The sequence below is a fragment of the Myripristis murdjan genome, chromosome 21 (genome assembly GCF_902150065.1).
Source record: "Myripristis murdjan chromosome 21, fMyrMur1.1, whole genome shotgun sequence".
Classification (NCBI taxonomy): domain Eukaryota; kingdom Metazoa; phylum Chordata; class Actinopteri; order Holocentriformes; family Holocentridae; genus Myripristis; species Myripristis murdjan.
In genome coordinates this window covers 4,168,880-4,239,601 of record NC_044000.1, presented here as the reverse complement: position 1 = coordinate 4,239,601, position 70,722 = coordinate 4,168,880, and the positions used below count along the sequence as shown (strand labels likewise).

Genomic DNA, 70,722 nt, shown 5'->3' with positions numbered 1-70,722 from the left:
CCCACCCAAACCGTGACTCAATTTGGTGGGCACTAGTTTTCCGACATCAAAGTGGTGTGGGACTGCCTACCAGAATTAGATGGGAGTCCTGAAGGGACTTGTGAGCAAGAGGGAGCACGTACTCCATCGCAATGTCGTGCAATATGACCAGGTTGATTACAACGCCTGCATATTATGGGGCCAGTACGAGGTGGGCGACTATGTTGGGGGTTCTGCAGCCGAGCAATGCTTTCAGTGAGCTGATTAAGCTGCTCCTGCTGACGCTTTAGCATCTCTTTCATTTCACTCATTTCACATTACACTGAGGATAAGGGGACAGACACCTGAGAGCCACCTTGAACACCATACTGGACACCAAGCACCGAGGGAACGGAGTGGCTGCGGCCCCGCACACCGCCAGGTAAACCTTCACGCTCCCACTGGATCGCCTCCGCCCGCACCTCAAGCAAAGTGGAGTTGGGCTGCCTACGCACCAACTGTTTCAACTCACGGCGCAGGGAGCTATTAGACACATGCTCAACGAACTGGTCTCTGAGAAGAGCTTCAGCATTTAACATAGCGGCAGGTGCACGCTGCTTCACCTTCTCCATGAGACCCATCAAGGCGAGGGAGAACTCCTGAAGAGTCTCTCCCTCTTCCTGCCTCCTGGAGAAGAAAGCTTCCTGCAGAGCAACATAAGAATCCGAGCACCCATACAGCTCCTGCAAAATGGCCAATATCCTATCAGGGTCCCCTCTCTCAGCGCTAGGGCGATACTTGATTTCATCTCTAGCTTCACCCTCTAAATGGTCAAACAGAAAAAATGTCTGGTCACACCGAGATAAATGCCGGGCCCTCATACAAGCCTGCACCTCCTCACTCCATTCACTCAACCCTATACCTGTTCTTCCCCTAAAGACAGGACACTTCCTATCTCTGGGCACAAAAACTAGTCTCTCTGCTACAGGGACACTAGAAGTGGGAGGGGCCATAGATGGCGCAGACAAGGTAGATGGGGGAACACTAGGGCCAGCCTGTCCCTGTCGCAACCGCTCGTTATCAGCTTTTAACTGTGCAACTAAATCTCTAAGTTCCTGCATCTCTTCCTCCATGGCTAAAGCAAACACACACTACACGTAGTTACTATGGTGCACGGCACCACAAAAACCAAACCTGCAGTAAAAGAAACCTCACCCGAACCGCTACAGGGATCCGCTGAGAACCACTGCTGCTTTGTCTCCAAGCTCTCTAATCTGCATACAAAAAAAGAACACAATTAATGCACAATAAAAAACAGGAAAACAAAAACAAAAATAAAAGGAACACACGTCTCAACCGCAAAGAGTATCCTGCCGACCAACGCCAAGTTTGTGGCAGCTACAGCGATGCAATGCACATTTAATGCAGAATGATCAGATGATCTTAAAAGTTGCCAGACAACGCCACCCTGGAAATTTCACCCAGAGAATTATTTCGTGCGTATGCTTAAGACACACAGGTTCGCCACTCAGAGCAGGAGACGTGGGTTCACAAATGTACAAAAATGTTTTATTTGACAGTTTAAAATATACATGTTCTATTTAAAACAAACACCATTCACACGGGCAAGGGAAAAACGGAACCTTATCAGGTGCTGAGGCTTACCGGTTGGACAGGGGCTAGTGAGGGGGAGAGGGATCCACCAAACCAACTAAAAATCACCCACACACACGTGACACACACTCGGTGAAGTGAACCAAATCCCAGGGAGCACAGCACACACGAAAAGGGGGGACCCGCCACCCGGATCACCAGCGCCACCACCAGCCTTCAGCAACTGAAAAGGATAACAGAAATTAATGAGGGAGAAATAAGCAAATCAACACAATAAAACCCACTAACTGAACAAAATATAAATGATAACAAGATTCAAATTAATATAACAAATTATACAATATAACAAATACCCAAATGGACACAAAACACAAAACAAGAATAAACTGATACAATTAATCCGAATAAAAGAAAAGAATAACTACCAGTCAATCACACATTTAAAAGAGCAGTCCATATTTAACTCCGGCCGACCAACCACCAGAAACAACAGCGGAGCCAGCGGCCGACAAGTTGCTGGAGACAACAGCGGGGACAGCGGCCGACCAACAGCCGGAGGTAACAGCGGGGACAGCGGCCGACCAAATCGGCCGGAGACAAAACAGGCGGAGACAAAACAGCAGCGGTCCCAGTCAGCTGAGCGTGACGTCAGCAGCGTAATTGCGATCAGCTGATTCCAAATACACCTGTCAGCAGCGGCGGACACACACACATGAGGGAGGCAGAGAGAGCCCAGGCATCCACCAGCACTTTACCACAAGCCAGGAGTGGGGCGCACGCACAGACAAGCGGAGGAGACACACAAGCCTGGGAATATGGTCGCTCTGTTGCAAACCGACCCCTAACACAAGCGGAGGTGACGCAGATGGGAGCGCAAAGGAAGAGGCAGGGAGAGAGCCACTGCTTATATACTCCGCTCCTACTCAGTAATTGGCCACCAGTGGCGCACCATACTATGAGGCAGGTCAGTACATACAAACGTAATACATATTTCTATACTGCTACATTCGCAAAGACAATGCAGTATAGTCATACATTTATTATAAAATTTCATGTGAAGTCACACACAAAACAGATAACAGGTGAAATCATATGAAATGAGAAAAAATACAGCCTCCGTTCATGTAACATAATTTATTAAGAGGCATTAGTTCAGCTAATCCATAAATTAAAGAATGTATTTGCCTGTTTACATGGTGCATCCGAAGCTGCTGCATTGTCCGCCTGAGAAAAATTGCGCCAGAACGGAAAACTACTTCCTAGCATCTGTTTCAGTCGCGTAGCAATCAGCGCCACATACAGTACAGGCCAAAAGTTTGGACACACCTTCTCATTCAATGTGTTTTCTTTATTTTCATGACTACTTACATTGTAGATTCTAACTGAAGGAATCAAAACTATGAATGAACACATGTGGAGTTATGTACTTAACAAAAAAAGGTGAAATAAGTGAAAACATGTTTTATATTCTAGTTTCTTCAAAATAGCCACCCTTTGCTCTGATTACTGCTTTGCACACTCTTGGCATTCTCTCGATGAGCTTCAAGAGGTAGTCACCTGAAATGGTTTTCCAACAGTCTTGAAGGAGTTCCCAGAGGTGTTTAGCACTTGTTGGCCCCTTTGCCTTCACTCTGCGGTCCAGCTCACCCCAAACCATCTGGATTGGGTTCAGGTCCGGTGACTGTGGAGGCCAGGTCATCTGCCGCAGCACTCCATCACTCTCCTTCTTGGTCAAATAGCCCTTACTCAGCCTGGAGGTGTGTTTGGGGTCATTGTCCTGTTGAAAAATAAATGATGGTCCAACTAAACGCAAACCGGATGGGATGGCATGTCGCTGCAGGATGCTGTGGTAGCCATGCTGGTTCAGTGTGCCTTCAATTTTGAATAAATCCCCAACAGTGTCACCAGCAAAACACCCCCACACCATCACACCTCCTCCTCCATGCTTCACAGTGGGAACCAGGCATGTGGAATCCATCCGTTCACCTTTTCTGCGTCTCACAAAGACACGGTGGTTGGAACCAAAGATCTCAAATTTGGACTCATCAGACCAAAGCACAGATTTCCACTGGTCTAATGTCCATTCCTTGTGTTTCTTGGCCCAAACAAATCTCTTCTGCTTGTTGCCTCTCCTTAGCAGTGGTTTCCTAGCAGCTATTTGACCATGAAGGCCTGATTCGCGCAGTCTCCTCTTAACAGTTGTTCTAGAGATGGGTCTGCTGCTAGAACTCTGTGTGGCATTTATCTGGTCTCTGATCTGAGCGGCTGTTAACTTGCGATTTCTGAGGCTGGTGACTTGGATGAACTTGTCCTCAGAAGCAGAGGTGACTCTTGGTCTTCCTTTCCTGGGTCGGTCCTCATGTGTGCCAGTTTTGTTGTAGCGCTTGATGGTTTTTGCGACTCCACTTGGGGACACATTCAAAGTTTTTGCAATTTTCCGGACTGACTGACCTTCATTTCTTAAAGTAATGATGGCCACTCATTTTTCTTTAGTTAGCTGATTGGTTCTTGCCATAATATGAATTTTAACAGTTGTCCAATAGGGCTGTCGGCTGTGTAGTAACCTGACTTCTGCACAACACAACTGATGGTCCCAACCCCATTGATAAAGCAAGAAATTCCACTAATTAACCCTGATAAGGCACACCTGTGAAGTGAAAACCATTTCAGGTGACTACCTCTTGAATCTCATGGAGAGAATGCCAAGAGTGTGCAAAGCAGTAATCAGAGCAAAGGGTGGCTATTTTGAAGGAACTAGAATATAAAACATGTTTTCAGTTTTTTCACCTTTTTTTGTTAAGTACATAACTCCACATGTGTTCATTCATAGTTTTGATTCCTTCAGTGAGAATCCACAATGTAAATAGTCATGAAAATAAAGAAAACGCATTGAATGAGAAGGTGTGTCCAAACTTTTGGCCTGTACTGTATGTGCATGCCGTGCATGCGTGCACCCTACTCTACACGCATGTGCACGCTGCTCTGCGCCGTCATAGATCTATGTGCGCCGTACCCAGAGCAGAGCGCGGCCTAAACCGCGCGCTACGTGAAAGCCGCATCACAATGTATAATCTTTGTTCGGAGGGGGGGCCACAGCGGCGTCCAGACTCAGTGTTACGGGGGCAGTGGCCCCTGCTGGCCCCTCCCTAGTACTGCCAGTGGCCGAGGTGTGTGTGTGTGTGTGTGTTTGTACTTAGACACACGAGAGAAGATAACATTGCCCACTTAATGCCAATATCAATAGATTAACCTGTCTGTTTATGCGGTGGTAGAAAATTTCGACAAAGCAGCAAAAATCGACAGAACACCGGCGCTGTCTGAAGCGTAGCGCGGCGAGAACAAAGTTAAAACAACAGCGCACTGACATAGATTGTGTAACAAAGTGAAGAGGTGCCACTCTGCTCTATTTTCACTGGCTAACAGCAGCACACTGGCTTAGCTTGTCTATTCAGAGAAGCGGTATCACTTTGGCTTATTTTTGAATCTATGTTATCACATGCATACTGCTGCTCATTCATTGGTAGCTGAACTGTTGAGTCTGTTTGATAAGCAATTTACATTTTTAAAATAATAATAATAATTTAACATATTGTTAAATTAAAAAAAAAAAAGCCAACATGATGCAGGTCAAAGACTAAAAATAGACTATTGACTAAAACTAGACTAAAATACTTTGTAATTTATGCTGCGTTCCAGTGGGGAATTGTACCTGTGAATCACGACTTCAAAGTCACGAGTCACGACTTCAGACTGTTCCAGGCATAACCGACAAACATTCTTGTTACAACCGTCAACGGTGAAAACATAAACTGGGTGACGTCGAACGGGGAAGTCGGAGTACGTTGAGCACAATCGAGTTCACAGGCGTGAATTCACAGGTTTGGCTGTAGCGCCGCCCACTTTTAACCGGTAAATCACCAGTTACGGGTGGCCTGGAACGCAGCATTAGTCAACTAAAACTAGACTAAAATACTTTGGATTTTCTTTGACTAAAACTAGACTAAAATACCAAGACTGCAAAGTGTCCTCCTTTTTGGTGTTGTGGAAATGGCCACCCTACGTGATGGTGATGCAGGAGCCACCACATTGGCTGTAAGTCCAAATGCTCATATGCAACATATTTGTTGATTGGTTTGCAGAGATGTTAAATGGCAACATTTCATTCTGACAACTGGGTTGTTGTGTGCTTAAAATGATTTTTTTTTTTTTTTTTGGGTTTGTCTGTTTGTTTGTTTGTTTGTTTGTTTTCTTACTGTACAACTCATGTCCTGTTGCTAATGCTGGGTAGGGATTTTCTATGCCTGTTTCTCATGTTAAGGTATACTGTATATACCTACATGCCTCATAAATGCCTTTGTCACTGCACTGACACTGACATTAAACGTTTTGGAACAAATGAGTGTAACTTCCTCAGATCTTGTTATATTATCGGATTAAGACAGTGCTGCTTCCAGTGTGTTACTTTTCCAACAAATGAAGTATTCACATAAGACTTTGTCCTTTTTATTAGTCTGATTTTTTGAAGGCATTTGGTTTTGAGTGTTTGCTTTCAGTGAAGGGAGTTCCAAGGAAAACAGTCCCAAGTCACACAAAATTTTAAATCCTTTATTGAATAGATAGCCCAAAGGAACATATGAAAATTAATTCTTAAGTGGTTTGGATGAAGAGTTGCTATCATCAGGTAACAGAACAAAAGTGTGTATAAGCAAAAACACTTGACTGACATTTGATACACATATAAAGGCTACAAATGCTTTTGCTATAAAGCTGTACTACTGTGCTTATAATTATCAGTTGGGTAAATATCATTGCTATTAATAGTTTTAATCACAAAATGGCCATGGCCACTGTAGAGACAATTAAGGTACATCAATCTTTACTGCATACATTTCATTTCACCTCTTGCTGAAGTAGGAAACACAATCAAGTGCAGGTGTTTGACAGTACAACGTATCATTTTGTCATCTGTAGACAACATGTTCTCCTGGTTTATTGTGAAAGAAAAAGTTAATGACTCCTTTTACATCATGGCATTATCATGCACCCTGGAGAATTTTAATTAATGTAAAACATAAACATGCAAAATGCACTCAAGAATTGAAGATTCAATTACCCAAACCACAACTGACATTTTTAGAGATACATTTGTCCACATGAAGTAAACCTCCCTCATGCTCATGAACTCATGAAGTCTATCTTGACAAATGCTGTTGAGTTGGAATCTATGTCAGTGGCTGTAGCCTTTATTTCTGTGGAGCCAAACGTGATTTCCAATTTGATGTTGCGATTCATGCCACGTCTGGTGTCAGGCATAGCAACTGTACATGACCCAAGTGGGTCCAGTCCCCACTCATCCACATACATCGGATTTTCTCTCTCTGTGCGAAAAAAACGAAACACGCATGATGTCTGATCTGCTGCTATTGGAGAGAACATGTGCTCTCTGGTTTCGTCCCAACCCACATCTTCACCAATTTTCACCATTTGTTTGAAAATGTCCAGACACCACTTACCCTCTTTGTTTGAGAGCAACTTCTCTGCTTTGTGCTTGGACTCATCAAACCTCTCACTCACACTAATCCCATAAGTAAAGGCACTTTTTCGTGATGCCACAAGCTCTGGGCGCTTTCCATACATAACAGCTCCCTTTATGATTGCTTCTTGTGCCCCAAAAGGGCACAGCATCCTACACTGTTTACCAAACTGCTTGGTAATGTGTTTACGCAGAATTTCACTTGAGGCGAAGCCCCCGACTAACAGAATGTATGAAATTCTGAAGTCTTCCTTCTGGATTTCCTTAAGATTCTTAGTGATCCCACTAAGACTCTCATCATAGAAAGACCTCATTTTCTCTTTTGAGATTTTGATGGCTCCCTCATCCCAGGATGCACCTTGCACTGTCTTGAAGAACATTTCTATGTTTTGTCGCTTCTGAGCTAATTCTCCTAAGTTAAAGGGGCAGGAAATCTCCACATCCTCATCTGCACATTTGACAATAGAGAAGCCATACATCATCCTTTGAAGCTCAGCGGGGTAGGTTCTTTCATACTCATCCCAGAGGTCATCAGAGAATATTTCTTTGAGGAAGTTTTTGAATTTTTGGTCAACAAGTTGCCCTCCCAGGCCATTACCAGAGGCCTTGTACAGCTCCTTCAGGGCTCCGCCATCCAGCACCTCGTGTACAGTTATGTCAATTGTGCCACCTACAACACAAAATATCATTGCTTAAAACTCCTGAGTAAAAACAGAACTTGAAGTATTGATAGGCTCTTACAAATCTGGACTCTTATTTATTGAGGCAATGAAGGACAGTTTCACTATGATATTTTCCAGTGTAAGTAAAATTAAAAGAGTAAATAAACTTTATACCCTGTTGCCTCTGGAAAACAGCCTACATTAAAGATAATATCTGAATAAGTAAAAGTTTGTGTAATTAGTAACAGCACTGCATACCTCCACAATCAGCAACAATGTATTGTGTGCCGGGAGCTTGCTCTAGTTTTTCTTTGACAGACGTCTCAGTTACGAAACCATCAGATGGGAGCTTCTTACACCAGAGTGAGGCGGCCTCTGGCTCCAGTGCTATCACCAACTTGTCTACAGTTCTTTCTGTCACAATACCAGTCTAGAAAAAAGGTCACAATCTCATTTTATTAAAGGAAAAAAGTGTTTGTTTGTTTTTTTCAGATTTTGGATTTACTATAAAAAAATGCAGCTACCTCAGTGGCAGCTTCTCTCATGAACTGCTTTGAAGAGGCATCCCAAATAGCAGGCAGAGTCAGCACCCAGGTGAAGTCAGAGGCAGTGAGCTTTGCTCCAGCCATGTTGTCATTAACAGTTTTCAGAGCATGTTCCTTCAGGTAGCGCAGAGTTTCTGTGATTACCTTCATGGCACTCATGGACTTTCCATTTGTGGCTTCAATGGTTAGGTTCCTGTTGAGTTGCTGATGGTGATTGACAAGCTGTTAGTTCAACTATTCTTATAGGCATAGTCTCTATCATAATTTATACAAATAAATGATTATTTATAAGTCATTACACAAAACATAGACTCAAAAAACATTAAATTATAGTGAACCAGTGGTCAATGTGGAAGATGTTTTCTCTTATTCTCAAGTCAGAACATCTGAGGTCAAACTAGTGTATCGCCATCTTTAGTACTGAATAACACTCATAAATGGCACTGGTAGAACACTAAAGAACTAAAGGAGACATTGAGGAACACAACTTCATTCAGATTCATTTATCACCTCCTAAAATACTGTATATAGGGTACAAATTGTTATTACAGAAACATTGATATTCTACTTTTATTCAGGAGACACTCAAATTTAATACCAGCATACTTTCAGGTTTACTGATTTTTCTATACTCACTTTGCCATAGAGTGACATCTTGAAGTTTTCAAATAAGTAGTATTTCTTTGCTTCTTGGTTGCTCATTTTAGTATATGCCATTTTGGCATCATAACCAAACTTGAAGAATTCTTCATCTTCATTGAAGAGAATGCAAGTTGGAGTCTTTGGGGTTTCAAATCCATGCTCTTTTCCCAGACACGGCGCCCCGCACACGCTTATCACGCACTGCGCGTAGGGCACCAAGTGCCTGGGGGGGCACCAAAAAAAAAAAAAAAAAAAAAAAAAAAAACAAGCTCGTGAAAAATCATCATAATAATAGTAATCATAATAATGATATATTTAAAATTGTGTAAAGTGTGTAAAACATGTTAATAGATACAAGCAATACAAAAATAACATAGGCTTATTTGCTCGAGAAAAACATGAATCTCCTGTGCGGCCCTCTCCCCAGTCCACCTTTGGTGCCCCCCTCCCCCATCCCCTAGTGGTTTGCTCCATTACGCTTCAATCGCAAGTTTGGCAGACCTTTATTTTTGGACATGTCATCGAAAAGGCAGCAAGAGTCGGGGGCGGAAAAAAGGAAAAGAAAGAAACAATGAGATGATGCTCGCGCGTCACTTGCAGGTAAGACAATAACAAATGTTAATTTTGTTACTTTTAGCCCTAGTATGCATGTCTATGCTCGTGCCAGATAATACTACCGTCAACAACCTTTGTAACGTTAGCTCCCACTAGCCATGTTCAGACGTAAGTGTTAAGGCCGGAACATACTTGCTGCGTGGCCAAACGTTCGCGTACGTAGTTTGCTGCGCCTGTGTACATACTTGCTGCAGCGCGGTCGCTCGTCGACGCAGCCAAAACGCGTGATGCTGGTGGTCTCCGCTAGGGGCAGACAACAGCACTCGGACACAGACGTGAACAGCGAAGAAGTCGGTGACGTATTTCCGGATATAGCAAATACAGAAAGTGAAAGAAACATGGATTCCTCTCTTGATGAAGAAGAAGTGATCATTTTGTTACTGCTGAGGTTGAGGCAGAAGAGGCGGCAGCGTCGTCGTCTTCAGCGGAGATGGTATGTGCGGCCAAATCTGACTTCACGTTCAGGGTTTCTTTCGCACGAGCGCCTCTAGCGGTTATGTCCATATTGCATCTCGCGCACGCGTCACGTTACCTCGCGTCAAAGTGAGCGTCCCACGCGTCAAACGACCGCAAGATACGCGTGGCAGCCATGACGCGGACGCGGACGCGTTGTCTGCAGCAAGTATGTTCCGGCCTTTACGTTTCAAATAATTGATGCTGGGCTAGCTAGTTATTTTTAGTTGTGTATATGGATATGGATCTGGAGTGGAGATGTCTGTATTTGGCGTTTGTTATGTTCTATGAACCAACGAGTATGTGATTGTGTAGTGAAAAACAAAAATAATGAGTTGATGAATGGAAAACGGGTCTTGGTAACCTGAACTTTGATGTGATATGCCAAATTAGACAGGTGATTGATTATCAGCCCTCTTACACCGGCGATGTCGGCGCTGACAGGATTCGGCATGCCGACGTTACATAACGGTGTCTCCGTGACCGTTTAAGATATTCCGAAACTTTAAAAAACATCTGAAACCGGAGCTTTGCGCCTATATAGAGTGCCATTACGGTAGCATGTAGGACTACTGACACTTCGACCGTCCAATCACAGAAGATTCCCAGTTTGTAATGTGAGCTTGGCACTACCGTAAATCCTGAACCAATTGTGCTATCGAAAAAATTACGACGGTTTCCAAAAGCAGAGAGCCGGAGCTTTCCGATGGAGTGCGGATACACCAGTCATTACGGTGACCGACTGGCCGGCAGCTCACACATTTTCGTGAGGTTCATAGGCCAAGAGCGACATCTGCTGGTGAAACTGTAATTTGAAAAAATCAATATTAAAGTTGTGTAGATTTCCCCTCTTCATATTCATAGTTTTCAAACTATGTACAGAATTTTTATATTGTGCCCCATTAATCCTTGTCTATAAAGGTAAAATAATAAATTTTTCATGTACCAGTGTTTTAAATATAGGCCTACATAATACTATAATTAATTTTGAAATATTTTTGTACCATGGTTCAAAACTGTATTTCACTGTAGAATCCCTGAGTATTTTGTCTTGTATTTGTGATTACAGGCTCAATGCTTCGATATGTGCAAGGAGGAACACAAAGCCAAGTGGAAGATCCAGATGATCAACCATCTACAAGCAGACATCAACCATCCACAAGCAGACGTCAATCACCAACCAGTTCCTTATTCAAGGATACTTAGTACTGTTTTTACAGTTTTGACAGATCTTTATTTAATAGTGGTGTCATTTATTTTTTATTTTAAATTATTTTATTTTATTTATTTATTCAAGTGTTTGGTGCCATATTTAGTTAGTGTTTAGTCAGTGTGTTATAAAAAAAAATTATTATTATTTATCTCTTATTTTTTCCAACAGTTTTTGAAACATAAATGTTGAAAAGTTATTTTGTAAAATAAAGAGAAACGCAATGACAAATACTGAATTATTGTTCATTTCTGGTGGCGGTGGCGGCGGCGGCGGCGGCGGCGGCGGCGGCGGCGGCGTGGGGGGGGGGGCACCACAAAGCATTTGTGCTTAGGGCACCCAAATGGCTAGCGCCGGCCCTGTCTTTTCCCCAAGGTTTCACAATCGGGTCAGTTTCTGCCTGTCTCGGTGTCAAACTGTAGGCATAGCCGCTGTATGCAGTACCAAAGTCTATTGATATGATAAAGGAGTTAGCCATGATAGAGGTAAATCCAGCTGGTCTAAGTCAACAGAACGGAACTAGAAAAACCTACATGCCGATGAGCAGCAGTCACGGTTTGATGATCAAGTGAACATCTCTGCGTCACTTAGTGTATTTATAGCCTTTTCATTCACTGAAGGCCAACCCCCTTATTGTTTGTAGGAACCTATATTAGCTCTGCTGACAAGGATTCAATGTCTTTACTCATTTGCCTTGGACGAGGAAAGAGACAGCAAAATGAATGAAAGGTAAAACAATATTTTGTGAGTAATGAAAAAAACAATAACTTCCAACAACTTCTTTACTACGGAGTGTAGAAGCTGAAGTATTGTTTGTAGATTTCATTGTATTTCTTCCTATTCAAGCTACTCTAGTCTATTACTTGGTGATACTGGATAAGATAGACATAAAACTCTTAAAAAATCATGATGTATCTTTTTCAGCTCTTGAGAACATGCTGATTTTGATTCACACATATCTGTACATCATATCAGCACACACTGCAGTCTGTAGTGAGTTTGCCAATTGTGATGAAGTCACATGTTGAATCTTTTTCAGCTCTCGTGGTCTCCAAAAAGAACATAATGCCCAGAGGGAGCAACAAAATGATCGAAGGTTTGCTTTTCAGCATGTTGATTCACACATGTCAGTTTGAACTCTGTGTCTCAGTCCTCAGCAAGTTCACTGACAATTGCTAAATGAAGTGAAATTACATGATGCATGAAATGAATCTGTTTCAGCTCTCGTGTTCGCCGAGGACATCACAATGCCCGCAGTGAGCAACAATATGCACAAAGGTTTGATTTTCAACATTTTGATTCACACATTTCAGTTTGAACCAGGTGAAGTGTCTCAGCGTACAGGCTGCAGTCCACAGTCAGTTCGCCGGGAATCACAGAATGTATAGAAATTACATGATGAATGACATGAATATTTTTCAGCTCTCATGGACTCTCAAGAGAACACAATGCCCAGAGGGAGCAACATTATGATCAAAGGTTTGTTGTTGTTGTTGTTGATGATGATGTCGATATTGATAATGATGTTGACAGTCACCTGACTGTTCTTTTTTATCTGTTTTTACTGTAAAGCACTCTGTGTATTCGTACTGTGAAGGGCGCTATATAAATAAAATTTTACTTACTTACTTACTTAAGGTTTGCTTAGTTGGATTCACACGTCAGTTTAAACACTCTGTTTAAGTGCAAGTTCTCTGACAATTGCTGAATGCAGTGAATGACTTTAACAAATCTATTCCATGTGTGAATAAGCAAACGGACTGCAATCCACTGCAAGTTCAATGACAATCACTGATTTTGATGAAATTACATGATGAATGTAATGAATCTTTTTCAATTGTTATGGACGAAGAGATCACAATGCCCGGAGTGAGCAACATTATGATCAAAGCTTTGCTTTTCAACATGTTGATTCACACATGTCAATTTGAACTCTGTGTCTCAGCACACAGGCTGCAGTCCACAGAATGTGGTTAATTAGTGATTGGTGGACTTTGACACTACAAGCGTACAATACCTTACTATAAGGAAAACATTGACAGCTTATTTGAAATCATTCTCTAAGAAACAAATTATGCACTTTATGGACATGTACATTTTATAAATACAATTTCAAAATGAGATATGGATTGTTGACATGTTGGCAAAAGATTTTTCTAACAGCATGGGTTAATAAACATTCCCACTATAGGACATGGTCTTAATAAATTCCTGTAAACATATTTGTTTATATATTATGTGTGAATAGTTTGATTTAACTTTTAAATGGCACTTCATAGTAAAAAAAAGAAAAATATATTTCAATCAAACACAAAATATACAGTCTGACACAAAAAACTTACTGAAACAGATTTCTTAAATTGACTAGCATTTCTATTTTCTTTATACAGACAAATCTTCAAAGAAGATCAAAGTGGCAAATTGACTTGCCATCAATGTGAACAAAATGCACAAGAATATAAAAAAAGGTGGGTTTCTGATAACATTGTTTCTATTTTATGCAGCTGACAGTATAATTACAAATAACCATGAGCTTCATACATTCAAGGCAATGGTGTAATTAAATACTGTCAATCTGTGGCTTAAAGAGATTTAACCAAAATAATCATGTAAGATTCTTTTAACACAGTATGGCTGAGATGGAAGCACACTACAAAAAGCAACTTGAAAAGGCAAGGTAAATATTTTTCTGAATTTGTGTTTCACAACAATTTTAAATTCTGCACATGATGTGTGTTATAAATTCAAGTTAGCTTGACAGTTTCTTTGGGAGCATTATTTGTAAAGGACTCATGTAATGTATTTGTTGCAGGCATATAACATGACCACACATTTCTGCTTTTTCTGTAATGCATGGTGGAGCTGTAAAAAAACAATATCTATTAAATCATTATATGTAATTATTTACTCAGAGTACTGTCCACTGGCTGAGCCTTTTCCACATTGCTCTGTTCTTCATTCACAGTTACAAATGCTCACACAGATTCAAAATTTTCACATAAAAAAAAAAAAAAAAAAAAAAAAAAAAAAAAACATGCTGTGGAACTGAAGGAGCAATTCATTTTTGAAGGTTTAGCTCCCTCTTCTGACACACACACACACACACACACACACACACACACACACACACACATAGATAGATAGATAGATAGATTATATATCATTTGTCAGTCGGTTTATGGGTTTGCTGCAGTTTGTTGAATAACAGCACAAGGTATTTTAATCCTTACAGATCTGACCTGAAACAAACTGAGGAAGAATTCCAATCGTTCAAAGACAGGTACATGCAGTATACTGGAAGAGAAACTTCTTAGGAAGCTCAAGCATGTAAATAATTTGGGAGAAAAAGAAAAAGTTTATAATTATGCACTGAGGAAATGTCATTTTATCTGTCTCTCTTTACACAGAGTGGCAGGGGAAATATCTCTTTCCATGAGGACAGGAGACTCAGAGGTCATGAACAGCCCAGTTAATAAAGCACGACTGAAAGAGATGTACGACCAGCTCAAATACAGAGAGTGGTGTAAAATCAGAGATCATTTGAAATCAAATGGTGTCAAGAAAGAGTTTGTCACAGATTTGATTAAGGTATGGTGAGTTACTCTTGCTGTTTTGAGAAACACTGAATTCAGATTACAGAGTAGTCGGTATTCAGAAGTTGCTTTAATTGGTTTATTTCTTTCTTTAATCACAAAAGAGTAACCTTTCCTTCTTGTATCTGCACCTTTTATGTTTTCCTCCTACTACGTTTCTCTGTTTCATCACTGTGCAGTTGAGTTAAGCTAAAATAATGTACTATTGATATTCATAGAACACATTTGAGGATGCAAGAGTGAAAATGGAGGAGAAGAAGAAGAACATAGACAAAGTGTTTGAAGTGAAAAAGCCCAGCAGAGGATCGACACCTCGGAAGGTTCTGTAGGCTTTTCTTTCAAAAAACTGAGACATTTAAGCTTTTGTTACGCCACCTTATCAACATCCTTCCTTCTTTACAGGTGGCAGAGTTCAAACAATTAACAGTTCAAAATCTTCAGATGTCTGTGTTTCTTTGTGCAAAAGAAGATCTTCTAAAGGTAAAAATTTGCATAAACAGTGGACCAGTGGACAGTGAAGCTGTGATCTGATTTGCAGGATTCAGCATCTGAAGCCTCACAATATCTCCATGTGTAATTACACAGACTCCATTCCTGGATCACCAGTGTGAAAACCCCACAAGTGCAATAAAGGTCACTCTCAGAAATCTGGCTGCTGAATGCTACTGGTTGGGCTGTTTGATGGCTTTAAGCTGTCCTCCTCTTCAGCCAGACTGGGAGAAACATATTCCTGGACCAGACGCTTGGAATATTTTCCCATCTGACCTCAAAAATATCAATGACTTAGAAACGGAAACGGAGGCTATGGAGCAATAAAGTAAAGAATCTGTTTGGTTTTGATGAAGACCAAGTTGACCAGATGTTTTTCTTTGTTGTGAATCATGAATTTTCATATGAATCAAAACCTGCATTGTGCTGCATTGTATTAAACTGACCACTTACCAGCATCCACCTTCATGTAATCAGACATGCTATATCTATTATGAAGTAAATTTTTAGATTATCATTAAAAATGAGGATGATTTGGGTTTCATCAGTTTGCTATCACATTCAAAGCTTATGTTTTATATCTAATAAAAGTTGATATATGACTGATGACTTGGAAATAAAATATTAAACTACCCATACTACTGCATTATTGCTGCCACAGAGCTTCAACTACTGGGTATTGTTGCCTGAACAACTGAATAAAGTTACAAAGTGTTTTAAATTAAAAAGGAATAAAGCAGAAATGTCTGTGTTCCAGCAGCGCTATTGCATAAGAAGCTCCAGTCACATCCACTCAGTGATAAATGAAAGATATAATAACACACACACACAACTATTAGTACTAACAACTGCTGACAACTCTAAAGTTGTCAGCTCTCAGTACATACATATGTCATTAGACTTTATTAAATACTGACAATGACTGTGGTATGAACTTAAGCTAGTCTTCAGTGCCACAGTGTGTGGCTTTTTGTGAGGATCTTTGGCTTTCTTTGTGTCCCACGCGGTGACACAGCCACATGACACAGGTTATTATATCACTGGATGTATGGCTCTCCATTAGAGTACGTCTAACATAATATATAATAACAGTATGCACATATAATAATGTGATAATAATTGTAATAACAAATGGTGTGACAATTTATTATATGATTATTCATCTGTAATTATGACCAAATAAGTGCAAAAAGTGCTCAGTGAAGTTAAGATAAACTCTTTGATCCTTACATGACAGGCCACTGGCCAGGTGTGGTGAGTCCCACTGCCTGAAGGAGATGCTGCATAATCTTATCGCCTTGTTTCAGTAAGAATGTTATTGGCATGAAATTATAAGTTGAATTGTTTTTACATTATCAACAAAATATAGGGAATTTAGTTGTATGTTTTCAGCTGGAAATGCCTGGTTCACAGTAAATGATTCAATTGATGATATCAACCTTTTCTTGCTTATAGATGCATTTTCCTATGTAATGTTTGACTGCAATGGAGGAAAATAATGATTTTCAGCTGATTCATGCTTTCAGATCTCTCTCTTTTTTTTTTTTTTTTTTTTTTTTTTTTTGAATCTTTAGGTGCCAATTAAATAAATGCTGTAAAATTTACTTGAATGCAGGCCTATTAGTTTCCCAGGCAATGCATTATGTATCACTGTCTTTTTTCTGGGTAAATATATGTGCAGCTTCATTTTCTTCATCCCACTTCTTCATCCCACTAAACAAAAGAGAAACTGTTTAACTTTTATGTTGAGAAGTTGTAATCTGTATGCATTATTATTTTGTTGCAATTTTGTGTTGCTGAATTTAGTCAAAAGTTTGTGTTTGGTGCTTTGTTATATTGTTATGAATAACAAAACTGCTATAGGTTAGCCCCCGAGGCTGCCCTACCTCCACTGACTTAAACTGCATGAGCCAGGAGGTGAGGGGCTCAATCCAGCCCAGTTGACATGAATATAGTACTGGGTGGAACCATGAGCCTAACCTCACAGAGGTCATGTAACACACCCCCTGCACACTGCATTCCTCGAGTCATCATGGGGCAGAGGATAATACCACTATATATTGTCTAGTGGGGGTCAGAAATCATCAAGCTGTACATGGTGCTCAACCATGTACAGCAAAGGGTGGATTTGGTGTGAGAACAGCACCACTGTGGTCACCACGAATCAGCATGAAGCTAGTGTAAACCAACAGGACACTCTTTGCCACAGCAGCCACAAGCAGCATAGCAGTCTTGAATGACAATGCCTTGAGAGGGGAGTCCTGTAGTGGCTCTTATGAGGTCTGCTCTAGGGCCTTGAGCACTGATGGCAGTTTCCACTGGAAACAGCGCGGTGTTTCCTCACACAACTGCAGAAAACGTTTCATGTTTCAAGAGGGAGTGCAAAAACCGGTGTTTTGTGACAGGAGGAAAAGGCTACTGCATTAACTTTAATAGTGGCGTGAGGACAGATTAGATCCAATTGAACATTTCAAAGAATCTAACCTCCTTCCTTCACATCAACACTGGAATGGAACCCCTAGTATGGGCGCCCCATCCCACCATCAGTCATTTCTGGCCTTTGGCTTCCCCCAGCATCTGGGCTGGGCTTCTGTCAGTGGTCACTGCATAGACCCTGGTGTGAGCCAAGCTGTCTCTCCAGTCATGAAAGGGCTGGTATGGTGTTTCCGTGGTATTGGTGTGGTGGTGATGGGACTAGATGGCACACTTCCTTCCCCAATAATGCTCACTTCTTCCAAGCTTGATGACTGGGCCATCGGGAGGGCAGAAAGGGTCTCTTCCAGAGGGGGCACGCCAAGTTAGGCAGACTCTGTGCAGCCCTGCACCAAGGAAGTCCACCATTCCTGCAGCATGGGCTTTGGTCTACAAGGGTTCCCTCAAGGATGCCTCAACACACTGCCACCACTACTGGCATAACTTTTGGGAAATCTCATCACATTGAGTAAGGCGGTGGGGCTCCGAACGTTGCCATTGTCACAGAAATTGAGGAAATATTGTCCTCAGCCTCCATCATTTGGGAAGCCAGCACCATTATAAGGGGCATGGACTGGCACAGTCAGCAGCAGAGAAGAGGAGATGTCAGGAGCAAGAAGTTTGTTGGGCTTGTCAGGCATGTCATTGACCTCTGCAGCAGCTTGATAGTGTCATCTTTCACATGGTCACTGTTAAGGGACTCAAAACAGTAAGAATGCAGATCAGTGGCGACGTTAAGGCTGAAACAAAATGGGCTCTCATGGGCCTCTTGTAGTAATGTAACTCTCAGATCACTGAAGAGAACTGGACGCAGTGGGACTGAGCCCCACCTTCATTGAAACACTGAGAACAGTGGAGAAGACTGAAACTAGCATGACCTTAAATGATATGTAACAAGCAGTCTACCAGCACCATGTTCTGCCAGCACTCCTGACTGCGGTAAGGGTAGTGTTAATCTTGGTTGCCATTGGTGTTTTACAAGAAATAAATATGACGTGTACTGCTGTCCACAGTGAAACCACAGAAGTGACACTGAGTGATGACTAAATTGAGTTATGTCTATAATCAGACTTATGGATGTCCATTTTATGTTGTGACAAAGAATTTAATGTTGCGCCATTTTAGAAAAATGTAAAAAATAAATCTGGCATTAAATACAAAGTCAAATTACATGACCTGGCAGGCCGCAGTTATTCATGTTATTTTGTTATCGCTGATCGTTCTGGACCTCTGACCTTGAATAAAAATCAGATGCAGACCTTCAGTACGTTGGAGAGCCTCTGCTGTAGAGGGTGGAGCCGGTGTGAGATAGAGCTGCTTCTTCAGGTGTCGTAGGAAGACAAAACAATCTGGGGCATATCACCTCACATTATCACTTCAGGTCTTCACGCACCTATGTGACCCAAAGACATTCCATTCTATCATTCCAGAAATATCTAATGTAATCACTATGCATAAACGCACTCCAAGAGAAACTACACCCACATCACATGCTGTTTACCCTTCTTTCATCATATGGCAAATTTTGATTTTCCACCTCAGGAGGAACAAACTCCTTAAATAGCCTTATGGCAACAAGAGACGAGGTGCTCCTATTGATGATTGATGACAGATGTAAGACACGTCTGTAATGGCAGTCTTGATCAGAGACAGTTACAAAGTAGTTGTACTATCACCACCTTCTGGATAGGAACTAAACTATTACATTATAACTGTGGATGTTGCCAAGCTGTCACTCTGATCAAGACTGGCCAATAGAGACATGTCTTACATCTTTTTGTGTAGGTCCCACCCACAAGATTCAGCTCAACAGAAAGCAAACTTTGGTATTTGCAAACAAACAAACAAAAACAAAAATTTGGATTAGCAAATAAATCTTTTTGGATTTGTAAACAAAACTTTTTGATTAGCTTCCCATTTCAGTTATTATCTTAGTTATCTTAGTTTTTCAAAGCATTTCATGATTGCCCAATTGAGCCTGTTGCACATCGATATCAGGATCAGAACTGAAGTGGAATGATGGTCTCTACATCTGAGGATGATGACAGACAGTCCTTAAATAGAGCCGTGGTTCCAAAATAGTGAACTTACTTTAAGAAGCACAAGTGTGAATCGAGGCTAACCTAAGCCCTGGACTACCGTTAACCTAGGGCTCAGTTTGTCTCGGTCCTAGGGCTAAGGAACTCAAGTGTGAAAAGGGCCTCTGTTAATTCAAAACTGCCAGACAGGTGGTAATTTATTACAATGGGAAAGTGCATCCTTATGAAGCTGCTTGCACAATATCGAATGATTCTGGGAGGAATAGGAGGAATGGGAGAGCATTTTGCTAATTTAGCAAAGAATACGTTTCTGTGTTGTAGGGTATATTGTTATTTTAATCTCTTCAATCTGCAGCTGACACGAAATTAATCATAACTTTGCCTTTGCTACCCTATAACTGTCCAACATCACAGAGCCTGAAGGTGGTCTGAAGGTGGTACTACAAGAAAGGTCATGGGGTCACTAAAATAAAAATGCCTGCTCCGGGTGTCTTGATTATGCTCACCAAAATTTTCAAAGTCGATTCTGGAATATAAAATTTAACATGTAGGCCAATAGACTGCGCTTGAGGTAAAAGGTCAGCAAAACGGACACGGTTCATCATGTGAGTATCATCAGTGTTCTCACCAAAATTCATGACAATCTGCCTCAGTGGCTGCAGGGAAAGGGCTCTGACATGAGAGGTGGACCTTCCAATTACAGCCACAACTCTAACTGTATATCAATTTCATTTTTCAACAAAGCCAGCTGCTATAAAAGGAAAACGTGTCAGAAAGTCAGGACAAGAGTGAGGAAGGTTGGAGGAGGAGATGCTCTTTTCTGTTTCCAGTTATTAATTGTGATTAGGTTTTATTTAATAGATAAAGATTGTTTACAAGCTCAAGCAAGTGCAGGACAGTGAGGGAGAGAGAGGACAGACCACAGGAGGAGCAAATACTGAGCTTTTTATTATTTCAAAAAGTCTGTCAGGATATTAATGTCGGAACTAGTTCATATTTTACTGATATTCTGAGTTTGTCTCTGGATAGATATCTTTTTTTTTTTTTTATTTAAAGTAGGCTATTTGTACTTTGAGTTTGATGTTGTTTAGGCCCACAGTTACAGTTTATAATTTAAATGTATAAGGGCTGTGCATTTTAAGTTGCATTATTTTGTGGCAGAGTTTCATTTCATTTTCTTATTTGATCTAAAAGGGACAGTGCACAGCTCAAACATATACTGTATGTCACTATTTGATGCCATATCTTGCTTTGTTTTTTGTTGACACTACAATAAATATGTTTTTTGAAGAATAGTTGTATGTAGTTGGATTATTCAAGGTATTTCCTCTAGTTTTAGAGCTTATTTTGAGTTTCTAGTTCTTGTAAAGCTACTTTGGTGGACTGTAGTGGAAATAGAACAGTGAACAAAGAAATTTGGTTAGAGAATTATTGCTTTTAATAACATTATTTAAAACATATGAACATGCTGAGGGCTCAACACTGTACAGCAAGTTTCAAAGGAGCGTAAGAGAGAAAGAGGGAGGTACAGTCGTGCCAGACAGCAAGTTTTTCATATCCCCTCCAGGAATTGCTCTCTGAAATTTTGCTGTTTATTGTCCCCCCTGATAATGGAATGGGATTTTCACCCCTGGCTTGAGCCCAACATGGTGTAAGTTTACATTACAACTGAGTTAAGTTTCGTTTTCCTGGAAACCTCCTAAGGAGGGGAAAAAAGATAGAAAAAAGAAAAACAGAAGGAAGCAAGCACCCAACTACCCAACAGCAGGATTTGGGAGGAGCAGCCCACAGTATCACAATAACAGATGCAAGGGCAGCTCATTCCTCTCAGAAGTGGTTTGCACACTGTAATATTTAAACGTTGCAGTTGTAGCTGCTGTTTTTTTTTTTTACCATGGTAGAATCAGCTGCCCTTTAACGGTAGGTTACTACATTACATCTTTGTCATTTTTAGGTTAGAATAACTGCAGTCGCTTTTGATAATCAAGTTAAAACTTAGAGATTCAAGTCAGAATCTTAATAAAGTGCAAGTTTTGAGAGTAAAACGTGGTTTTATGTCAGCTCATGTTTGACAGACTGCAGAGGTTCTTCTTGAGATTCTTGTGTTATCTTTAAGGTTAACTAATGCCTCGACTTGATCATGCTTTGTGGTTTCCTGTATGTGTGCTCTGCTCTCAAAATATTTCCATAGACAGTATGGTTCTCAGCCAAGAGTGTAGGGAAACCTCACTCTGCTTCATCTTATGGACCTACAGTATGTTGTTTGTTTGTTAAATCTCCTGTGGCATCTGAGCCTGTCATTGAAAGCCAAGAGTGTGCAGGTTTTTATTTCAACCAAACACTACAGCAGTTTTACTAATTAGCTTAACTTCAAGCAGATCAAGCAGCAGGTCTACTAAAAGAGTCTGGTTGGCATGAAAACCTGCGCAAACTCTCACTTCATTATTTCCCTGTGCTGACGTTTGTTTATTATTTCCTGCAGCTAGTCTGTAAAGTTGGATGATACATGCCTTGATCAGTTTTGCCTTGATATTTCACAATATGTCTGGGGGATAAAGTCTGATGTGCCTGTTGCTCATCATCCCCCAGTGAGGAGTGGTTGGAATAACCAGAGCTGAGACCAAAAGGGCCATGGCTGAGAATTTAACCACAGCACAAAGCTCAGATGTGGAGGTAAACACACACACACACACACACACACACACACACACACAGATGAACCAATTGTATAATATCATGTGAGCTAACATGAGTCTGGGATTTTATGACTTGAATATGGCTGAATATGACTTGATTGTTCTCTTGTTCTTTGAAGGATGAGCAGCCCTGTGGGAAAGGAGAGGACCGTCCCACAACACAGAGTGAAGGTCAGTGTCAACACATTGATAGATTTGTGTAAAGTCAGTCAAATTCAAGGCAGTGATGTGGCAAATAAAAGGATTGAGAAACTTCTATTGCATCATAAACTAACCCACAGTAAACATTTTCAGAGCAGTTTTCACTTCTGTTTCTTTTCTTTTTACAATATTGTCATATAACCTACACAAGTTTGATACTGCAGTGAATTATACTATTAGTTTTAGAATATTAATTTAATAATATACAATAATAATTTAAAATTATGTTATATTTTTAAGTGTCTACACTATCAGTAATACTATTATAAATACTATTATTAACACTGTTACCATAAAATATTTTGACTGTTTACTAGGGATGAGCGAGTACACCACTATCTGTATCTGTATCTGTTTATCCATCTACATTATCTGTATCCGTATCTGTATCCATATCCGTACTAGGAGTGGGCGGTGCCGAAACCAGAAATGGGTGGGGCTTAACCGGTATGTTATTTTAAGCCTGAAATTGATAGGGGTTGATCAGAAGTTGCTATATTAATTGTTTATTAGAAAACTATTTACAGAACAGCCTAAGATTTGATCTTCAGATCAATGTTTTTGATCAATATAGTAAACGAACTATTTAAAGAACAAATTTTTTCTAAACACAGAACATGAATATTCATCATATGCATCAGTGAATACAACACATGCAGTAGGCAGTTATGAACTACTAGAGAGAGAGAGAGTATCTATCTATCTATCTATCTATCTATATGTGTGTGTGTGTGTGTGTGTGTCGGCAGTGAGAGACGCGACGCGAGTCGCCTTCAGCCCTAGCCCTAACCCTCTGCTCAAAAGCAGCGCGTCTGTTACCAATCAAGTTAGCAGAAACTCTACTGACTATCAGTGATTACAGACCGAGGGAAGAGCGAGCTGAAAAAAAGAGTGACAGCTGAGGTTGTCCCTGTGTGTGTGTGTGTGTGTGTGTGTGTGTGTGTGTGTGTGTGTGTGTGTGTGTGTGAATGAGAGAGAGAGAGACAGCGTGGCACACGGCGTAGGGGAGGGGCGCTGTGTGTGACTGGCCTATCACATAACGTGGACACAGTCAGCTATCCAATGAGGATTTTAATTCATCACGAGCACAGATATTGATTGATATTACTCATATAATACTCGTACTCAGCAGAAGTGCTTTATCCATACCGGATACTCGTTTCAGCCAAGTATCCGTCTCAACCCTACTGTTTACTATACTACTAATACCATAACACTGCAGTGAGGTGCACAAAATCTTGGGTGATTAAAAAGGAACACATGGAGAGTAAATTAGGAATGAACTGCTAGTTTATGAAGAGGTAACAGGTAGTCTCGGATAACTGAATCAAGTGCTAATATGATGAGTTACACCGGCACAGACTGTCAGGTACTATGCTAGTGAACCAAAGATTGTTCCTGGGTATCTGTTAGTCCACACAATAACAAATGAGCAAATGAGGAATGAACTGCTAGTTTATGAATAGACAGCAATGGACAAAGTACACCACTCCTTTACTTGAGTCAAGAAGAGATACTCCTGCTCAAATGTGACTGCTCCATAAGCTGCTCAGTCAGATTTTTACTTGAGTTAAAGTTTTGCAGTACTTGCTTTAAAAAATACTTGATTATTCAAAAGTATATTTTCTTTTTAATATCCACACATTACAGTATTGGTTTCACAATTAATTTACAGGACTTCATTAACTCTCTGAACCCACCTAATGAATACACTGTTGTCCACATTAGTTTTCCTAAAAACAGCAGCACTGTTGAGGTTTGATTTCATGAAATTGGGGTGAAACAGCCTCTCAGCCAGAAAATAGTCTGTTTTACACTGCTAAGTATCAGTTCTGTGGTTTATGAATTTTGCCGACTTTGTTAGCTAGAGAATATGGTTCCAATCTAAAATGTGGATAAATTGTAGTAAATAGGCCAAACATTCAAAATCACTGGTATGTTTTTTAAGAGATAAGTCAATATTGAATCTACACAACAAGGGTTAAATATGACGATATGACAAACATATCACTTTTTTCCAGGCAGGATCACAATACACAATATTATTACATACATATTAATATTATAACAATATGATCTATTATAATGGGCCCCATGTCCCTGCTAGCCACAACTCCAGGGGGAAAACCTATGATTACACAGGTGTAGTACCTTATTGCAGCCACCTTCTATGATAATTGATTCTAATGGGAATTATTATTTTTAAGAGCAATAATATTTGTAATTAAATCCTGAGAGAATGTCTAGTTAAAGATAGAATTAATTCTGTACACACTGGATAAAAAAATTATGCAGTCTTTTATATTGGGATAACTACTATTATCCTTATCCTATTATCCATCTTGTTTACAGCAGAAGTGTGAAACTCAGTAAAAGAAGTCTTGAAATCTATTGACTGATGTCAAAATGCTCATTGAATTGCTAGAGCGATGACAGAAGTTCTAAAAACTTACCTCCTCCTTGGTTATGCCAAAATTGGTTTCCTTTAAGAAATAAACATCCGTTTTAGTGATTTACAGATAGAAATAATGCTTTTAAATAAATCATACCTTAAACAAAAAGAGTCAAACTCTCTGAGCAAGTTAACAATGTTAACAGTGAAAATGAACATGGTAAATGTGTATTTGGAATAATAATGCAACCTATAGGTTAAATGATACTGTACTGTACTGAACTGTGAGTAAACAATGTATCCCAGTGGGGGAAGAGTAAGGCAATGTCTGCCATCTTCATCATATAAAGGGACAGTGTGACAGACATCTGGTGAAAGTATGCAGTCTAATCAAAATGGTGAGATACTGGATGAATGCCAGCAAGGCCACAACTGGTTCTGGTGGATTCGGACGATTGACAAGAACTTAACTTAACAAGAACCCTAATTACCAGATCCCATCCTTATTTATCACAGCAAACAACAAAACCACCTACATGACATAGCCTACAATAATGTCAGATCAATACTCATGAAGATGAGGCTTTCTCCTAACGTTGCTTTGACCTGTGGATTGTTTTCTTACTCGCTTTAACAGTGAATGGGGTTTTTCCAGCGTATACTGTGCATCTTCCACTTCCACTTTGCTTTGGCGTATCAATATTGTGGCTGCCCTGCTTCCCATGGCTTTAACCGTAGCAGGCAGTCGATTATTACATAATCTGTCCAGATTATACTATAGATCAGTGGGGGGACCCCATCCATGTAGTGCAAAAAATGGCACACTATATGCCTATTATGGAAATAATTTGTCCTCCAATTAAAGAAGGGACACTCAGCTGTACATAAAATAAGATAAAATAAGATCAGATGCTTTTATTACTGAGCCACATCTGTTCTGTAGGATGTACACATTTCCTGGCAAAACTCTAGATAGCTTGTCAGTATTTGTCAACTTGACGTCTTGTATTATTGTATTGTTGTAAGTACTGTTGTCTTCATATCCACAGAGAGCCACTTGAAGAGCACACTAGAAGACCTGGGGCTGGAGCAGTACTACACAGAGAAGCTGACGCTCAGCACAGTCCTCCAGATTGATGAGAGGATTTTTGCTCAAGAATCTGCTAAGTGTTATTCAGATCTTCCATGGTGTTTTCTGAGGAAATTAATGATGGTTAATGGGACAGCTAGGAATATGAAATGTACAACGTTGTGTGACTCAAACCATGTGGCTTCCTCTGGGAGTGCAGCTTTTGATCTTGATGAACTGGTCAAGAATTCAAAATCAGGTGACATGTTAAATCCTTTAGACATGATCACTGCTCTGTTCCTGTGCTCTGATGGTTTTGTACAGCAAGAAGTTGCACTGAAAATGTCCATGTGTCAGTTTTCAGTGCCTTTGCTGCTTCCTAATAGTGACAAAAATCAGTGCACACTCATGCTCTGGGCCATGAGAAATATTGTGAAGAAGTACAGACCTCATTCACTTTCAGAATCTAAGGGATTCATTGAAGAGAGAATTGTTCTCTCTGAACTTCCAATGGTGTCTTTTGTGAGACTGGGCGAATGCTCCTTGTCCAAGTCAGAGATTCTCAATAAACTTCTGAGCAATTCCCAACAAAATAATGACACCTTTATTCACCGCAACATGGAGTATGGTGATAGTCCAAGAAGAATATCAAATGGATTGGTTGAAATAAGTTGGTATCTCCCCTGTGGAAACAGAAATATTGATGTTTTTGGTGAGCCACTAGCTGTAGCTAACCTTAGGGGTGACATTGCTTCTTTTGAAACACAATACTCTTTTTTGTGCCACACATCTGCAGCAGTTTTTGTGTTCTTTGACAGTTTGGACCCTAATAACAAACTACTGACTAACCACCTGAAGGCACCAATATTTTTGGTGGGTAACTATCAGAGCAAGAGCTTCAGTGGTGATGCCCTAAAAAAAGTAGCAACTAAGATGAACTTGAAGAACAGGAACATCATTTTGAAGACCAGGGACAGAAATGATGCAGACTTTGTCAAACAACTACGAAACACAGTCAGGGATGTAGTTGAGACTCCAAAAATCAAGATGCGACTGGAGGACATGGCTAGTATTGCCTGCAAGCTGAGAATCTCAGTTGATGAGGATTCCCCAGAATGTCAGAGAGCAAAGACAAATGCAAAGGCCATCACTGAAGAAATACAAGACATCCTGCAGTACAAAGAAGTCAACCTTCCCTCACAAGGCCAAATCTGGAAAGAATTGACTTGCTTAGAGAAGGAGGAATGTAGACTTAAAAAAGGCGGGGCTGAAAACATAGAGAAATACAAAAGTGATCTGAGACAAAAGAAAAAACATCTTCGGGAACAACAGAACAGTTATGTTAAGTCAAATGCAATGGGAAATTTCATAAAGGCAATATCAGCGCCAGGGAGAGAGAGGTTTTATTTCCTGAAGTGGATGAAAATGAACCTTGATAACCTGTGTCAAAAAAAGCTTTCATCCCTCAGGGAGCAGTACAAAGAGAAATGCCAGAATTCTGAAAACATAAAAGAAATCAAAGACCTTGACAGGCAACTTTCCAACAACTCACTGGGCACCGAACACTTCTTACGTGAAATGGGTCAGATCTATGAGGCTGCCATCTCCCTTCCAGAGGCTGAAGCATCACATCAGCAAGTAATCCATCTGCCCAAATTGTGCGCAGAATTACTCCTTGATGGATTTCCCCTGGAGCTTGTAGATGGAGATGCGTCCAGCATACCTCTGAGGTGGGTGAGTGATATTCTTCATGAGCTGAATGCCTTGGTGTGTCCAAAAAACAAGATACTGGTGGTCACAGTTCTCGGAGTTCAAGGCACAGGAAAGTCCACTCTGCTTAACACCATGTTTGGAGTGCAGTTTGCAGTCAGTAGTGGAAGGTGCACTAGAGGTGCTTTTATGTTGCTCATCAGAATCAGTGATGACTTCAAAAAAGTACTTAACTGTGACTTTATGGTGATCATTGACACTGAGGGCCTGAAGTCACCAGAGCTTGCACAACTGGATGATAGCCATGAGCATGACAATGAGCTTGCAACACTTGTAGTAGGGTTAAGTGATATCACCCTTATCAACATTGCAATGGAGAACTCAACAGAAATGAAGGACATCCTACAAATTGTAGTCCATGCCTTTCTTAGGATGAAAGAAGTAGGCAAAAAGCCCAAATGTCAGTTTGTCCACCAGAACGTTTCAGATGTGTCAGCCCATGAGAACAACTCAAGGGACCGGAAACTACTTTTACAACAACTGAATGAGATGACCCAGGCAGCAGCTAAAATGGAGAGAAAAGAGGAGAACAAGAACTTCAGTGATGTGATGGAGTACAACCCAGACACTGGAAACTGGTACATCCCCGGACTTTGGAATGGGAACCCACCAATGGCACCAGTTAATGCTGGATACAGTGAGGCTGTTAATGAGCTGAAGAAAAAGATAATTCAAATTTTGAGAGACTGTCAGTCATCTGCCAATAATATATTAGAGTTTACGGAGTGGACAAAAAGCCTTTGGAATGCAGTAAAACATGAGAACTTCATCTTCAGCTTCAGAAATAGTCTGGTGGCTGATGTCTACACAATGCTGTGCACAGAATTCAACAAATGGGAATGGGAATTCAAGAAGCATATGTACAAATGGGTTACAGATGCAGAAACAAGACTTTGTAACTTTGGAACAGTCGCTGAGAAATCTGACACACCTGACATTATTGAGCTTCTCAGTCATTTGAAAAGTGAAGCTCGCTCAGAGCTGCATAAAGGGGAGACAGATCTCCATCAAAATCTGAATGAGTACTTCAAACGTACAGAGGGTCATGTCCATCTAGTAGAGGGATACAGAGAGGACTTCTCAAACAGCGCAAAAAGCCTTCGACGAGAAATAGAGAGTTCTGTACTTAATCAGCTTGAAGCAGCAGCTGAAATCAGACAGGGAATGACAAAGCTTGATAGACTCAAGGAGAGCCATAAAAACAGGTTAGAAAAGGAAGTTCATGCATTGATTGAGGAATGCCGCAAAGAAAAAGCCCAGACAACAGACAAAGAACTGGACAGAGAATTTGACAAGATGTGGGATAAAATTGTCAATGAATTGTCCTTTACTGGATTAAAGACCACTGATATCTTTGATAAGGTTTCTAGCCATCTATGGACAAATGTAACACGAAAGGGGAGTCATGCCAGTGAATTAGTCAGTGCAAAACAGCTGCAGGATTGTGGATTAAAGTGTTTTCAATGCCCAGATCAGGTAAAAGCCACACAAAGAAAGGCTGAGAACATCATAGCTGTGTGCACACAACTAATCACTGAGAAAGTGCAAAAGAAAACCAATTATCATGACAACTACATCCTGGAGATCCTTCATGTGATTGATGACAGACTAAACAATCAAGATGTTAAGACAGATACTGAGTTTGAAGTTTCCTTAAAACTGCACATCTGTGGTGTGGCAGCCAGAGAGTTTCAGAAAATGCATGAAGATTTCATACAAATGAATGACCCTTACAGATGTCTCTGTCAGCACAAGGAAAAGTATCGTGCAGATTTTAAAGATCTGTTCCATGAACGAGATCAGTGCCAGAAGAAAGCAGAAGAATTCACCAACCTCTGCTTGAGGCCTGCTGTGGAAACCTATGTCAATAAATCCCTGGGTCCAGATATTGTAGATGAAATGCTGAAAAGCAACAGTTCAGTGCAGTTTAGCACACAGATGTTTTTCCAGTACTCCATTTTAGCAGATTTACTATCAAAGGACAAGTTTGAGGACTATTTGAGGTACATTTGCTCATATGAAGAATATGTAACAAAATGGATATTGGACCAAATTGTGAAACACTTGTCCAACGGGTCCACAAAGCTTGAGCTGGAGGATCGGCGCCTTCAAGAAAGTATCAATAGTATAAAAAAGGGTATCAGAATGGCCCAGAAGGATGAGAATGGCAACTTGATGGAATTTGTTGAAGATTTCTGCAAGGAACTTGGTGATAAACTTGTCATTTCACAGGACGCTCTGGGAGCTTTCAAGATCCTAAACAATGCAAACAAGGAGCAGTTTGCTCAGTGGCTCATCACATGTGTGGAAGAAATGGGACAAAGTCTGAGGGACACATTTAAAGCAACAGACATTCAAAATAAACTCCAAGAGATTCACATCAAGCCACAGAATGTACTTTTCACCAGAATGTTTGGATGTGGTAAACAGTGTCCATTCTGCAAAGTACCTTGTGAGGCAGGAGGTAAAGACCATAGTTTCCACTGGGCTTCAGCACATCGGTCTGAGGGTCTTGGTGGATTCAAGTTTTTTCGCTCAGGAAATCTCTGCATTGATATATGTTCTTCTCTTGTGATCAGTGAGGTAAACTTCCGCTGCCATGCTGCAGATCATGAACGGCACCCTTATAAGAATTACACAGACATTTTCCCCGATTGGAAGATACCTCCAGATGGAAGTCTACAAGTATCAGACTACTGGAAATATGTGATGACAAAGTTCAACAAGAACTTTGCCCAGGAATATAAGGCAAAGCCTGCTGATATTCCTGAAGCATGGGAGAACATTTCAAAAGAGCAAGCAGAAAAATGCCTCGAAGAGACATTCTGTTTCAAGTGAGAGCCTCCCTTACATGGCATAAGATGTCCTCCTCACTTGCTTTGACAATTCTGAGATACACAACTCATTTTCATAAATATTTTTTATGCCATTTTCTGTGATATGACATACAATATGCATTACATTTAGGTGTAGCACAAATAAGATGACAAAGTAGAATCCATATGGGATATTTTATCGACGTGGCATACAATTAGAATATAGACAGTTGTTGCAAATAGTTCTTGTGTATACCTGTTTTTGACTGTCACTGCCACTGTTTGCAAAAATCTTTGCGAATCTGCATTACCTGTGGGTGTATGGATGCAGTATAGTGTTAAATACCTTTTTATGTGTAATTCAGTGTACATGACAAATGTGCAAACATAATTTGAGCTTGCACCAGTGTTGTGGCTACTGTGGTTGAGAAAGTTTATTATATTTTCTTTTTATAGGTTGTAGCAAGCAAGTGAAAGCAGTAACACAGAAAACAGTGTGGTTCACAATTTCAAAACAGCATAGTGAAAAAGCAGGATTTTTTTTTTTTTTTTTGCAGTAATACAATATGATTTAAGATCTTTTTTATACTCACAAACAGGTTTGAGAATTTTTTATGTTTTTGGTATCTACTATCTACTTTCAAAAGTGTAAATGTACAATTTCAAGGGTCTATATGTGCCTTATTTTTTGAGATTTTGTTCTGTTCATTTGTAATAATTTCACTAAGAGCACAATAAATAAAGACAAAATATGCAACCTTATTTATTTAGTTTTTATTTTTTCTTGTATTTTTTAAGCCAAGATTCAGAGATTTAGGATGTGAGTGATACATTTTGTATTGCAGTCTGTCAGATTGATTTGAACATTGCACACTGCTGATCACTGTTCTTTAAAGGAAGGGAGTTACTTATAAATAACTGGAAAAGACGTGTACATTTATGACCTTAGAGTCCATCAAGTCAGATTCAGCCTCAGTTAAACAAAGCTAACATGCTTCATGAGCCTGAAGTGCAGAGGACTGTTGGTGTGCATTACATCCGCCTATTTGATGCATCTTTTTTTTTTTTTTTTTTTTTTTTTTTTACTGCGTCATCGGGTCAAAATGAATATGAGATAATGTCTTCAAGTTAGCTGCTGCCCATCATGGATCTCATGTACAGAGCTAGTGTTAGCTGTTCATACTGAGGGAATAATTACACTACTCACAAAAAGTTAGGGATATTCGGCTTTCGGGTGAAATTTCAGGATGAACCTAAAATGCATTATAACCTTTACAGGTGAACTTAATGTGACCTTCTGTAAACTTTTGAATGCACATGTCCAACTGTTCAATGTTTCAGTACTTTTTGCACAAGTTGCTGTTCTCTAACAAGGAGTTTAACGGCAAAATTCACATCAGGTGTTTGATGCTCCAGCTCATCGAGGTCGTATCATTAGGGAATGGCTGCTGGAGACTGGGGTACCTCAGATGGAGTGGCCTGCACTTTCTCAGACCTGAATCCCATAGAAAACCTATGGGATCAGCTGAGTCGCCGTGTAGAGGCTCGGAGCTCTGTACCCCAGAACTTCAATGTCCTGAGGGCCGCTCTTAAAGAAGAGTGGGATGCCATGCCTCAGCAGACAATAAATTGACTTGTGAACAGCATGAGACGTCGTTGTCAAGCTGTAATTGATGCTCAAGGGCACATGACAAGTTATTGACACTGACATTTTTTGTTGTGGTATACCCACCACTGTTGTTGGCTTTTGTTTCAAGAAATTGTTTGAGATGAGGAAATCACCAGTGTATGCTTCTACTTAAATGCCCTACTTTCATGATATAATATCACTGTAGCGTGAACTTTTTATATTTTCCATAAATTTCACCTAAAGGCCAAATATCCCTAACTTTCTATAAATTAATAAATTGAAATGTTATATTGATATATACAAGAAACTCCGACACAGACAGCAATATTGCACCAAATGTTTAGCTTTTAACTCTGCTCTTCAAACACCATAGGCTTCATCAAAATGAAATCAGATGTTAACTATAAAAAGCCCAATATATTTGCAGCAGCATCTATTTTAGGATACGTATATTATTGCAATGATATCTGCAGATTGCCTGCAGCTGTTGACGTTTGTAAGTTTTTGTAAAATCGCACATTCTGCAGATAAACCTTTCTCAAATTTCAGTCAATCAGTCAATAGCGTAAGTGCAAATTATAAAATTATGTTTTTCTTTTTTGTTTTTTTTGTTTTTTAAAAAAACTTGCTGCAGCCCAAACAGACAGACAGACAAACAAAAAGGCCTTATAAGTCAGAAGAGACAGAAAAAGTGGATGTCTCAAAGAGAGAGGCATTTTTTGTGTCTCTGGAAGCTCAGAAAAAAAGTAAACCAACAGGCGTCCTGGTAAGATCGTCTCTTATAATCATGTTGCTGTTTTGTCTTTGTTTATTGGTTTCCACAAACAATTCACAGCCTTGGAGCTGCAGCAAGAGAACCCTTGTTTTTCAGCCGCAGTCATATCCAAGAGTTAACTGTTTTTTTCCTTCATTTTAAATCCAAAACTACATACTTTCGCAATTGTCGTCCTCAGGCGCTTTTTACAACCAGATGGACAGCGGGGACGGCCAATCACACATTAGCAAGAAACGGCAGAGCCAATCGATATTAGGTTAGAGGCGGGACTTCTAGCAGAGACCGACTGTTAACCCTTTGTGTACCATAAGCATTGACTAGACACTGACGGCCAGTGTTTATATTGGTAGGGACTATACAGTAGTGGCTGGTTATTGGTAGGGACGTCCCTACCCAATTCTACGCCCCTGGGCTCCTGTCTTTTTATGTGATGCCACAGGATCATTGTTGTGCACACCAAATATGTTTATTTAATACAGTTTAGCAAAAAGGATGAAAATAATCTGCTTAATTTACGGATAAAAACACTGAATCTAATACAGGTCATTCTTGACCCATTTATCAATTCAATTCAATTCAGTTTTATTTATTTATATAGCCCAGAATCACAAATTACAAATTTGTCTCAAAGGGCTTTACAGGAAATACAACATCCTCTGTCCTTAGACCCTCACATCGGATGAGGAACAACTCCCTAAAAAAAATAGGAAGAAACCTCAGGGGAGCAACAGAGGAGGGATCCCTCCCCAAGACGGACAGACGTGCAATAGATGTTGTAGACACAGAAAACAAACAATCAAATATATATATGTATAATACAAAGGATGTATGACTTATGGAAGAGTGTAGGGTCCAGTCAATTCTGCATCTCAGGGTTAAGGCCATACTACCCACCCCTAGACTGGACATGCCCCTGCCACTGAGACTGACAGGACCTGACCAGGATGTGAAGGAGAACATAATATGTATAAAATTTACTACACAACTTGATGAACAAGTGCTGCGTGACATTTATAATGCAATATGAACATGTAAAAGAGTCTTTTAGACCAGCTGGTGCCAGTCTTTCTTTCTGTCATGACATGAATGAAAGTAACTTACATAGCAAACTTCATCACATCTTCAAAGCAAATGGTCCCTACCCTTTCTGACCCAATAACAGCACAAAAAATACATTAGCATATTCACAGCAGTGTTTTACTGTGATTCACAATGTTTTACTATTGTGTTTTTTTTTTATATAGTAATTCTGAAATTTCTTTGTAAAATGTGGCATTTGATGTGTTTTCATTTTGAAGGTAAAATCCCCAAACTGAAGAAATGAATGGTTAGTAAAATCTTCCTGGTTCAGTGCTGAAGACAGACACCCACATGCTCACATGCACAGCAGCATTTCCAAAACAACCAGAGCTGTGCTGCCCTCCTCTGGATGAAGTATTGAACTACAACCAAAAATGAAAGGAAACTCCTGGTTCAGTAAGAAAACCTGCTTGAATATTTGTATTAATTACCCTGACAAAGTAAACTAAGCATGTCCACTTAACTCTCTTTTATTTATTTATTTTATGTTTTTGGCAGTTCTGCTTTATTTGATGCTGACATTGATACTGATATAGATATTGAAAGGCAGGGGATAGACAGGGGATGACATGCAGCAAAGGGCCCGGGCCAGACTTGAACCCAGCCTGCTGCAACAGGGTCCCCGCACTGATACATGGCACGCATGTGGAACATGGGAATTCATGCTAAAGTGTTCAGTCTCACGGTCTGTGGCATTAAATACAGATTGTCTTTGGTTTTCTCTGTGTTGTTATAATGTGAATTGATGAGCACAACTAAAGCTATAACAACTTTTAGATAGCAACACATATACAGAACCTTGAAATTCAACCTGACCTGCAAGACAACAGACACACAGACGTGCTGTGCACTATGCCAGATAACCTCTGTTGATGCATCCACAAAGCCTTCACAGACCAGTGGAAATGGCCTGTATCATTAACTTAGAAAACTGAGTGACACAAGTTCATGTTTTGCCTGTACCCATCTTAAGGTGTAACATGCAGTACCAGTCAAAAGTTTGGACAAACCCTCTCACTTAATGTTATTTTTCTTTATTTCTATTATTTTCCACATTGTACTGTAGATTAATACTGAAGACATCAAAACTATCAAAGAACACAGAAAACGAATTAAAGAAAACCATAAAGAACACAGTTTGTGGCTTGCCTCAGAGATCACAGTAAGAACTAATGACGAGGCTTTCCTGTGTATAGAACCATCACTCACTAATGCACAAGTCAATGTGTGGTCTCACTGCATTTCAGTGGAAACAACATTTAAGTGATAATCTGTGACATTTTCATATAAATAAATGTATGTTTTGCAAATCTTTTTTTTCTTGATGATCAGGTAAGACATGAAAGCTTTTCTGTTCTCAGATCTCCTGGGGCCAGACCATCCCAGCAAGTTATAGATCAAATGCTTGTAGTTGACGCAGAACAAACAGAACTGGGTAGTTAACATGTTTGACTGAGAGGTGATTTTGGGGATGTGAAGTGCAGAAACACCACAATCACTAACAAAGAAAACAAAACTAGAAAAACATGAATCTTGCAGATTACCAAAGTGAAAAATTCACTAATTCTATGTAAAATCAATTAGGCTTACAGAGGACAGTATGAGCAAGTGGTACACACTGCTACCATTGTTGATCCCTCATTACAGTGTAAATAAGCGGGTCATGTCACCTAAGATGAACTGCCTCATTAATGACCTCACCCAGTGAGGGCAGAGTCAGTGCTTTTTTTATCCAGACATGAGCTGACTAGGAATCGCTCTCCTGTCTTCCTCCTAAGAATCTGATGTTTATGCTTTGTTCTGCCAGGCTCTTTTCCTTTGTGCCTTCTCTCTCTAGCTCTCAATTCTAGTACTTACTATATGAACTGGATGCATTAAACACTTTGCATACCATCTGTTTGTGCCTTGCATCACCCACTGTTGGTTGTCTGTAATGTTGATCTTTTATTGCCATTACACTCAATGCAGGTTGACGTGACTTTGTGTTTAAAATATGAGCTGAACATACATTAGGCATGCTTACCCTTGTCATGGAGTACACTGATGAGGTGAATTCGGGTAAAAGCTATTAGCCCTCACTGGTTTCTTATTTAATCTAAATCCAATCACAAAGGAAGATATGTTGATAAAGAGAAGCAGATGTGCTTTAAGACAGCTGAGATGTGGTTGCTGCCACTCAGTATTAGGAATGTGTCCCACAATGTTTTGCACAAATCTAAATGTAAAAGCAGCGCTGCATGTGAAATCTGCCTGCCTAGCAGCTTGTGTTGACACATTCAACACTGAGCACACATGTTGGAATAAAGTGGCTTTTGATGGCCTGTCAGGTTCATGAACAGTTCTGAGTAATGGTCAGTCACAAGAAGAAGAAGTAGAAGAAAGAGCTCCTGTTAATGCTGTGTTACTGCTCTCATGCAGAACTGACAAGTGTTGATAGTAAAATAAAAAGGGAGATGATGAAGTTATTCGTTGTGTAATTGTAAAACATATAAACATCGTACCCAGTGAACTTTTAGTATTATTTAGGAGAGCAAGAGAAACTTTGGATCTGTGGCTACACTCATTTGGGGGAAAAAACTTTTTTTCATGAAAATTCATTGTTTGCTAATTTTTTACTTCAAGTGTACATTGAGTTCGGCATTTGTTTGCACATGCATGTAATGCTGTTGTTACAGCATTATGCTTATTCTAACCTAACAGTCACTATAAGATGCTGATGAGCACATCAGCTAAAGGGGTAAAATGTGAAAAGAAACACGGCATTCATTATCAGCAGACAGGATCTACCAATGATTTACCTGCTTCACAATGAGAAAGTCAATACAGCGATCATAAAAGAGAAGCCGGGGAGATAACGTGATCATGTGAAGGGCCTGCGAATGGGTTGGACATAACATGCAGAATCAATCAGATTTCTGGCATTACCTCTTGTCTGGGTCTTATCTGTAACCTGCTACTTTATCTGCATTCATCACTGTGGCAGCACTGCTTACACACTAGCACACACATCACACACTCATTCACATGCACACACTCAGAGCCAAAGAGATGAATCCCCCCCACTGACTGAACATATACTCTCCTCTATCGTCCCTGCTAGACTGTTTGATGCCCATGCATACTTCTAGGTTACTATACTCCATTGTGAATGACATAGTATGAATGGCAACCAGCAGCTGAAGCCTGTCAGTGTGTCATTTAATGATAATAATATAATGAATTTTTGACGGAGTCTATGAAAATTAGTGGATTAATCAGGGTCCTCCCTCCACTGCTGACTTGATGGGGGTTTCTCGTTGTACAACTACATAAACAGTTTGCAAAAAAAAAAAAAAAAAAAAAACTTTTTTATTTTTTATTGCACATTCCTTGATGCAGGATTTTAGTGTCACATGATGGTATGAATGTATTTTCATAGCCTAACACCCTAACATGAAAATTACTAAACAAATAAGTACATACGCAAATCAATAAATAAATAACTTTTGGAAAACACTGAATACTTACATTTCTTTGGCATCATCCACCTGGTTAAATGTACAAACATTCATGTCCTCTGATTAATTAATTGATTGATTGAGTTATTGATTGACTGATTGACTGACTGACGGATTGATTGATTGATTGATTATACAGTACAAGTCAAAAGTTTGGATGCACCTTCCCATTCAATGTTTTTTCTTTATTTTTATTATTTTCCACATTGTACTGTAGATTAATGATGAAGACATCAAAACTATTCAAGAACACGTGGGATTATGTAGAAAACAAAAAAGTGTTGAACAAACCAGGATATGTTTTAATAATACAATAAATAAAAAACACTCAATGAGAAGATGTGTCCAAACTTTTGACTGACACTGTATATTAACAAAAAAAAAAAAAAAAAGAAAGAAAGAAAGAAAGAAAAAAAAGAAGAAAAAAAAAGAAAAAAGGGACATTATTGTGGTAGGAAAAGGGAGATAATGGAAGTTCATAGTAGGCCAGCAACTTTTTGTAGAATATGTACTACATCATTGCTTTAAAAACAACAACAACAACAAAACATTATTTAAGTATTATAAAAATAAATAAATAAATAAATAAAACAGATTAACCACATAAGATAAAATACCAGGTAGGCCTACAATATATTATAGAATATGTATTACACCATCCATAAAGTCATTATTCACTGTAAAGATTCACTGTAACTCCCTATGGGACTTATCATAGGATTATTAGCTACAATCAGTTATTAAAGTAAAATACTAAGATATTTGATAGTAATAGCAAATCTTATTAAATCCCACAGTGGGATAAGATGATGAGTAGCTGGCTTTTGGGCCACACACTGTCTGCATGCTGGCTCCAGGTGGCCCTGCATGTTTCCACAACAGCAGCGCCGCCGGGAAGCAGCCGTGCGGCTCAGAGAGCTCCGGCTGCTCGTCAGGACGGAGGATGCGCCTGCACTGACCTGGGCTGAGCTCTGGAAGCTGCACAGGGCACACTTGCATGTCTGCTGCGCTTTGGATGCAGCGGGTTCATCATGCATCACTGCAGAAAGGCAACCGCTCTCGCCTGGGATAGTACACTTTTGACTGAAGGAAACCGCCAAACCGGGCTGTTTGCTGGCACTGGGGCATATCAACGAATAATCAGAGAAGAGTAGAGAAGACGCGGCACAGATCTAGAAAGCTTCACCTGGGAGAAGCTGTTCATTTTCACTGCAGCGACATTTAACTGCGTTCTATTCCTTCGCGTACAAACCTAAAACAGCGTGCAGCCCTACTTTTTGTTTCTACTGCGAAATAATCCGTGTTTCATCTCCATGTGGATACCGAGTGAATTAGCACTTGTTGCATTTCTTCTGGAGTGCTCTTCCCACGTGAGTCCTTCTTGTGAAGCCACTTTTGCAGAAGTTTCTTTTTATTATTATTACCAAATTGTCTGCTGAGGATGCTTGATATGTTATTGTATTGTCTACTTTACTCGACAAGGAAACATGAATTTCATGCCCCTTATGAAGTATCGGAACCATAACATAAACTTTAGAAGGATTTACAAATATTAGAGCAACAAAGGCTCTAGGCTATAGAAACGAATTAATACCATTGCATGAATTAGGATAATGTCGTTATGAACTCACAGTTGACTCACAAATACACCAAATCACTACAGGAATATTATAGGAAAATTATAGTCCTGCTGATATCATAGCAAACAAATAAATGAACAAATATATAAATAAACAAACATTACAATTGGTACTGTGACTACAATTCACAAAAAAGAGGGGGGAAAAAACACAGGCTACACCATTTGTCACTAAGATACCAGAAGATCAGCCTACAGTGATTTTCAATTTAGAAGCTTCTAAAAAAAAAAAAAAAAAAAAAAAAACTGGGTATATCTTAGCCGCATGCACCTGCATGGCTGTTTTTTTTTTTTTTTTTTTTTTAATCAACTGTCTTTCATACTTTTTCATGTCACGTTTGCAGGCGAGAGCTATTCCTCCTGAATGCGACCCGAATTACATATTACACCAAGATGAAGTGGACTGTATGGAGCTGCTGAGGATCAACGGGAGCTCATCCAGCCTCCAGGGTAAGTTATATAACTAGCTGCCATGATAAGAAAAGGGACCTGAGGTTCAAAGAAGCGCAGCTTTGTCAGACAAACTATGTAGTTCAAATGTAGTTCAAATACATACTTTTATATAAATGCCATTAACATATAAACAGTAGTTATGTAGCAGTAGTAAGCAAAAAGTTATGAAAATATTAATTTTATATTTGTTTTCCCCCTTTAAACACCACTTTCATCATGTTTGATACAAGGCCCACTAATGTGATATTATGACTCTGGCCCTTTAAAAATTATGTTGGTGTAAAAGGTTGCTCAGATCTATCCCTGTACCCAAAAACAAAGAAAATAGCGTCCCATAGGTGCATTCCCCAGTACAAATGCATGCTTTGCAGCTGCCTTTGATTCAAACCCACGTAACTTTGTAACTTGTAAATTCTAATGGAGGTCCCAATGTTTTCAAAGATCCCAAACACATCCTGCTGAATTCCAGGGAAATGTGAATAAAACGATGCACAAGGCATCTAGATATTTCCTGAATTTGAATATTTCACTCGATTTAAATGTAATGTAGCTTCAATTAATTACTGCAACCTGTAGATACAGAATGAGTGTTTTTACTGGACTACACTATACTAAAGTGGTAAATAGTAGGAACAGTAAACTATGACCTCTAGTCAGCTATCATAATAAAAGTCTTATTTTCAGAAAGCATTAATTCCTGCTTTTGTCTCCCTTCAACACTGTCTTCATATAGGATACCAGTTACTGTGACATATACGATGGATTCATGTCAAAGATTAATGTCAGCCTAAAATTTTGCATAGAGTTCAGGTGTGTTTACCCTCCACTGCATCTCTGATTACTATTAACAGAGGTCTAATGGAAGCCATGTAGAGACACTTAAATCTACAATGCCTTCCAGGAAAAAAAAAATGTTTTAGGAGAGAAAACCTCACCGACAATCAAATCCTCAACCCTGGAAGCATTAGCACTAGGTTCTTTCCAACCTGACTTAAACTTTGCCAGGAGGGATAGAGGTGGACAGAATGAAGATTAATAGAATGCACCATTGCACACCTGATGAGCCGCTGAGTCATTTTCATCAGATACGATGACATAAAAGGAAGCACCCAGTACCTTCTCCCATTATGGGAGCAGGTAATAGCATGATCTGTCAACTAATTCCATTTATAACACAGAAAAACTTACAGTGTTGCCATGGTTTCCTTTCCCGGGCTGGCGCTAAAGATGAGAGAATCAAAGAAGAATTGCATTAACTGCCTCCTCAATTGGTTAATGTATTTCTTCCGCAGTGACATCACACATTTTTCGAGTTCCACGGGGCCAAAGTGCTTCAGTTTATCTAAAGCGCTGAAGTGATGAATTTCCTTCATGTGTAGTGTTCTCAACAGCAAGACAGGGCTCCCACCTTTATGGGTTAAACTGCTATATTGTCAGCAGGTTTGATTGTAGTATACATTAAAATGAAACAATCAAAAATCTAAATGCCAAGGTTGGATTTCAGTCACCAAGAAATATGTCAAATGAAAAAATTTAGCTCCTCATATTACATTCTTGTACTGACTGAAGTTCATTGGTAATGAGTGAATGCACATGTCTGATGCAAATGTGCGTGTGTGTGTGTGTGTGTGTGTGGTTAAATGATAGCAATAATAATGAAGAAGTAAAAAGAAAAGAGCAGCACAACACAAACAGGAGTGACAAAGAGATGGTTCCAAAGTGTGCCTGGCACAGGCTGAGATCTGATGATGACATCTTTTGGTGACCTTATTCCACATTTCGGTGTCTTCATACTTTATGTCATTCAGTGTGTACACCTGGTGCTCCAATACACTCACGTCATTAGCTACACCTTCTGCTGAGCACCAATAACTCACTCCTCCAGAGTTGCATACTGTAGCTGTGACTCAGTATAGAAAGCATGCAGACAGAGTCAAGAGGTTCAGTTACTGTTCAGCTAAATGTTAGAATGGGCGAGATGTGTGATTTAAGTGACTTTGAATGTGGTATGATGGTTGGCGCCTGGAGGGCTGTTTCCAGGATCCTCATTTATCAACACCGCACACTGAAGGCTCTAAATTCTCTTTTCCAAATAAAATCTAGTTTACTTAATGTCCGTTCTGTGCAAGAAAATTGGCATTTATCAAATGTGCATGTAAGAAATCACACTGTCTAAACCAAAATGCATGCATTCATTAATATAAAGCTACTACAACCAACCACACACTATACAGTATGGTAAAGATGTGTCATTGATGTCACCCCTATGCTGAATATGCACTCTCCAAATTGTTTACTTGCACCTCTAATCTAAACCACTGTTTTAGTACTGCTCATGAAGCTGCTTGTGATCGCCTCTGTCTGTCTCTCTCGGTGGTCTTTCTGCTTCAGCCACTTGGTGCTGCTGTGTGTAAACTCGGTCAAAGTCGCGCTTAAATATACGCACATCCTCAAGCAAAGGTACAAATTAATAAATGCCACTCTTTGCTTAGAAATGGCCCTACTTATGGTTTATGCACATATATATTCACATGTTGATAAATGTAGATTCTGATTTGTGTTGTGACAGGGACAGAATCTCCACCTGCCTGGTACCAGTGGTATGAGCTGAAGCTGGTGGTGTAATGGTGTGGCAAAAGTGGTTACAGCCCACTGAGCCAGGTTTAACTAAGTGTAGGCTACCAATAAGTATATTTTTCTCTTTTTACCGTATCTTAACTATTATCCATGATGTTGCTATAGGCCAGTGTTTTACAAAGTTGTGTCTGGAGACACCAGGGGGCCTTGAAGGGCTTCTAAGGGGTCCTGAGCAAAACAGTTTCATTTCACAATAATCGGGTGCATTCAGGCACAAAAAAACATAAAACATCGGGCACTGATCCAGTTTCACTGATCTGACATGCAAATATATCATAATAATTATAAAAATATATTTCATGGATTTTTAAAAAAGTTTACTCACTTTCATGTGTAATCATCATCATCATCATCATCATAATTAGTATTGTTGTCTTAATTTCTTTCTGTCTTTCTTCTTTATTTGTTATTTTTTTAATGATTTAGCATAATTTTTGGCTCGTTTGTAAATCACTTTTTCTCCCATGTATTTGAAAGGAGCCAAGTGAATTTGCTCAGACTTCAGATTCAAAGGATTATTTCATTCTAATAGAATCCACCAGAAATTCATATAGTATAGAAAATATATGAGTGATTATTTCAGCATTATGCTTGCATCTCATCACTGAAGCCATTTGTCAGTGCTCCACTCTGACATCAGAACAATTTAATACTTAATATAAACCAAACCAAAATATCTTTTCATATCAGGATCCATAGAGCAAAACCACATTAAATGAGGACGTGCAGCTTAATGAAAGGTAACAAGGGGTTCTAGAACATGAAATGGTTTTGAAACCCTTGCTTTAGGGTATCTGATCAGACCACCTACACTGCCTTGGCGCTGCACCTCCACTTATTCCTGCATCACATCCTCAGCATCACATTCAGTCATTTCCAACGTCCCCATCAATCTCAGCAGTAATAGGGCTGGCTGACTCATCTGGCTTGAATTTAAGCATATCCACAGCTGGAGCCATAGATCAGCCTGTATCCTGACTATGACTTACAGGGACTAAACTCATTTATATACAACGTGATGTATTGGAGCAAGGTTTTAAATATAATAATATAATCTAATAATACAATAATAATAATATATTTGCACAAAGTCTGTCTTCCACTATTTAACTGAGACTGAATAAATATGGTCTGACTGTAACATTGGCTGAAAGAAATCCAGCCCTTAGCTCACGATATGACACGGTTTCGGCCGAAAAGCAGCTTTCAGTATTTGATATTTTTACAGAGTAGGGTTTGGGGAACAATAACTGTAGAATTGAGATAAAACTGACTGAAACCTTTGACTGAACAAATCTGATGAGTGAGTGCACCATTGGTCATTGGTATGCCCAGTGCCCAACTGCTCTGCCATTCTTTAGTCTGCTTTATTTTTATTTTGAGTTAATTTTTCACTGTGACTTTGGGCGTAGAAGTCAAGCCAAAACAATTTGGCAAGAGGTAAGAAAAAACTTTGGCGAGATATGTCTTGGGTCTGAAGCCAGATGCTTCAGGTTGTAGTAGACTGGTAAGAAGGGGTTTATTCAGCCATACATGGACACATCAGAGCATCATTTGTTAAACCATCTGAAGTTAATGGAGGGGAAACTTATCTTAGACTTCAAGCCATCATACAGAGGAATCTGTAATTTGTCTCTGATTTTGGATGTCTTGTGTTTAGGACCAGCTGGAATGAACTGATCGAGACAGCCTGTTTCTCATGGAAGCTCTGTATGGTCCAGTGTTGTTGCTCAGATTTCAAGTGGCAGTGGCAATAAAATGAAGTCTAGGATTAGAATACAATTGCATCTAATCTGATTGCATTGGCAGTGAGTCAGAGATTTGTATTTCTCCACCGGCACCCTCGTCTCACCAGAACAGTGAAACCTACAGGAAGGACTACAAGGAAAATGTGTGAAGCAAACAACATACCTGTCCATCACGCCCTTGTTAAATATAAATGAATAAGCTATTGTCCAACACGTAGAGGCTTACTGGCAGTGTTTCATGAACAGAACTGTCTAAGTCTGAAGTAGTTCTGGGGCAGAAGGCTGTAATTGTCGCACAGTTTCCCTCTTCAGGTCTACTTTAATGTGTACAGCAATTAATCTGGTTTTGTCTCATCTTGTGGTATTCTCTCTCTCTCAAACAGAGTGTAGGGGCTTGTGGGACCATCTGAACTGCTGGCCCCATGCTCTGGTCGGAGAGGTCGTGTCTCAGCCGTGTCCCAGGTTCCTACATACTACAGGTCAGTGGCAGGGAGGGGCTTCTATTAATGTGGCCAAGTATGGAGGGAGTGGGGTGTTATTGCAGTAGTGGCCAGAACAGGCATACAATATTCTAGACTGCCAAGGGTGCACATAGGCAGTCACAATGCACCAAGGATGAATTTAAATTTTTTTAAGCCAATCAAATAACTGTTACTAGGTAAACTGAGATTAGATTAAGGGGCAACTGTTAAGCGGCCTGCCATGAAAACAAGAAACTACCAGTAAAGTTTTCAAGATTGACATCTACTACTCTTTTTTTTCCTTTCCTTTTTCCATAGAATGTGAACATGGTAAGCAATGGGACACTGCACAGTGGATTAATGTGTGGATGCTCACCTGAAAATTACCTGGTCCAAAATTCATCTGGCCAAATCAGTTGCGAGAGTTGTGCAGTGGGGGACCCTAAATACTTTAGGGTCACTTTATGGCCATTGCTTCTAAATATTGTAATTTCTGAGACATTCCATTTTGCTCTTGATTTTCTTTTGTGCACCATCTTGTACCTTTCACTTTTTTTCAGTGAAGCTCAAGTATTTCTTTGCAGCTGCAATTTCTTACTGATGACTCAACCAGGAGAATTTCGTACCTATTCAAGTGTTGGAAATGCTCAAACAGGTTGTCAAATACCATTGGGATAGGAAAAAGGAAGGGATTAATGAATTAATTTTTTATTTCCAGATTCCTGGCTGCCCCATATAACCCCACCCACTTTGCAATCCTATAATATTTTACTTTTAAAATGCATACATTTATTGGCCGTGTTAAAACTTTGTATGACTAAAAGGTCAGTTAGTTAGTGCTAGTCATTTATCACAACTTAGCAAAGAGTCTACTAGTGCTGGCATGGAGCACTGGGACAGTTGATCTACCAGGAAAAAGGATGATTGTGGGGTCTATTTTCTCATTATTTAATGTTGAACAGCAGCTAACAGCCAAGTCTCCAAAAACCAGCCAGTAATCCAGATCTAATGTAGTGAAACAGTGAATTTGTGCGTCATTGTCTGTGGCTGTATGTTTTTTATGTTTACATTTGGTTATAATAACCAGTGATAGCAAATTGATCGTGACAAGTCCTATTTCTTTCTGTAGGTAGAGTGTTCAGGAACTGCACAGAGCATGGCTGGACTGAGCCCTACCCTCCACACGAGATAGCATGCGAGTATGGCTTCAATGAAAGCCTCCCTCTAGAGGTATATCAGTTCTTCCTCCTCTGCTTCTCTGAATCCTGCGTACAATGCAGCGTACATGATTACCAAAGGCTTTTCTCTGTAAGACTGGCAGGTGTACAGCAGTGAATCAAATGAATTTAAAATTAGTTGGACCTATAGGTTATCCTGTCTGTATGGCAAATTACCTGCTAAGTCAACTGGACTGTTTAAGCAGGGGACAGTGAGTTATTTGAGTCTAAGCCTGCTGACATCTGTGACATGGATGTAAAGGGACTTCATTTAAAAAAAAAAAAAAGAGAGAGAGAGAGAGAAAAAAGAATAATGATTTTTTTTAGGTGTGATATTACTTGATCACTCAATTATTCTGTGACTTCTTTCTGTGATGTGTCTCATTATCCTCGACAGCTGTCGTGCGTCTTTTCCGTCCATGTATTTATTTTTTATTTCCTTTTTTTTTTGCAAATTACAATTTTCACTTTTTTTCCAATTACAATTTTTACGATTACTCTTACCTTTCATTTTTTTGATTATATTCATTTTTTTTTTTTTTTTTTTTTTGCATGGTAGATTTCAGGCTCAGTTTTCATGCAGTTTGTTTGAACTCACTTGGACACATGTACAGTGTGTTGTGACATCACATCAAGACAATTCAGACTGTGTCAGTGTCAGAAAAAATATGCAATTTGACCTTTAAATGCATTCATTTTTGTGATTGTGTAAAATTTGCACTCACTTCATCGCTCAATCCGACACATAGAAACTGTATTAGTAAATAGTGTTTGACCTGTTTCTTGTAGATAGTAAAGGAACATGAAAGACGTCGCCAAGGCAGAAAACAAATGTAATACCATTTGAATCAATTTCAGCCTGCGGCCTTGATGTGCCATCTCCAGGCTAAAAGCCTTGATGGCCCAGTAACTGGCGCTGATGTCATCATTTCTCTGACAGCCCTGAACTGGTCTGCTACTGTGCAGATTATGTCTCCACTTAACCACAGCCTGGTGTGAATAATAACACATTTATATAAACTGTGGATACCAGTAGAGGCTGCCACAGAGCAGTCAAGCTTCCAGTTTCCCACCGTTGTGTTTGGACTGGATAGAAGTGGAACAAAAGTGTAAATCAGTGTGAAGAGTGATCTGGTTTTTATCAGTGTATCTTCCCAGCCCCACTGAGTACAGTCTTCCTGCTGGGAGGACAGCAAGTGCCTATGTGATTTAGGAGATGGGCAGTGGCTACGCAGCCCAGTTGCTATCTGACTCTCTTCCTCCTCTCCCCCTCTCTCTGTCTCTGTTGTTTTCTTGCGGTCTCTGCTTCCCCTTCATTGGAACTTGTTGCTTTGACATCTCAACAGAATTTAATACATGTGGTTCATTTCTGTGCTGTTTCTTACTGGAAACTGTTCACTTGGTGACTGATGCATCCCATCATCCAGTGCATCCGGTATAATGTCAGTTTGTTGGCTACCCATATAGTGTCTGGATAGCTAACTACCACAGTCTTGTTAAAGGAGAATACAACCCATTTTCAGTTGTAAATTGTGTCTTTTCTGTATGCTTCGGGCTATGTTGATGTGCCCCCTTTTCATTACAGTTCAATATCAATGAATGTTGGGATCTAAGACCTGAACCTGGAGATTTGAAAGTGAACTGAGAGCTTTGTGTATGTTGAGTAGATGGTCTGGCACAACTTCACATCTTCATACAACAGGTGTTCTTTAGTAGGACAGGTAAAGGTCCGTTTAGAAACAAGGGCCTGGCAGTCTTGCTTGATATCAATCAATAAGTGATGCAGACAACCATGGAAAAAAACTGAGGCACTCTGTTTTTGAATTGAGCAAATTAGTTTTTAATTGCTTGGGCAAGGCAACTAGCACATAAACAACAGGAATTATATACCAGCCATGGGTGGCATTTCACCCCACCATCCAGGGCTTTGTAGCTAGTCACAAGAGGGCGCCAAGCCAATACCTTAACCCTCATATATACATACAGTGGCAAGAAAAAGTATGTGAACCTTTTGGAATTTCATGGTTTTCTGAATAAATTTGTCATAAAATGTGATCTGATCTCCATCTAAGTCAAGGGTATTGACAAATTTAATATGTCTAAAATAATAACAACATTTTTTTGATTTTTCATTTCTTAATTGAGAGCAACCAAAAAAAAAAAAAAACTCATAGTGCTTGTGGAAAAAGTATGTGAACCCTTGAGTTAATGACCTCAAAAAAGCTAACTGGAGTCAGGTTTTAGCACACCTGGAGTCTCGTTAAGATAATGAGGTTGGAAGGTGTGGACTACAGCTACTTTGACTGATTAAAAACCCCTCACACTTTTGGAGTTTGCTCTGTACAAGAAGAACACGCTTATGTGAGCTATGCCTTGCCAAAAAGAGCATTCAGAGGATCTACGATCAAGAATTGTTGATTTACATAAAACTGGCAAGGGTTACAAAGTTATTTCAAAGACTTTAGAAATTGACCAGTCTACAGTTAGGCAAAAAAATCTACAAATGGAGACACTCTGGGACTGTTGCATCAATGAGGTAAAGAAACAACCCTGAATGACAGCCAAAGATTTGAAGGCATCATTGGAACTGGCTAACATCTCTGTTCATGAGTCAAAATGCATAAAACATTGAACAAGCAGGGTATCTACGGCAGGATACCACGAAGGAAGCCACTGCTTACTAAAAAGAAAATTGTTGCACGCCTGAAGTTTGCAAAAGAGCACATTGACACTCCACAGCGGTATTGGCAAAATGTTTTGTGGACTGATGAAACTAAGTTTGAACTATTTGGAAAAAACACACACCACTACATCTGGTGTAGAAAGGGCATGGTATATCATCATGAAAACATCATCCCAACCATAAAGTATGGTGGAGGAAACATCATGATTTGGGCCTGCTTTGCTGCATCAGGGCCTGGCCAGCTTGGAATCATTGAGGGGAAGATGAATTCCCAAGTATATCAGAATATCAGACAATTCTTTAGGATAATGTGAGAATGTCTATGTAGAACTATGTAGAAGGTGGGTGATCCAACAGGACAACGACCCAAAACACCGGAGCAAGTCCACAACAGAATGGCTTTAGAAAAACAAAATCCGCCTTTTGGAGTGGCCAAGTCAGAGCCCAGACCTCAACCCAGTAGAGATGCTATGGATTGACTTGAAGAGAGCCATACACATGACAGAGTTAAAGCAGTTCTGCCAGGAAGAATAGGCTAAAATTCCTCCTCAACAATGTGCAGGTCTGATCCACAGCTACAGGAAGCACCTGAGGTTATTGAGGTTATTGCTGCCAAGGGGGGGTGGGGGTCAACCAGTTATTAATTCTAAGGGTTCACTGCCATTTTGAATGTTGAATGAGTGTGTTCAATAAAGACATGAAAGATCAGAATTTTTTGTGTTATTTTAGACACATTATGTTTGTCAATACCTTCAGCTTAGATGAAAGATATTTTATTAGAAAATTTATTCAGAAAACCATGAAATTCCAAAAGGTTCACATACGTTTTCTTGCCACTGTAATAGCCAAGGAAACACTTACAATAAACTGTAAACAATAAGTGGAAGAACACTTGCAAAGTGGGTGGGGTTATATGGGGCCCAACAAAATTCATAATGTGAAAAATTGAAAAAGTAGTTTCCTGATCTTCTGTAAGGTTTTGGATGGAAATGCATGTGCTTGCACCACATCAACCACAATAACAACAACCAACAATATGACAGTTAGTGCTGCATTATACATTTAGATATTGTCCATTTTAACCTCCATGATGGCCAGTTGTACTTGTGGTTGCCTGGAGATTGGTGACATCACTAAATGTCTCTGTGGAGAAACTTGCACATGCTACATCAAGCTGTATATACAATATAGACACACTTATGTTTCACCTTCTCTCTTTTCTCAAGAGATACCTCCTGTATACACATTAATACACACACACATGCATAGCTGCGAACACAGACTATGTCCCTCTCTCTTTCTCTTTCTCTCTGTCAGAAAATACACACACTGTAGAGACATGTTCATTCTCATGGAAGCACTGATATGTGTATACATACCTACATACACAGATTTGACTATACTTGGGATAACCTTTATCAACCACATTCATACTCACTTCCGCATGTCCCCTGAATGCCACCCATTTTAATAATTCACGTGGATGTTTCCAAGACTGAATTAGCATCATTCTTCCCTAATGCTAGAAAACACAGAATTGAACATCAAATTTGTGATGTCACTAGGCTGTAAAATAAAATAAGTCCTACAATTTCTTGCATTCAGATTCAAATTCTGGTTCAAACCTGTTAGCAATGCTGGAATATAAGCGTCCTTTTTGTGTGGCAAATCAAGTCATCACCCCATTCACCGCTAACCCCTTGAAACAACATAATAGCTCTTAAAATGGGGTGGAATTCCCCTTTAACACCCACTGCAACCTTAATCCTGAGTCTATCCTTCATCCTAAACCTAAAATAGCTAAATGACCTCAGTCTGGAGAATGTTCTTCATTCTTATTTCCTCATGAGGATATTTGGTTCTCATAGTAAAGATACAAGAACACACACACACACATACACACACACACACACACACACACACACACACACACACACACACACACAAACACAGTATAGTAAAGCTGTTGTATGCATTTCTGCGTTTCCCCAGGCACTCAGGTCCCAGAGCTACTTCCTGGTCGTGAGGGTCATGTACTCGGTGGGCTACGCTGCCTCTCTTGCGTCGCTTACCATCGCTGTTACCATTCTCTCTCTCTTCAGGTCAGTGATCAGTGGGGAACTGTTCAGATTTAAAAAGGAACAGTGGCTGATGGCCCAACAGAGTGATAACTCTCAGTTTTAACTTGGAATCAGTAAAGACCTAATCCATATTTGCAATGTGATGTAACCTTTTTTCCATTACAGTGGTTTCCATTGACACTAATAGCGTACATGCCAACCAAACTTTATGTATGTATGTACGTATGGCTGCATAAGATTTATTTATACACAAAAAAGTTGCCTGCACCTTGTAATGTGATCAGTTGAAGGTCCATACCAGTGACTCTGCCTGTTGAGTCTAATATGTGCAAAATGTATGTACTTCAGTTTTCTGTTAATTTTTTCCCAAAGAAAGCATTTTAGCACATTTTACGATACCATGTTTTCTCCCTTATCTCCAGATGTTGGTTTCCATTCCACTACGATATGAAAATGAACTTTCAGAGACTTCAAATGTTCTTCACACCAGTATTCCATCACTGTAATAAAGTCACCCACATTAGTTTTCCAGCACTGTTGGGTTTTGATGACCTGAAATTGGGCACAGTGAAATGGTCTGTCCACCAGAAAATAGTCCCCAGGGAAAATGTTTGCTTTCCACATAGAATTATTAATTCCACGGTTTAAGAACAATGACAGTTTTGCTAGCCGCAGAAGCAGAATATTATAAGGTGGCTTTTTCAGCAAAAATTCAAATTTGAAAGCCGAGGGATTTGAATTATATGATGTGAAATCTTTGGTACCACCACATGATTTGCAAAATGATTTGCTGCATTGTAAAATATGGGTAAATTATAGTACACTGGCTAAACATTCAAAATCACTGTTATGGTCCTTTAAGAAAGCCTCCAAAAAACTCTCAAACCCTTTAGAAGACATGTGAATATAGCTTGAAGTGATTATAAAATCCCAATTGGAACTTTGATAAAGAAAGAAGCATTTACAAATAGATAGGCAGCCTCTTAAATTCTCATCTTTTGACACCAATATCTCAATCAACAAACAATAATTTCAAGCAAAAGTGTTATTTTGCTCTGTGTCCCTTTTCTCCAGGAGGCTCCACTGCACACGCAACTTTGTCCACATCCAGCTCTTCCTCTCTTTCATCCTCCGAGCAGCACTCATCTTCATCAGAGACTCTGTGCTTTTCTCGTCTGAGGACCATTTTCACTGTGGCATCTACCCGGTACTTACAGCCATCAGCCTGTCCGAGTGGTGCTCCTGTTCATCAGGACACTCATACAAAAGACAGAATATTGTCCTGGGTGCTTCTCTGAGCCAAACAATGCTTTAAACTCAACAAAACAAAAAGTCTATATCCTATATACTTATTGTGCAGAGATATGTAGCATTTTTTTAGACAGGTGTTTTTATTATTATTATTATTAATAATAATAATTCTTGGGGAGAGACCTTTTTGGTAATTTTCTTGTAATTTAATTGTCATTGTACAATTATAATATAATATAATGTATAATAAAAGATATATTATAACAGTGTATAAATTGTTATTTTATAATGCTAATACTTCTACTACTGCTAATAGCAATAGCAAAACAGCTATTACTGTTTTTGTTGTTGTTTTATTTTCTGATTTCTTTCTTTGTTTGTCTATTGATTTAGTTATTTAGTCATTCATTCATTCATCTTACCAATTTCTTTTCAGGTCATTTATTGCTAATTTGCTTATTTCCTGTTCCTCCATGTTGATGAAAGAATATATATATATATATATATATATATATATATATATATATATATATATTTTTTTTTTTTTTTTTTTTTTTTTTTTTTTTTTTAATGATTCAAGGTGCACCATTTAATTGTGATTTATTTTGTTACAATTGCTAAATAAGTCAAAACACTAAAGTCATGCAGCTTTGTTTTTTCATGATTGTTATTAAAAACTGTGCACATCCCATATCATGAACAGATGTGAGATCAGGAATCACCTGCTTCCCTGCTTGTTTGTCCTCTGCCGCCCCCTGTAGGTGAGTTGTAAACTTGCAACAGCGCTCACCAACTACTGCATCATGGCCAACTACAGCTGGCTCCTGGCTGAGGGCCACTACCTGTACAGCCTGGTCAGTGTCTCCCTGTTCTCCCAGAGGAGACACTTGTGGTGGTACATCATCCTTGGCTGGGGTAGGACTGCTGGACTCACCTCACTCTGACTCTTCATTTCTCAGCACAAGTTTCCTGGGTGTTGCGATAGCTACCCCGGCTGTCCCTTTATCTTTCCTATTCATTTAATCTTCCTGATCTCTTAGTGTTTATCTGTCTCTCCCACAGCCGGATATTGCATTATCACTGTGAAAAACACCTCCAAAAACAGGAAGAAATAAAATTCCATTATGTATGTATGCATTATATTATGGCCTTATCACACTGGAAACAAATGGCGGCTTACTGCCTCTCTCTTCTCTCAGGTTCTCCGATGGTTATTATAATAGGCTGGAGCTGTGCCAGGTATCTTCATGAGGATGAGGGGTATGATAAATGCTTATTCACCTATATTCTGTATTTGATTAATGTGGACTGTAGGAATGCACTGACAGCTATACCTGTGCCTATGTGTGTGTATGTGTTTCACTTCTGTCTCTTGCTCTGAAGATGCTGGGAGACCAGGAGGCACGAGTGGATCTGGTGGATTCTCAGAGTTCCTGTTCTCCTTTTTATTATAGTCAGTACCACTCCGGCCTTGAGGCTTGTAATCACACAACAAATCATCATATGCTTGTATTTACACAAACTGTATGAAACATGTATACAGATTGTCAGTGATAAAACAGTCAATCATAGAAGAGGAAGCTATGACAGAATGTGCTATTACATGTTAAGTAGTTACTTTTTTATTTATGTGTTTTACAGGTGAACTTAATATTTTTCCTGTGCATTATAAAAATACTGTTAGCCAAGCTGAGGACACAAGACATGCCTGGCAATGAGTTTAACCATTACAGGTCAGTAATCGACTGAGCTACTTTGCTGCTAATGCCCCATTTTCACTTATCCACACAGCTGATTGGATAGCGATCGGATATCTGAAAGGCCAAGTGTAAATGAAATGTGGACAAGTAAATAAATAAGGTAGATAATAAGTAAATAATATTGCCAGTAAGACATATATTTGATCTCAGACAGGAGCCATTAAAGGGATAGTTCACCCATTCTGAAAAAAATAAAGTGAACTATCCCTTTATGCTCCCTGCTTTAGGCTGGCAGGAGCCTGAAAGGTTCATGAATCGTGTGATAGAGAGGAGAAGAGGAAGCTAGACAAAACATGACTTGCCAGCTCTCTTTTAGTACTCCGGAGGAAGTGGTTATATTTGTCCTACAACATGTTTACATGTGTTCAATGAAGAAAACAGAAGATGGCAAACTCAAGCAATATTTACGCCTCTGTTGTGGGTACTGCTCCTTTGGTGTGGAGTGATACAGTGTAGAAGTTACATAAGTACAAAAGTTACCACGTTTCTGGATATTAATAACAGGAAAAAATAGTTATTAAAATTAACCCCTGTAAATGCTGATGCAAAACCCTCTTTGAGTGGAATATGGTTGTTATTTTTAAGAATGTTAGCGGGGGGGGGTCCATCTCAATTGCAGGCGGCTATCCCTTGAATAATTATGTTTCTGCGTAAACCTACAGTATATGATAACAAGTATCTTGTATTGTACTTACTCTTGCTCACGTGACTCTTTTATCACTTTTTTTTTCCACACCAGGAAGCTTGCTAAGTCATCGTTTCTCCTGGTGTCGCTCTTTGGTTTGCATTACATCCTCTTTGCCTTCCTTCCAAATCAAGTTGATGACAAGTCCTATGAAATATGGAACTTTATTGAGCTGGCTTTTGCCTCCACTCAGGTACAGCATAAAACTCTCAACTTGTATTTCAGTACTATGGTTACTGTTATTGCTTGCATACAGCTCGATGGTAGTAGACTTAATTATGTTAATTTTGTGTTGTTACTAGAAGGTCACTGGGCGTAAATCTGAGATCAGCCAGTAATATCTGGGAAAATGAACAGGATAACACTGCCGCATCAACTATTAAATTGTCCTCAGACAAAGCAAGTTAACCCCACCAGCCTAACAGGCAGCAGCAGAGGACTGTGATTGCACAAAGGTTACACTGGAGCATTTTAACTGTGTGAGTTAGAGGAAGGAAGTTGCTAATATTAAACATGCATGCTCAGCAAACCTGGAAACAGTTTTGCCTTTGTATATGATAGTATACAATATGACACTCCTTAATGGTTCTGTATTTGCTGTTCCAGGGGTTCGTAGTCGCAGTTTTGTACTGTTTTCTGAATGGAGAGGTAAGACTATCCCTTGTTATGAAAGCCCCTATTTAGCCCCCTATTTAGTGTGCCTTTGGTGCATACATGAACAGTTTAAAGTGAAATACCAGTAAATCACCAGATAAAATGCAACCAATGTCAATGGTGCAGTACTAGGCAGGATTTCTCTTACGTAAAAATGCACCTTTCTTTAGGGTGCCCTGTTGGCTCAGTGGTCTAGATCAGTGGTTCTCAAACTTTTTTCAGTGATGTGCTTCAGTGATGTGAATTATTTTTTCAGCCAAGTACCGCCTGGCCAGTGCAGACCAGAGGTACAACACAGTGTCATCAAAGTGCCATGAAAAAATCCCATGTGGGCTTGATGTCCTGGCCCCGAGTCCATCCTGGTCACATGTGACTTCTCTCTTTCTGGCCCAGTCTTTTCTGTCTCCCCTCAAGAGAAAAACTGTCCCCCAGAATCATCAAAAATACATTGCTTCTAACAGCCCATATAACAAAGTGTTTTTGCCCACGTGGTTTAATACAATTAAATTCTGGTTTCTGTCATGGGCTGTAGTAGGGAATCTCCATACAGGATGGAGTGATGAGGTGTTTCCCTTAAATGCAAAGTACAGCTATGATTGACATTTTGCAGCAGAGAGAGCAAGAGGTCAAAGGGCACAAGGAGTGTTACATCATTCTCCTTACTATGCAGCACAAAGTTTAACAGGAACTTGTCACTGGCTGAAGAGATGTTTAACTGTGTTTGACTGTGAACTGTGAAAATATTCAATGTAGTGTTTGGAGGAGACAGAGTATTTAAAGTAACCTAAATAAATGAATAAACATAAATTATACATTAAAAAAGGCAGGTGCAGGTGCATTCAGAGAGAGAAAGCCTACAGATCTCTGCTTTTGGCAGCCTTTAGGATAAAGCATCACAAACTGGCTGGGTTAGTTAACATAGTGTCTGCAGTTCATTAATGGATTTCTAAAATTCAGACACTTTCAAACAGTTACCTCTCACTGTTGCTTGAAGCTGCCAATGTGCAAAACTGCCAAGTGCCTTGGATTTTACAGTTCTTGATTTTAATGAGTTTGTAAAGTTTTAAATTCATGTCTAAGGCTGGGCAATATGGATAAAATCAATTGAGCCCTATGGCACAGAACCTTAATTAATGTTATTAGTAACATTTTTTGTTTTGTTTACCTTGCTATTTCATGTCAAAGTGGCCACTGTGAAAAACATCTACTATGCGCAATGCAGCCTTTAAAGCTGCAAAATGACCACACTTGCCATATCACCATATAACCATATCCAAAACCTAGTTTCATGCCATGATGTTGACATAATATCGATGTAGTCCAGCCCCCTATTTATGACAGTATTAACTTTTTGGAAGCTCCTGTATTCGTACACCCTTTTATTTTTATATCATAAATAACCAAACTCTAATGAAAATGCTCAGGTGCAGAATGAAATCCAGAGGAGGTGGCGAAGGTGGAGGCTGAGGCAGCGTCTGCAGGTGGGGCCCAGGAGACAGTGTGGCTCCATAAGCCAGAGTGGAGGGGGCCCCACCAACATCTCTCTGCTCAACAAAAGACCCAACACACCCCAGTCTTCTCTGGTCTAACAGGAGTCATCACTGCAGTCAAGACCGCTTAAGTTGTGTCCACGTTTGAAACAAGGACTCCATTTGCCTGTATGGAGCCCTATTTAAGATGCAAACAGCTGTTAAACAGGGTGTGCCTCTTTCCAAAAGTAAATATAATCAACAATCAGTCAACTGCTCCTTACGTTTATGGAGCATTACACACACAGATTCCAATGTGTCAAATCACCTAAATTAACACATCTTTAATACCTCAACATACCAGAAAAGTTTCCGTCCCTGCTGAGGCATTTGGACTCCATGAAAGAGTTAAAACATGATGCACACCCACACAAGTTAATGAGACAGCCATCTGCTACAGTTTGTCAAGTTTTACAGTATAATACTGCATGTCTTGCTTTGTGTTATTTATTTACTCATTGATGTTTGACCATGAAATATTTTTGCTTGAACTGTGTATATGTTGCTGCACTTCATTTTACTTGCAGAGACAGATGTGTGAACTTGATAAAGATGATAATAAACATTGCGCCACAGTCATATTTGTTGTGGGAACAGTGTGTTCTACTGAAACGGTTGGGTCATTCTCCACACATCCTTTTTTTTTTTTGTTTGAGACAAATCACAGAGTCCATGTGTTAGCATATTGCACCTTAATACCAACACAGATTGTTTGTATTATGTTACTAAAGGATAGGCCTCAAGCAGCAGCAGGTTTTGTTTATTATTTATTATCCATATTATTTAATAATGTATTAAGACTTCATTATCCATCATCAAATCCTGTCAGCTGTGCACTTCCCACACGTCCTCACACTTCCAGTCATTTGGTGGGGAAAAAAGTTTCATATTTAGAATATTTCCTTAATTAGATCAAATAGATCATGAAGCCCCAATTTGTGATTTACGCCTTGGATGTGCAGAAAGGGATGCTTATTTCTCAAGTGTGGGTGTCCTAAATATAAAATCAATTCAGCTAATATATGTAGATAATAAACAGGTCAGAGAGGAGGTACTATTATTATGTAAATGCACAAAACAGTGACTCAGCCCATGGTATCAGCAAAAGATAAACCACTGTCTGTCTTTTACACAATTTTTATTGGAGGTTTTCACCTCGAAGGACCAGGTGTCTACGTGTAGTTTTCAGCAAGCCAATAACTACTGTGTTTGTTCTTCAACACTTAAAATTTAAAACTGACACACATACATGAGTCTCTTTCATTCATTATAAAACCTCCAGTAGCTGGGCAATACATCAACTTTTTTTCCCAAGGACCACATCCAAATATTCACCAAACATCTTAGACTATTTTGGCAGCATACTAGATGTTTTGAATAGGATGTCAGGTCCAAATCATCACCGACTACATGCTGAGGTGGCTGGCAGAAGAAACAGCCTGAACAGCGACAGCCTAAATTTACCAGTGTTTGTCTGGAGGTGGTTAGAATTTGCCACGGTGATCTGTAACTGTGACAATAAAAAAAAGATTCAAAGGGCCTGTACAAACTGGATGGATTTAGGTTTTATTTGAATTCAAAGATACATTATATATCAAAAAACAAAAAACAAAAAAAACAATGTCTGTGTAACAAAAGAATAGCTGGAGTTTAGAAACATTTAAAAAATCAGCCTTGCCCTCAGTAATCTATCAGAATTAGCACCCATGAGCAGACATGTTCATTATTGTGCATTGCACTCTGTAACAACCAAAAGGCAAGGGAGAATCAGGATGTTGCCCTCCAACACTGTCCTATCCCAACTGGCAAGCGATTACTGTAAATCTGACCGTGGATCAGTATCCAGATGCTGCTTCAGCTAAGTTTGCCATGTTCCTGAACCTATCAACTACAACTTTTTATAAAAGTTGTATCTTTCTGCATGCATGTCTCTAGTGGAGTTTATAAACAGTCAAACACCAGTAAATTGGTAACTGTAATTTGGTAATGACAAATCTTAATCATGAATGTATGGGAAAAAAGCAATGCTTACTGTTTACTTTTGAAATTAAAATGTGTGCCAAGAAAATAAAAAAGAGCACTAATTCGCACCCATTACAAATAAACACAGTGATTTGGTGTTCTGAGATGGTGGTAAAATAAGTATTTGCTAAGAATTTGCCAAGTATTTGCCGGTCGAGGCAGGGTTAAACCAAACATTTTTATTGTCCATTTTAAATTTCAGAGTTGACAGAAACATATTTTCAGTAGACCACTTGCCTGCTTGAGACTGCATACTAAAAAAGTCACTATGCACTCAAAATGTGTTAATATGTCTATATATTAAAAAAAAAAAAAAAAAAAAAAAAAAAAAAAAAGTCTTTGTGAAGAACTTCCAAAACAGACCCAGACCAACTTCTGGGAATAACTCTATCCCATGCATTTTGTCGTGGATCACTAGTAGCATTTCTACTAGCATTTCCCCAACAAGCCACTAGGTGGAGCTGGCACATTCATATGATGGATATGGCGAGCTGCCATCCCGCTGAGGAAGAAGAAGAAGGCTGCAGCAAGCTGGCACCAGAAGGTGAGGGTGAAGCCCATCAGCGACACATACTCCCAAACCAGAGCTACGAACATGACCACACCCGTCACAGACATGAACGCTGCCACCAGCACCAGGACTGACCCAAGCACCCATCGACGAGATGCATCCCGGCCCTCGCTCACCTGGGACACCACGTGGAGCTCCAGACTGAAGATGGCAGCTACCACAGCCAAGGAGACTGCAAAGCGACACAGGCCCAGACCCCACTTCAAACCAGTGGTACCAGTCTGAGCCAGCAGGGTGGTGCAATTCAAGAGGACTAGAGCTCTGGGTCCACCAAGGGCTACTTGGTCCTGATCTATCAGATCTCTAGCTGCTGTTCTGGCATTACCACCCACTGGAGTTGCACTCTTTCCAGGTTCATCATTGGTCACACCTGTCTCCATGGTGCAGAAGCTCCACAGGCCCAAAATGCCTCCCCTGGATACATGAAGCCAGTGTCCATCACACACGGCTATGGAGGAGAGGACAACGGATAGGGCTGTGCACAGGATTATCAGGCTGCGGACCAGGACTTCCAATAAGTGGGAGCGAGGTTTCCTCTGTGGTGAAGAGCCTCTCTTCACCTATATGACATAAAACATGGACAGCATATCTTTGATTTGCTTTATTTCAAAAAAAGCCTCTGTTAAGCTTGATCTCTGTTAGAGTAGGTTATTTCAACTCTGGAGTGTTTCCTCCTTTAGTCTAATTAGTTTGGGCAGGTCATAACAATGCCATTCACACTTGGACGGCACTAAATAAGTGTACTGAGACTGAAAGGAGAAACCAAGATGGAAAATGCAAGTGCCAGCCCTGTCCAAGGATGCAGACTTAACATTAAGGCGTAAGAAAGTAATCCAAATAGATTACAGGGAAGACCTCAAGATGCAAGAATTGAGCGTTTGGCTATAACATAATGGACGCTAACATCTGATAGCTTCTAGTTCCTCATGCTTGGACAGCTAAGCATTATAAAATGAAGTGAAGTTAAACTGTCTGAACTGGAACCTGGACTAATGCTCGTGGGTCAGCTATTCCTTTATGCGTTCGTAAAGGGGCAAGAAACCCAGGTGAAACATTTAGACACTGCTGGCATCTAGTGGTTGATTTTTCCCCCTTGCTGTAGTGATGTATTTTTGCATTCCATCCTGCTACATCACTGGTGGGTGTGGTCACAAATGCAACAGGTCACATGCATGACCATACCCAACAGTGATAGTCAAGTGCAGCCGAGTTTAGGCTTTCACCTATGCAGTCATGCACAATGTTTTTTTCCGCCATCAAAGATTTGGGCTTTCATCACCCTTATAAAGTGTAATTCAACGCTAAATCACATAAGGCAGAAAACGTCTGCTACACTGGTTGAAACTTAAAGGCATGTTGCATGTCTGGCCACACCCACCCTGCGTACCAAATCGCATACTTCTACTTTTAACTTTTAGTATGTACTGCAGCTGCCCTTACAAAGTATGTAGTGTAGTATGCAGTATGCATGTGTATTCATACTATTAGGACACATTACATACGTCCTCCCTGAAGTCCGACCCTCTCGCTCACTTCCGCCGCCGTCCGGCGTGGCTTGTACATGCAGCTCAGTCAGTGTGACGTAACTTCCACTGTGCAAAGGATTGTGGGTCAGAATGGCCAGAGCAGCATGCTGAAATGCACACTGTGAAATCTGACCGGATGTAGTAGAACATCCTGGTACTCTAGGCATACTGCATCTGACATACTATGTATTGGGACATACTAATTATTTTTTTGCCCACTAAATAGTATGGTAGTGTGGGTACTGGAACGCAGGGCTAATCTCTGATGCAGCAGCAGGTATGTTTTTAGCAACAAGGTACCTGCAGCCACATCACTGATTGGGTGTGGCCAGAAGGGAAATATACCTGAAAGTTTTAAGCTTTAGAGTCCAGTGCAAAGGAGGTGTTCTGCTGGTGCTGATGACCATTGGGTTACACTGACTCACCCTTTACATGCATGAAAACCATAAGTAAACTACAGGAAAACAGTTCAGAGGAGTCTATCATGCTGAGCTTAAGTTACAGGGGCTTGATTGATCCAATCTAAAATCTAACCTAACCTGGGATAACAACAAAATTCTATCAAATAAATGAGCTACTTGTCAGTCCATATGACTTTTGTTGCCAAGCTCAGACTGCTTGATTTGTCACTGGTCAGTGTGAACCTAAACAAACCAAATACAAAAGCAACAAAGCAAGCTTTTCCACTGTGTGAGGCTTGACATAGCATACTAAAGAGGTTCAAGAGGAAAGAGCTGCCCAATTGTATTCACAAGTAGGGGACCTGTGTATTTTTTGTTTCAACTGGCAGCACGCAGTTAAAATATACTTTGATCTCCAAAAAACCTATGGTTTTCTTGCTAGTTCTGTTCTGCAAATAGTTGTTGAAGTCACTTTAGTTACACAGATGCAACAATCATTAAACTGTCAATGGTACTAAGCCATCAAAGCTGAGTAGTCTGCAGATTTTCAGTCCAATTAAACACTACACCAGTTCATTACACTGACTCAGCCCCTCTGACTGAGGCTGTGTGAGTTTGGACTGAAAACCTGCAGCCTGGCCTCGCGGCACATGGTTGAACACTATCAATGTAGGAGGAGAAAGCAAACATGCACATTTATAGCCTTCAAATAGCTGACATTACTCGCCACAACCCAAATTACAGGTAGGCTCTGATGTAATGAACACAACGATATATATATTTATATGATTAAGAAGAAGAAAGAAGAAGAAAATGAGATATAATTGGTTGAGACCAAAATAAACTCAGTGTCAAAAATATCCATAAAGTAACATGAAATATAATAGATGTGCAGCTCTAATGACCATTTTAATTGAAATACGTGACAGCCAGTAACCTGGTCATTCTTAATAAGGCAGGAAGAAACACATTTTGGAAAATTTCTCATGCCTTGCAGGAAAATATACCTTTAATAGCATCAGAGAAAACCTCTCGAGTATGGGGCACATATTACATAACGCAGAATTTATTTAGGTTAATAGGTGTAATTACACCGCAGTGAGTTGAAGCACTACATATTGCAGTTCGACTATCATTCTCATTAGTTAATTAGGTGTAATTGGACCTTCGGTTTGAATAGTCCAATAGTGCTATTCAAGTGACAGCCTGTCTCACAGGTTAGGCTACTGGCATAAACGTTGCAGACTTTACAGCGTAATCAAATCAGAAGTAAATGGACTTACCTTGACACTTATAGCAGTCATGGTTCCTGTGGAGAGAGCGAGCAGAGAGGCCAGCTATCAAGTGAAAGGGTGAGGCCAAACGCCCTGCATCAGTGTATGATTAACACACACCACGAGACAATGAGAGTTCCTCTGTGAAGAATAAACCGCACAAACCGCTCCTTTCCTCCTTTCCTGTCGCGGCCCGGTCAGCGTTGTGAGAAAGAGTTTGTTTTCATCCTTGTAGAGGGCACGGCCGTGGCACAGGGAGAGGCTGTTAACAAAAATATGATCCCAGCTGAAAATAAAAGCGTTATTATCAGTATATTTCAGAGTGTATCAGTGTTGAAGCCTTGCCTGAAAAGTAGTAGCCCGATCGGGATGGAGCTGATACAGATACAGTTCTTTAGTAGTGTAGCTTATTTTAACAAGCTGTGTAAAAGTCTAATTTCCTGAATATAAGCCTAACTTACTGATACAAATTTCTCCTAACAGCCCACAGGAGGAGGCATCTTGTGTTGCACACAGCCTGCATGCACTTACGTGTTCAATAACATGGAAGCAGCTGATTGTGAATCATGTAAGGAGTTGTTATAAAACAATGCAATGTAACGGTCTAATCAGTAACTCAAAATGGCAAAACTGAGTCCACCCAGGTGACTAGTTTTGTTTTTCAATCTTATCCACCCTTTTGTGTAAAGATCAGACCCACTTCCTTATTTAATAAATGCTTACAGCTGCACCACTGTAATACATTTAAAATAACACGTTAAAAAAAATAAAGCTTTCCTGAAAATATTTGCTCCTATTAGCAATGGCTTGCCTTATGATACCTAACTGGATTACCAATCTGGAATTTTTTTAATACCATATTATTGGTTTGACGACTACAGTGTTTAACACTGTTGAAGTGAAACTAAAGCAAGGAGTAAAATACACCAATAGCAGTAATTTAGACATTCATGTTCACAGACTCAGTTTGTCCTTGATGGTGGTTTTAGCATTTTACTAAGTCTGTCAGAGGGAAGATCATTTAGATTATTAGATGACTCTGTATAGAGGGGTAAAACTGGTGGGACGGTGGCAACAATTGGGACAGTTTTATATCCTCCCACCCACTGTGAATCATTTCCATTCTTGAATAATGTGTACAAAATCAGAATACATCATAAAGAATAATACACCACAGAACCAATGCTTTTTGATGAAAGGCTGGTTTTATATTCATAATACAAGATCCAGGACTGTACAACTGGTGGAGAACATCGGCTATGATCGCAAGGTGTTTGCTGGTGGACGGTTTCTGGAAGTCCACTGGTGGTTTTCAGGCTGCCTACATCTCCGTGGAACCACTGGCAGTCCACCAGGCATTCACATGTGTTGCTCGACATAGTAGCACAGGGCAAACTCCTTGAGTTTAAGGCATTTCACAGGACAAAGTGTGGGCTGAAGCAGCGGCCACAGCCAGCGGTTTCTATCCAGCCAACAGTTGGTCCAGCAGTTCATGCTTCCAGTGCAGCTTTATATTCCATATTTCGCCTTGAGTTCCTCAACCAGCTTGATGTACTCTTTCATGGCATCATCTTGGCTCTTTCCTGTTATTATAAAAAAAAAAAAAATCCATCAATTTTAAATGAAAAGTTCAAACTTGGATACTCTTGACCTGATATGTGACATTAAGTTCATTCAAGTTATTTTGAGACACAGCAGTGACACCTCGTGGCTGCATACTGCATTGCATTCGGGTTTATTGAGGCTGCTGTCAATGAAGAAATTAGTATTGGATGTCCCCATGTATGACTGCTCCATGCTGGTGCAAACTGATAAGTCTAGAAAAGAGCCTTGTTCTATTTCATGACTGATACCAAAAATCAGATATTTGCTCCTGATGTTTTAAGCTACTGAAAAGTAGTTCTGCTTTCAAGCTCTGTTGTAGCTGCATTGTAAATGTTGACGTGACATCTATTAGTTATCAGCAGGAATAAGAAAAATGCACTAAACAAAATAGCCCCAGAAATGTATATCATGTTTTATAGCAAAAATCATATCACAGTAATATCTGACTTGGGGTGGAGTTTCTTTTCAATCCCTAATTGATGAATGACATGAATATGACGTGGCAAGAGTCTGAGTAAACAAAACTAACAACAAGGCAGAACATAGAGCCTACTACAAGCAAGATGTGGTAAGTAAGGATTTGATTAAGTAAAGAAAAGAAAAACAAAGTACAAGTTTGTGCTTTAGCTAATTAGTTAATATATGCAGATTTGGTGGCTGCTGGTATCAAGGCTAGAGGACAGACATGGCTGAATAATCTCAAACACCACACTGATTTTTCAGTCCGAAGATAGCCAACTTGCACAGTAATGAATCCAAGCTAATTCCTGATGTACAGGCGGCCAATTCCAGATGCTAAATATTCAAGTATTTATCTTGTCAATTATGATTTCATGTCACTTGCCTTTCAGCAGTAAACTCGTCAGTAAAATGTCTGTCTAGGACCTGGATTTTAATCTACATCACACTAATGTTGCCATATCTGGAGCAGCATTTACAGAACTGAGCGTGTACCTTTCTCCTTATCCCAGGCATCCCATTTGGCTTTCCCAGTGAAATCCAGCATCCCAGGGCGAGCTTAAGACAGAAAGTAACATACAAATGATGATTGCAGAGTAACTGAAAGAGGTTCACAAAAAACCCTTTTATCCAGTGAGAAATAAATCGAAGTGCACTATGTCTATATGGTAAAAAAAAAAAAATGCCCGTTAATGTGTGGGACTGGAGCTAATAATATGATGTGATCGGCCATGGCCTCTTTTTGTATATATAGTCAGTCCTAAGATGAAGAAAGGTTTAAGTAGTTACATGCAATTTGTAACACAATTTTAAAACAACAGCAAAAAGACAAATCATTGCATTTAACTTCATCACTGTATTTTGGTTTTGGTTACAAGGATAGCTTCCTTCTTACTTGCCAGCTATCTTTTAGTGCTCTGAAGAAACTTAATATTTTTGTCGTCCAACATGTGTTCATGTGTTCAATGAAGAAAAATGATAGCAAACTCAATCAGTCTACTACTGTCTCTGTGGTGGTGCATTCATTTGTACTAGATAGTCGTATGTCGCATTTTGATTTTGGAAAGTGACCCACAGTAATGTTAAACTTCTTTGGATTGAGGCAGTTATTTTTCAGAATGTTAGCTGGGGGCAAGTCCACCTCAATGGCAGGAGGCTAACAGTTAGCATTTGGAGCATCCAGCCAGGGTGATATTATATTTTTTTTTCCAAAATGGGAGAACTATCCCTTTCATTTCAATTGTCCAGAGTGAACAGCAGTGTACATGTGATGGACAGTGTTGCAGTCATGAGCTGCTTTCTCACCGGTGTTGACGTCGCCCACGGTGGCCTGCTTGAACAGGCCGTAGATCTTGAGCATCTCTGCATCCTCTGGCTTCGCCTTCAGCTGCTTCACCTCATTGGCAGCTGTGTCAAACTGAGACTAAACAGGGGAGGAGAACAATACAATGATAATGATACTTTCTTGATGCCCGTGATCTTCAGAGAGGTCAGAGGTCAGGTTCAGCTACAGAACAGCAACATGGAAGCAGTAGGTGTTCAATCGTTTGCGCCTTTCATCTAGAGCTGGGCGATATATCGATATCTTACCTATATCATGTTAGGAAACTATTTGCCATCTGGGATTTCACCATATCCCCATTACTGATGATTGTTTAACAAAAATGTGTGTAAATATCCTATTAAAGCACCAACAGTCATCCCAACAATACTGTCACAACATTGATATTTCAGTAATTGGACAATGATGTTGTGGTATTTGATTCTGTTCATATCGCCCAGCCCTACTTTCATCATGGATGCCAAAAGTGTCAGCAGGTGTGCAATCAGAGAAATAAACGAAAAGGCTTTGAGACAGTTTCAGATAAGTAACATATTGCCGCCAAGTTGAACTTTGTTCTAGGTCTGACAACGAAACTAATCTGACCATTTTTACAAGTGTGCCTGCTGAGGTCGGTATCCTGATATGACTAGAATGATCCAATGTGAGCACAGCCTGCAATTGTTTTGAAATCCACTCAGTGAAAAGAGGGCTCCTTCAGTCTGGCAGTGAAATACAGTGTAACTGAAAAGAGCCACTTGGCTGCCAGTACAAGCCCAGAAGTACAATAAAACCATTGATTCAGTTGGATCCCTTCACAAAAGACAAAACCACACTGGCTGTGCCATCTTGTGCCAACTGTGCCAGAGGGGAACACCAGCTTGCATACTCTATGTAAATAAAATACAAAAGACATAATAAATTACTAGTGCTGGAAGAGGACACAGGTTTCCGCTTACTGTCTATGCAAAGCTGCTATCTTTAAGGCTGTATTCATACAAGAAATGACTCTGCATTGGTTTAATCATTGCCAAAGAAGCACTACAGGTTCACTTGCATAAACACAACATAAAAAACACTGAATAACACTTTGAATAAAGCTTTGTCATAACACAGTGGCGTGGAGGCTAATAACAAAATCCTGCAGAAAGCATGACCTGAAAAAAATCTCAAATCCAGGCCTTTGGCCACAATGTTGCAATGTGTGTGAGGAAATAACAGTCACAAGCAGCGAGCCCTGAAATCTAATCTACAAAGCTGTACAACAGACATTCAATATGCTTTGGCATCCTGAAAGAGGAGCAAAGATCAAGTTGCAAAAGTAGTTGACTTGACAATGTGGACTGCAGGCTTCCTCGGCCCTTGAGCTGTGTCACCTGCTGTCACAAGCTCACATCATGGTGGTAATCTACGTGGGCGGCAGGTGACTGACTTATGTGAGTATGAATGCATGGACTTGGGTGTTAAATCGAATAACTAATGCTCTCCCATCCCAGTGCAGCTGCTTACTAGAGGAGTAGCTGTGGGCAGCTCCCTGATGTGAATGTGTGTTAAGTGTTTGAACAGCCCCATGCTCAGCTGACCATTCCCTGCAAAAATAACAAGCATGTTGATGTATCCCACTTAACCCTCCTATTAAACGTTTAACATCTCTAAATACACAATTAACATTTTCCTAATTCAATTGGGACAAGTGGGTAAACATGAAATTAGCATGATGATGTGTTTTCAATGTCCTGATCACACTTTGTACCCATCAGTATTTCTCTGGGGTAAATTTGACCCCAGGCTGTTTTAGCTGTATAAAACATGTAAGAAACATCAATATTTTACACACATAAGTTTTAGCTGTTTTGGATAACACTGAGGGACTATAACATGCCATTTATAATCATCAGAAAACTTCCCTGCGCTTTAGGGCCCTAAACAAACATAATCCCACCTGTAGCAGTGTGAGCACCAGTCCAGGTCATATGACAGTTGGAAGAGAAAATTATATGATGTCTATGTATGTATGAGTGGGGGAGGTTATGTTTTATTTGAAGGGCTATTCAGGTAGTCAACAAGACACACACACTTGGGTAATAATTATTATAATAACAATTTTCTGGAGGTTTACATTGCTGGGGTCAAACTGATCCCAACTGATTAAAAAATGGTGGTAAATTTGAAGGTAACGAGAGGCTTAAAGCAGGTGGCCAGGAAAGAAGCAATGCTAATTTGCTATGGGACGCCGTTCACAACTCACCTCTCAGTATTGTATGTCTGGGTGTGGGTGCAGGCAGATAAGGGGACTGCGGAAAACACGAAGCAAACACAAAAGTTCCTGCTCTATGGTTCCAATATTAGGCGTGGGGACGCTGTATGAAGAGCAAACATGTCCTGAGGGGCTGGTGAACGTGCCACCGCCACACCCTAAAATAAATAAATGCACCAACCACTTCCACCTAAAGGACATTAATACAGCAGCTCAGCCCCTGTGGTGCGTCTGAAGTAACGGGTTAGGAGACATTTATCGGTATATTAGCACGAAGGAAACGGCACACAGCCATGACGCGGGGCGCTGCCATCCTGCCTGGACCTGAGACAGAAAGCCTGCTGTGTCGCTTCATGTTACGGCGCACATGAAAAATATTAGCTAAGCTGGGAGACCAAAATGTGAACAATTCGCTACCTACCTTAAGGTCAGCCATTGTTATAGTTGAGGTTTGGTCGAGGCCCGTTGGCAGCTCCGCAGCACAACCGCTAGACAGAGGATGAGGAGAGTCAGACAGAGGGAGGAGAAGCCGAGTACCGAGTGGTGCACGAGCCCCGGGCCTCGGATACGCCTTCTTGATGCCATTGGCTGATTTACGGAGTGACATTCTATCAAAGCCGCTCATTGGTTGGCGTGATTGTGATAACCAATCAAATCAATAGATTGTGGAACGCGAGGTCAACGCTCAATCTGGGGCAAGGGGTCACAGCCAAGCGTGGTCCCCGGATCTGTGTAATCCCATATGAATGACCTCAACAATCACGTAAAAAAGCAAAAATCAGCTTCATCTTCAGAAAGCCACCTACTCATAACCTACTTATTCCACTAAAAATAGAAACCTCACATCAGTCAAGCCAAATACAGGCTAAAGGTTAAAGGCAAATCCAAAATGATTTCTCATAAAAATAGACGTTAGACACTGTTATCGATTTAGAACATCATCGATCGAGATATGGTTTCCAAATAGCTAGTTTTTGTCTGATCTGTGATTTTAATAATAATAAAACATGAAAAGCTACAAGGTGACGTTTAGGCTCAATTAGGATTAAAGTGAGGCAAATGCTACATTTTGACATGAGCCAGGACCTGCTATGTAAAAGGCCCTATTTTCATCCAACAGCTATATAAAAGAGCTGAAAAAACCTGTTTACCCACTTACAAGTTATGTAAATTATGCTTTTTAGGGTGGATTGTTCCTTTAATTGCAGATCATAAACCAGTCAACTTCATTACTAGATTGCACAGCATTACATATACTGAACAGTTACATTTTATGTTCTTGTATCTTCAAGAAAAGTACCCAAATATTCTCCCACAGTCGCACCGCTCTCATGCAGAATGCAGTCAAATAGCCTCCCTATGTAACAGTGTTACACTCCAAGTTCAACTCTGACTTTGCTGCTAATGTTCCTCACATGCAGCGTGCCATTAAACTGGTAGTTCAACAAATTTGGATAGTGTTTGACATGGTTTACCTTTTCCCCTGTGAGGCAAAACTAATTTGCCATCTTTTTGACTATGAAAAGTTCTTCTTCTTCTTCTTCTTCTTCGTCTTTTTTTTCTTTAGATAGATTTAAAAAAGGTGTTTTTATTGGCTACATCACTGACCAAACAAATAAAACCTTCAACACTCTCTACATACAATCTGTAGGCCTATATGATTTAAGATTTTCGGATCAGATTTGGTTTCAACGATTATTTTGTCTTGTTTGTTCATGTTTACTCGTTATTGTGTAACTCACATTTAACTTGCACCTCCGCTGTTAAAAGGCCGATATCTTTACGAGACGCGTCACTGTTTCTTCGCACAAATGAAAACATATAATATAATCAGAATCAGGATCAGGATCAGAAATACTTTATGGATCCTCGAGGGGAAACGGGGTCAGTTGCAATTGCTGGAATCCTCAAGAGAAGAATTTAATTATGAGAAATAAAAAAAAAAAGAAAAAAGAAAAAAGAAAAAAGAAAAAAAAAGGAGAAGAAGAAATATAAAAATATGTGCCTTAAAAATGTTGGAAAAAAACGTATTTGCATTATGCGTGAATATGTGCATTAATCCTTCTTATGCATTAATACTATCTGTTGATTATATATATTATTTCTAAATATGTGCGCTAATCCTACAAAATATTATAACAATTAATACAGACATAAGAGATTGAGCATATGTAAAAACGAATACCTATGTACATCATATATACACGGGGATATTGAAATATCATATCATATCATATGAAAACTATGCATTTAAATCAATTTATAAATATAAATCTTTATAAATAACTTTAAGAAGCGGAAGTGGTTTAATGTGCTCGGCAATCCACCCGTCGAGTCTGAATATCTGTAACAAAATAAGTTCGACTCTTCTCGCCTGATCAAACACCGGAAGTTAGTCCAAAACAGACACATTTGGGGTGTAATAGACATTGTGGGAGTGTTGTCATCCTCGGTGTTTAACAAGTCACTAAAGCAGCGTAACCTGCTCTGTAGTAAGTGCAGCGCTGCCGACCAGTCGTATTTTCGGGTTAAAGTCGTGGCTAAATTCAGCTCCTGGTGTCTGTGGTGGCCAGCCAGCAGGCCATGGCTGGGGGAGCTGTGGTCACTGTCCGCCTGGTCAGGTCCTTTGAGCACAGCAACTTCAAGCCCGTTGTGTTCCGGGCTGTGGATTTAGACCAGACAGTGCAGGAGTTTATTCAACACGTGAAACACGGTGAGTAACACGAGCCAGGGGTCA

At 39.9% G+C, this 70,722-nt stretch overlaps 7 protein-coding genes across 9 annotated transcripts in view; 4 read left to right on the top strand and 3 right to left on the bottom strand.

Moving 5' to 3' along the window:
- Window positions 1-6,198: 6,198 nt before the first annotated feature.
- On the bottom strand, window positions 6,199-11,785 carry LOC115380337 (heat shock 70 kDa protein 12A-like). Its single transcript, XM_030081471.1, has 5 exons — window positions 11,572-11,785; window positions 8,949-9,115; window positions 8,292-8,516; window positions 8,026-8,197; window positions 6,199-7,775 (listed from the first exon to the last, which is right to left on the bottom strand). The coding sequence occupies exons 1-5, from the start codon at window positions 11,708-11,710 to the stop codon at window positions 6,748-6,750; spliced, it is 1,731 nt and encodes a 576-aa protein (XP_029937331.1). The 5' UTR covers window positions 11,711-11,785; the 3' UTR covers window positions 6,199-6,747.
- Window positions 11,786-11,931: 146 nt separating this feature from the next.
- Window positions 11,932-15,959, top strand: LOC115380336 (uncharacterized). 3 transcript variants are annotated; one of them, XM_030081468.1, is made up of 11 exons: window positions 11,932-11,961; window positions 12,272-12,328; window positions 12,454-12,510; window positions 12,655-12,711; window positions 13,623-13,700; window positions 13,862-13,909; window positions 14,465-14,512; window positions 14,640-14,820; window positions 15,044-15,145; window positions 15,228-15,305; window positions 15,411-15,959. In XM_030081468.1, exons 1-11 carry the CDS (start codon window positions 11,951-11,953, stop codon window positions 15,639-15,641), a joined length of 948 nt encoding a protein of 315 aa, XP_029937328.1. In that variant the 5' UTR covers window positions 11,932-11,950; the 3' UTR covers window positions 15,642-15,959. The 3 variants fall into 3 exon arrangements, with proteins under 3 accessions (XP_029937328.1, XP_029937330.1, XP_029937329.1); XM_030081470.1 differs by lacking the exon at window positions 15,228-15,305 and having other exon boundaries at window positions 15,364-15,959; XM_030081469.1 differs by lacking the exons at window positions 12,272-12,328; window positions 12,454-12,510; window positions 12,655-12,711 and having other exon boundaries at window positions 11,938-11,961.
- A 5,719-nt stretch (window positions 15,960-21,678) lies between these two features.
- On the top strand, window positions 21,679-31,517 carry LOC115380436 (up-regulator of cell proliferation-like). Its single transcript, XM_030081627.1, has 4 exons — window positions 21,679-21,745; window positions 22,415-22,498; window positions 22,641-22,692; window positions 26,164-31,517. Exons 2-4 carry the CDS (start codon window positions 22,457-22,459, stop codon window positions 30,789-30,791), a joined length of 4,722 nt encoding a protein of 1,573 aa, XP_029937487.1. The 5' UTR covers window positions 21,679-21,745; window positions 22,415-22,456; the 3' UTR covers window positions 30,792-31,517.
- Window positions 31,518-38,690: 7,173 nt separating this feature from the next.
- sctr (secretin receptor) lies at window positions 38,691-57,121 on the top strand. Its single transcript, XM_030080857.1, has 13 exons — window positions 38,691-39,121; window positions 39,735-39,840; window positions 44,612-44,707; window positions 45,819-45,919; window positions 50,582-50,691; window positions 51,745-51,877; window positions 52,683-52,836; window positions 53,121-53,181; window positions 53,305-53,374; window positions 53,563-53,654; window positions 54,421-54,559; window positions 54,973-55,014; window positions 56,445-57,121. Exons 1-13 carry the CDS (start codon window positions 39,065-39,067, stop codon window positions 56,607-56,609), a joined length of 1,326 nt encoding a protein of 441 aa, XP_029936717.1. The 5' UTR covers window positions 38,691-39,064; the 3' UTR covers window positions 56,610-57,121.
- A 1,879-nt stretch (window positions 57,122-59,000) lies between these two features.
- On the bottom strand, window positions 59,001-62,513 carry tmem37 (transmembrane protein 37). Its single transcript, XM_030081256.1, has 2 exons — window positions 62,353-62,513; window positions 59,001-59,702 (listed from the first exon to the last, which is right to left on the bottom strand). The coding sequence occupies exons 1-2, from the start codon at window positions 62,371-62,373 to the stop codon at window positions 59,001-59,003; spliced, it is 723 nt and encodes a 240-aa protein (XP_029937116.1). The 5' UTR covers window positions 62,374-62,513.
- Window positions 62,514-63,526: 1,013 nt separating this feature from the next.
- On the bottom strand, window positions 63,527-68,563 carry dbi (diazepam binding inhibitor (GABA receptor modulator, acyl-CoA binding protein)). Its single transcript, XM_030080696.1, has 4 exons — window positions 68,407-68,563; window positions 65,713-65,830; window positions 64,903-64,965; window positions 63,527-63,926 (listed from the first exon to the last, which is right to left on the bottom strand). Exons 1-4 carry the CDS (start codon window positions 68,419-68,421, stop codon window positions 63,853-63,855), a joined length of 270 nt encoding a protein of 89 aa, XP_029936556.1. The 5' UTR covers window positions 68,422-68,563; the 3' UTR covers window positions 63,527-63,852.
- A 1,787-nt stretch (window positions 68,564-70,350) lies between these two features.
- c21h2orf76 (chromosome 21 C2orf76 homolog) overlaps window positions 70,351-70,722 on the top strand; it is a 2,959-nt gene continuing 2,587 nt past the window's right edge. The window contains exon 1 of the mRNA XM_030080695.1: window positions 70,351-70,698. Within this exon, the coding sequence (XP_029936555.1) occupies window positions 70,569-70,698 (130 nt within the window). The 5' untranslated portion in view covers window positions 70,351-70,568. The remainder of the gene's footprint in view (window positions 70,699-70,722) is intronic.

Bases quoted from the DNA above. Each gene is read 5' to 3' on its own strand.
- LOC115380337 (XM_030081471.1), bottom strand. From the start codon at position 11,710: ATGGCTAACTCCTTTATCATATCAATAGACTTTGGTACTGCATACAGC. The intron at 9,116-11,571 runs GTGCCCTAAGCA...GTCTGGGAAAAG, and splicing joins GGCCGGCGCTAGCCATTTGG to AGCATGGATTTGAAACCCCA. The intron at 8,517-8,948 runs GTGAGTATAGAA...AATCACCATCAG, and splicing joins AGATGTCACTCTATGGCAAA to CAACTCAACAGGAACCTAAC.
- LOC115380336 (XM_030081468.1), top strand. The intron at 13,910-14,464 runs GTAAATATTTTT...TAATCCTTACAG, and splicing joins AAGCAACTTGAAAAGGCAAG to ATCTGACCTGAAACAAACTG. The intron at 14,513-14,639 runs GTACATGCAGTA...CTCTTTACACAG, and splicing joins TTCCAATCGTTCAAAGACAG to AGTGGCAGGGGAAATATCTC.
- LOC115380436 (XM_030081627.1), top strand. From the start codon at position 22,457: ATGGCTGAGAATTTAACCACAGCACAAAGCTCAGATGTGGAG. The intron at 22,499-22,640 runs GTAAACACACAC...TGTTCTTTGAAG, and splicing joins CACAAAGCTCAGATGTGGAG to GATGAGCAGCCCTGTGGGAA. The intron at 22,693-26,163 runs GTCAGTGTCAAC...TCATATCCACAG, and splicing joins TCCCACAACACAGAGTGAAG to AGAGCCACTTGAAGAGCACA.
- sctr (XM_030080857.1), top strand. From the start codon at position 39,065: ATGTGGATACCGAGTGAATTAGCACTTGTTGCATTTCTTCTGGAGTGC. The intron at 45,920-50,581 runs GTATATCAGTTC...GCGTTTCCCCAG, and splicing joins ATGAAAGCCTCCCTCTAGAG to GCACTCAGGTCCCAGAGCTA. The intron at 53,655-54,420 runs GTCAGTAATCGA...TTTCCACACCAG, and splicing joins AATGAGTTTAACCATTACAG to GAAGCTTGCTAAGTCATCGT.
- tmem37 (XM_030081256.1), bottom strand. From the start codon at position 62,373: ATGACTGCTATAAGTGTCAAG. The intron at 59,703-62,352 runs GTAAGTCCATTT...TATGTCATATAG, and splicing joins TGACTGCTATAAGTGTCAAG to GTGAAGAGAGGCTCTTCACC.
- dbi (XM_030080696.1), bottom strand. The intron at 64,966-65,712 runs GTGAGAAAGCAG...TTCTGTCTTAAG, and splicing joins CGTGGGCGACGTCAACACCG to CTCGCCCTGGGATGCTGGAT. The intron at 63,927-64,902 runs GTACACGCTCAG...TTATAATAACAG, and splicing joins TGCCTGGGATAAGGAGAAAG to GAAAGAGCCAAGATGATGCC.